This window comes from Mus caroli, unplaced genomic scaffold (genome assembly GCF_978045245.1).
Source record: "Mus caroli unplaced genomic scaffold, Mus_caroli_1 scaffold_13, whole genome shotgun sequence".
Taxonomy (NCBI): domain Eukaryota; kingdom Metazoa; phylum Chordata; class Mammalia; order Rodentia; family Muridae; genus Mus; species Mus caroli.
The window spans coordinates 45574538-45639301 of NW_028227268.1; the positions used below are offsets into that span (position 1 = coordinate 45574538).

Genomic DNA, 64764 nt, shown 5'->3' on the forward strand with positions numbered 1-64764 from the left:
TGATGGGTAGGCAGATATAAGGAGGCCATGATGAGGTCCTGGTCCAGGAGCTGCCACCAAGGGCCATTTTGGGGGTCTGTGGTCCTGCTGCAGCCGTGGGTCTGTATCGATATCTGTGGCTGGAGTTGCCACCAAAGGCCAACCAGATGTCCGTGGTCTGGGCTGCCACTGGAGACCATGTGGATAGCTAAGAGCCATATTGCTACAGGGACATGCTGATCTGAGTGGCCTACACTGCCACCTGAGGCCATGGAGACATCTGGGCCCGGGTTGCTGCCAGGGGACCATGCCTGGGTCCTACAGCAGCCTAGGTCTGTGTTGATGTCCCAGCCCCATGTTACCACCAAAGGCCGTTCAGATGTCCTTGGTTTGTGCAGGAGGCACAATGCTTAGCTAGCCCCACCCCTCACCTATGCAGCACAACAGAGCTGACCCTGATGGTGGGGGAGTGGGGGAGCTGGCCCCAAGGGTTTGAGCACTCAGGAGAGCTGGCCCTGCCCCTTGTCTGCCACAGGGTGGTGTGGGCAAAGGAGAGAAGCCCCCCCCCTTTGCCCCTTGCCACTTAGGACAGGTCCTGTGTGGACCCGGCATCTCACCTGGTCCTGAGTTCAAGTCTCAGCAACCACATGGTGGCTCATGACCATCTATGGTGGAGACTGGTGCCCTGTTCTGACAAGCAGGTGTACATGCAGATAGAGCACTCATGCATAAATTAAATAATTTTTTTAAAGTACTATCTTTAAAAAAAGAAAAAGAATAGTTGTAATAAAGTAGTAGAGAAAATGACTTCATTGAAAAATGTTTATTATACTTATTTTTCATAGGCTCTTATATATTTTCTAAGTGTTTTTTGTTGTTGTTAATTGAGATGGTATCTTCCCTAGGCTGGCTTGAATTTCACTATATAGTCTTAAATTCATGATCCTTCCGCCACCACCTCCCAAGCACTGGTTTTACAGGCATGTGCTACCATAGCAGGCCTACAGCAAGCACATAGCTTAGCTAGCTGTGGTAGCACATGCTTTTAAACTCTGTACTCAGCAGGCAGAGGTGGGTGATCTTTATGAGTCTGAGGCCAGTCTGATTTACATAGGGAGTTCCAGGCCAGCATAGTTCCAGGGGTACATAGTAAAACCCTATCTCAAGACAAAAACAAACCTATATATTAAAATAATGTTATTCCTTTGAAAAACACTTTCACTTTGGGGATATGGTTCTTTTAATGACCCAGAATATATACAATATCAATGTCCTTAAAGCCAAAATTCAGGCTGGAGAGATGGTTCAGCGGTTAAGAGCGCTGACTGCTCTTCCAAAGGTCCTGAGTTCAACTCCCAGCAACCACATGGTGGCTCACAACCATCTGTAATGGAGTTTGATGCCCTCTTCTGATGTGTCTGAAGACAGCTACAGTGTACTCATCTAAATAAAATAAATCTTTACCAAAAAAAAAGCTAAAATTCATTTAAATTTCCCTGATTTTTCTCTATGGATCCCCAAAAGGTCTGATTACTGCTTTCCAACGAGATCTCTTCCTGTTTTTCAGGAAGACTATGTTTTGCGCAATATGATGGTTACAGATTGTCTCGGTCTAGCAGAAATCCACACAGATCCCCCGACCATCACGAGGAACGCATGCATCTTTAGGTATGAGGCACATCTGGTTCATCTGACTGGTACGCTCATGGATGTGAAGACACTTCTGCCCTGATTGCTACACGCACTCATTCTAGTAGCTCATTTATTATTGTTTACATTTACCGAACAACACTTGCTTTGCTCACAGTTCTATGAACATTAGAATGCACGTGCCCTTCCCATCACCAGCACAAACAGGATAAGGGGCGCTATTTTTTTTTTAATTAATCTCTCATTGAAGCAGGTAGGCGCTGGGATGCAAACGCCCTCCCTTGCCTTGGAATAAGACTTACTCTGGTATAATTGACATCCCACATCTCCTTGGGACTAGGCTGGGCAGACAGGATGCTGCTTCCTCAGTCCCTCACGGACTTCTCCAAGGAGCACTTCCTCATAAGTGACTCATAAGTACCCTTGCTCCAGGCTCTGCTTTAAAAAAATAAAATAAAATAAACCACCACCTTTCAGATAAGTGTAACTAGGCCATGTTAGACAGGGAGGCAGAGCCTCACGGTACAGGGCAACCTGGGACTGCTATCTTTAGTGAGCCCGTCAGGGAAGGCGCTCTGCTGAAGAGCTGCTCAACCAGCTCCGTACCCACCTGAGGGTGAGCCAAAGGACAGTCATGTGAACTTAGTACGTACCGGGGAGATGAGAGGACCATGACAGGTGATCGGGGCAAGACGAGCGGAAGAGGGTAATTAAGGATATTTGGAGTTGGAATGCCGTGAGAAGGCCAGTCTGTAAGAGACCTATGCTTATTTGGTTTTGGTTTCAGGGACTTCCTCTTTAAATGCACAGACACTTCAGAAGTTATTTTGGCTTCTTCCGGTGGAGAAACCCACATTGCCATTCCACTTCGCCAGAGAACCAAAGAGGCCATGGGCGTCCTCGATGTTAACATTGGCCGGAGCAGGATGCTGCTGTACCAAGAGTATAAAGATCTACAGAAAATGGTGAAGATGATCCAAAACGTCTCCTATGAAATACTGGGCGAATTCTCTGGAGAAATCGAGAAAACTATGGTTTTAGGTATTGTGAATATGGTGTCAGGGTATATTTTCCAACTAATCATTTCAGAATGTCGATCTTTCCATGTGCGGAGAATCCCCTTGTGCAGTCTTAGCCATGTGAGTATGTCTGTTCTGTGACCCAGCAAAGGACAAGGACTCATGTCATCATCTTAGTTAGGCCTTCCAGTAAGAGGCAAGATGGCCCATCTGCTGGGAAATACATGAGGGCAATGGATAGCCCATTTCACAGGTGTGCAAAGTGAGGTTTAATAAACAGCAGATGGTAAAAAGCTGAGCTTTGCACCTGTTTTTTCCCCCACAATTTGACACCATTTTATATATATATATATATATATAATGGAGGAAGCCTTCAGCCTAAGCCTTAATTATAAAACTCAGATTTGGGTGTGTTTGTTTGTTTGTTTTTTCCGTTTTTATCCCTAAATAGTATGTCAGATATAATTCTATTTTGCTATTTCTTTTTTCATGATCAGAGAAACTAAAGTTGCTTAAAATCACGGGACATGGTTTTCTTTTGCCTGAGAAAAATGGTTTATTATAACATGCTCCGAACACTGTGCATGTTATGTTCATAATTAGAATGTGTGTAATTCCAGAGATGGAATCGGCAGGAGAGGTGAAGCGGGCAGGGATCCTTTTCTTCCGAACCATGCTGCAGGAGCTGCAGGAATGCCTCCGCCTCCTCGACTCCATGGACTTTGTGTCGCTGCTTCTCTATGAGCACAAATATCATGTCGACTCGGTCCTTCAGGACATCACTCCCCAGGAGGTGGAAGCCAATGTGGCCCTGGTGCACGACGTCCTGAAAGGAGTTATTCTGTTCTCTCAGCGGGAGAAAGACTCTTTAAGCGACTTGGAAGAGTGGGAAAAATGGAAGTTTGTGAGTTTGGGGGTGATTTCTAGCGGGCAAATTTTAACAGTGGAGCTCGCAGGTGTGCGGCTGCAAGAATCTGCAGCTAGCAAGGAGCATCCTCAGAACCCACACCCGAGCTCTCAAGTGTGCATGCACATCGACATCTTAAAAGCCCATCTTTTATCCTTTCTCATGACCCCTCTAGACCCCAAACCATAAGACCCAAAGCTGTCCGTGATCCTGACATCTGACCCCAGAGATTTGCCTGTTGAGGATTTACCTGTCTGGGGCTGTGCACGCTGGTGAGCCGGGCACTGCGTTTCTACTGAGTGATCACAGAGCTTTGCTTTTGTTCGTTGTTCACAGCATATTAACAAGTACTTAGTGGAGGAGATTTGTGTGCTTGATCCGACCGCTAGCAACGTGGAGGTTAACGTAGAGCTCATTACAAGCTATATCCAAGGTAAGGAACTGCCTGATAATGTAAATATATACTAAAAGCAAAAGTCTGTGAGAGATTTCCATTATAGAAAAAACAAACAAAAAATAACCAAACAACAACAACAAAACCAAGATGGTTCTTGAATTGCATTTACATCAAAGTAAAAATGTTCTTGAGTTTCTAAAAGAAAAGATACAATCTACAATTTGCTCTATTCCCCGAAGTGTCCATGCCACACATAAGAATTCACAGGTGTGCCTGCTCGTACTCACTCAAAGCTTTTTTAATAGCTCTCACTACTAAGGAAACTGAGTCAGGAGGATCTCTTCAGTGCAGAAGTTCAGGGCCAGCCAGGGTGACATTGCAAGACCTTCATCTCAAAGCAAACAGAGGGAGCTCCAGTAAGAACTGAGCAGTGAACAATAGAACAGTCTTCTATTTTTGGCTCCAATAAAGACCTGTTAAAAGATCATTAGTGTGTAAAGGCTGGTAGTGTGGCCCCCTTCAGAGGAGAGTTGGCAAGAGTGCAGAGCCAGGAGGCTCTTGGGTTGGAGGTAACATGGAACTTGCCAGAGAATCGGCCACACCTAAAAGCAAATACACACACAACAGGCAAAGTCCTGCTCTGGCGTGGCGTCCTCCACCGGATGCCTCAGGCCAGGCGTGCAAGTGAACTCAATAAAAACTGCTTGCTCCACTTTGCAGCTTAGGAAGAACTGATCACTGACCTGGTGTGAAAGGCGGGATCAAAAGGATCTGCAAGCCCAAGGCCAGTGCTGCATGTGAGACTCAGTCTCCAAAAGAAAGCAAACAAAAACACTATTATCAAGCCGGGCATGGTGGCGAACGCCTTTGATCCCAGCACTCGGGAGGCAGAGGCAGGTGGATTTCTAAATTTGAGGCCAGCCTGGTCTACAGAGTGAGTTCCAGGACAGCCAAGGCTATACAGAGAAACCCTGTCTCGAAAAACAAAACAAAAAACATTAAAAAACAAAAACAAAAAAAATTATTATCATCAACAGTGAAGTGGCTCTGTTAGTTCTCTCCGAAGGAAAAATTGGAGATTGGGGTAGGGCTGGGAGACCAAGCCTGGAGCTAAGCACCCTGAGGACAGATGCAGGTTTCTTCCGGCTCTCTCTCTCTCTCTCTCTCTCTCTCTCTCTCTCTCTCTCTCTCTCTCTCTCCTCCACCAAGTCAGAGGCTTTCTGGGCTTCTGTGGTACATATATTAGGTTGTGAAGCTCAGAACTGAGAGACCCCAGAGACAAGGAAAAGATAAAAGCAATGGCAGGGATGGGAGCTTCGCCCCGCAGGCTGTAGACATGGGTGGCAGAGCACTGAGCTTGTGGTGTGGTGATGCCACTGGGATGGTGCTAAGACAGTGAGGCACTCCCAGAAGCCTAAGAGTGCCTGGAGCTCCCAGAGAATTAGTGTGCACCATGAGTAATGTGAATCCGGTTTAAAATTCCTATTTGGAATTCTATATGAGCAACAGCTCATGTCTCTGAGCTCAGTCATGGTAGCCTCTACATTCACAGGTACCACACAGATCTGACTTCTAAGGATCGATCGTTGAAGGGAACAAGTAACATCAGCAATCAGCAATAAAAACAACTGGATAGTGTTTACTGTTTGCTGTGTGTGTGTGTGTGTGTGTGTGTGTGTTACAGAAAAGTTGCTCGGCAAGCACTCTACCACCAAGTTAGACCTCCTATGCTCTGTTTACTTTTTATTTTGAAAGAGTCTCACTCAATTGCTTAGGCAGGCCTTGAACTTGTGATCCTCCTGCCTTGGGCTTCCAAGTGGCTAGGGTTACAGACCTGTATCAGTAAGACCTGCTCAGTGTATACTTTCATATACTTACTCAGTCTCCCTGGCCCTACCCCCACCTCTAGTCTCTGGTTCCTCCTTTGGGGGAGAACTAACAGCTATAATGAACTCCAGCAGACCAGTTTGTCTAATCGGTATTCTCCCTGTGACCTCGTTCCTCTTTGATCCCGCCAACTTGCCAGCCCCTCCACCTAGAGCTTAATGCCAGGATTCCTTGTGTTCCTGAGTGATGTTCCCCTTCTTGGACAAGGACATAGGCACCCACCGATCTTCAATCCAGTCCCTCTGACATAAGGAATAAGCATAAGGGACAGGCCTTGCCATTTGACACCCTGCAGGTGTGTGCCCATCCCCCAATCTGGGGAGCGGCTAAAGGCTCCTGTGGCTCAAAGGAATCTCTTTAGACTCTGCCTCAAATTTGCCTGTTAGAGCCACCTGCTCTGCTCAGAACACATGCAAATTTCCACCACTCGCCCAGTCTTTGAACTCTAGCCTTTCCTTCAGCATCCTTGACCACGGAAATACTGCGTTCTGCTTTCCGATAGTGCCCTCGTGTGGCAGAAATCAGAACTGCAAGTTATAGAGCGGGACGCAGCCAGAAACCAACAATTGGCAGGTTTCCCTTTTGAAACTAGCAACCTTTTAGTGTTATCAGTCTCTGTAGCAACCAACAAAGCTATTAGGTCACCGGGATATATCAGTCCCCTCTCATTTAGATAAAATTCTATCAAGAAATTCTAAGTTCCATTCTTGAGAAAAGAGAAAGCATTCTTTGGGCGCATCTTTCTGTTTGTGTCAGGAGAGGACCCTTGTGGCAGGGGCGATCTATTATACAAAGTTTGTGTGGCCTTCCTGCAGCTTAAAAAAAAAAAAATCTCTTATTCAGGAAGCCCGATCAGTATGAGATGGCACCGGCAATATCGGCAGGTTCTCTCAGAGATTGGACATGCCGGGAAGAGCATAGGATCTGGAGTGTGGTTGATAGACACCCCACCGGGGAAAACTGAGTGACCCTTTCCCAGCAGGAACCATCTCCAAATAGCTTCTTGGTTAGGGATGGAACTTTGGGTCCACTTCCCCTTCTCTGTGCTGGGATTTTGTCTAGCTTGAACGTGTCACAGTCTCTGTGAGTTCATACGTGCAGCAACCTTGTCAGGTCTAGAAGACGCTGTTCCTTGGCTTCATCCCCCACCTCTGGCTCTTACAGTCAGTCTGTCTGTCTCCTCTTCCACACAGACCTTAAGCCTTGAGGGGAGGAGTTCGATGACAGTGTCCCATTCAGGACTGACGGCTCCAAAGTCTCTCACTGGTCGTCCTTACCCAATAGCAGTTACCTTTCTCCTGGCTTTTCCTTAAGTGCTGGGTCTAGGACGGAGGGTCCCACACTTAGCTAAGCAAGCCCTTGACCCCTGTGCCCTCCTCCAGCCGTGGTTTTCTGAGGACGAGTACTTTTTCATTTTATGTCTGAAAAACGTTTCACTTCATCACTCGTACTTGATATGAACTTTGCTGGGGACGATCGTTTTGAAGACTTTTAGGAGTTTTGGGGACTCGGGAGGTTCTATTTGACTTCCTCTCTCTCTGTCACCAGATTGGGGGAAACTCTTTAACCAGAGACACATTGATTCATTCATTATCTGGTTTTTTTTTTGTGTGTGTGTGTGTGTGGTTTTTTGTTTTTTTTGTTTTTTAATGAGATACCTCATTTAAAAAAAACATGAGGTTCCAAGCTTGGGACGTAGGTCGTTTTGTTAGAGTCCATGCCACACATATGCATGGCTGAGGGATCAATGCCCGATCCCACAGAAAAGGAGGCATGGAGGCCCCAACCTGCAACGCCAGCACTTGGGAGATAGAGGCTGAGAGGTCTTAAGCTCACTTAAGAGCTTGAGAGGCTTAAGAGGCCATCCTTGAGTACATAACAAGTTCAAGCCAGCCTGTGAAAGCCTGTCTCGAAAGAAAGCAAGAGAAGCATAGATCACGTCACATACACTTGCGTTCTGAACTGCTCTGTTTGGATAATACACCAGTCATCAACACTATCTAATTTTATGACATTTTCAAAAGTAAGCTGTAGCCCATTAGTGCTGGCTCCCTCTTCTCTCACTCTGTTCCCCAGCAACCGTGTATCTGCTTTCTGTCTGTTTGGATTTGCCTGTCCGGACTTTTGGTATAAATGGGATTATGCAATCGGTGGTGTCTTGTTTGCTCATCCTAGTGTTTGCAGGGTTCGTCTACATTTTGGTGAATGGTAGTTGTTTATTCCTGAGTTATCTATACGTGGATATGCTATAGCTCACTTATCCACGTATTGGATCATGGGCCCCTGGTATCTTTGTTTTTTGACTCTTGGGATTGTATTGCCAGGACTGTTTTGTTTACAGTTGTTTTGTTGGCGGTGGTGATGGGTTTTTGTTTGTTTGTTTTGTTTTCTTTTGTTTTGTTTAAGAAGATGCGTATTCTGTTCTCTTGGGCTCAGACCTTAGGGGTGAAGTGGTTAGGTCAATGGCAGCTCTTCTGTGTAACTTTTGTGTCTCTATGGCCTTTTGACTTGCAAGGCTGCTATTGAGATGTGGGAAGCCTTCCTTGTTTTCTGAGTTTGCAGATGTCACCCATGTTTTGCTTCTCCTCATTCCTTTATGCCCCCAAGCTGTGAGATTTTGTGGTGAGAAGTCTTGGCATGGCTGTTTCCACCCATTGGTCTGGGTTCTTGCTGGGTCTCTTCAGTTGTGAAATCTAGGTCCTCACCTCCTGGATACCTACATACATAGCATCAAGGGTGCTATTACAGCTGTGCAAGTTGTGCACTGCACAAAGCCCCCCCCCCCCAGTGAGTGGGCAAATGTCAGCTCACTCTCTAACCCGATTCCACTGACTGAGCGCTGTGCCTTGACTTGATGCTACGTCTGCTTGGAAGGGGGCATCTTTTTCTTCACAACCCTCGTCTCTGCTCAGCCAGCTGTAGGCTGTGCATGTATCCAGCACAGGTGACCTGGAGGCTGATGGTGACCCTCCTCTCCCTTTCTTCTGTTCCTTCTTTGTGACACTTTATTCAGACATTGGGTCTCCTAGAATCGATCTCCAAAGTGCTATTTTTAGTGGGTAGAGTACAGCTTACGTTGTAGAGCTGGCTTGCACAAAGCCGTGTCTGCAAATAGGTAAACAGGCGTCCTGGTTTCTCTCCCATCCCCCGCCCTTTGTGCTGCTTTTCCTTTTCTTTTTTTTTTCTAAAATTCTGTTTTTTAAGTTCTTACCTGCTAAGCTGTGGATTGGGGCGGTGTGGGCGAGCGTTTGCCCTCTGAGAGCCCCTGTACCTCTGTTCACATTTCATCTCCGGTCTCCCAGGGCACTGATGATTGCGTATTGCAGTGTCCTCTCTTTCTCCTTTGGTGTTTGAATCCCTGCATCACCACGTGAAGATTTGCTGGTTTTAAGAGGGAAGTGACTTCCTGTGTGCACGCTTCTCTAAGTTCTTTATCTCAGACCGTTGGCTTCCGGTGGGACAGGATTCTCCCCTTACTGTCTGGACAGGAAACAGCCTCTCTTCCCAAATCCTAGGGCCTGAGGGGGAAGTCTGCAGGCCTCCATATTTAGAACATCTCCCAAGTGCCCTGCCATGTTCTGGGGAACTGCACTCTCAGCCCCCACTCCCAAAACTCCCGAGATGTTATCCTGAGATGAAATGAGAGAGGAAATCACCCAGCGCTGCAGGGGCAGGAGCATTACTAGGCCTCTCACTCTTTCCTAAATGCATCTGGACACCTTTCTGAATCCAGTGAGGCTGCTGGGATAGGCAGGTGTAAGCCTCCTCCATTGCTGGCTTATCCTCTTTTCTCCTGTTAGCATTGCCACCACTTCATCTCTGTCTGCTCCTCAAACTTTATTCCTTCATCCTCCACTCAACCACTTTAAAGGAATGTTGACTCTGTGCCAGGCTCTGTCTTAGGACTTTGGGGACCAACAGAGAATAAAGCTGACTAAAGTCCCTGCTCTCAGGAAGCTCACAAGTCCAAGGTGGCTCTTGCGTGCTATCAGGAGAATCATCTCTACCTGAGCTACAGTGAGAGCCTATCTAAGACAAAAACAGAGGAAAGCAGAGAATAAACAAGGCAGGGCTGGGATGGAGCCAGTGGCAGAGCACTATGCTCACACAGACACACACACAATCACACATACATACATCTCACATACACTTACTCACACAGGACAGTAAACATAACAAAGAGCGCTGACTGGTCTTCCAGAGGACCTGGGTTCAATTCCCAGCACCCACATGGCAGCTCACCATTGTCTGACTCAAGTTCGAGTGGATCTGACTCCCTCACGTAGACACATGTGTAGACCAAATACCAGATGTACATTAAAAAATAATAAAACTGTTTTATAAATTCGTGATAAAATAAGTAAGCAGGGTAAGGTGATTGGGTGGCGTTGGTGGGAGACAGGGAAAGAGTGTAGGATGGAGTTTTATTTTCTCTTAGGTGATGTGGTGGATCTCACCTAAGGTCTTGTGTGAAGCAGTTCAAATATAAATAGATAGTTGAGAGACCTTGTCACGCGGTAAGATTTAAGCAAGGAACTCAGCTATATGGATCCGTCTGTGGCGAGTACTTCAAGCAGGGCAAGGAACCAAAGCAAAGGCCTTCTAAGGCAGGAATACTCGGCTTGGTGAAACAGGGAGGACACTGCGTCAGGAACAGAGCAAGAGAACTAGAGGCACGTGGAAGGTGAGGTCAGCGGGTGATGGGTGGGGCAGTGGGCCAAATCAGTCAGAGCCTCACACCATCGTAACAGACTGTGAGAAAAAAGGATAAGCTTGAGAATTTCATGACTCGGCGTATGCTTTCAAAGAGTCACTCTGATGGCCAGGATAGTGGCTCCCACTCCGAGCGCTCGAAGGCTAAGGCTGAAGGAGTATGAGTTCAAAAGTCAACCCGAGTTACATGGCAAGACTCCACCTAAAAAATAAAATAAGGAAATATAAGGAACTGGGCAGGGTAATGTCGACTTTTAATTCCAGCACTTGGGAAGCAGATCGCTGTGAATGCCAGGCCAGCCTGGTCTACAGAGTGAGTTTCAGGATAGCCAGGGTTGAAAGAAGAAAAGAGGGACAGGAGTGGGGGAGGAGAAAATAAGACCTCTGTTAGAAAGGCTTTGTGGTAGGGGAGGGGTAGGGGGATAGTCAGCGACCAGTCAGCGGGGCTGCCGGTTGCTGCAGGAATTGAGGTGGGAGTGGTGCCAACAGAAATGGTGAAACGCAGTCCGGTCGTAGCGCATATTAGTACAGATTTTGTTGAGAACCAGAACATAACTCCACAGCTTGGGTGCAAAATGTGAATAAAACATGAGCCAAGGTTGACGCTATGGTTTGGAGGAATGGAGAGGCCATTAGTAAAACTGGAGGATGCTGTAGGGTAGGGGTTCTGGTGGGGGAAGATGAAGAGTTCACATTCGTTGGCTCAGCTGCTCTTGCTTGCTGAGAGCACTGGAGTTCTGTTCCCAGCACCCGCATGGTGGCTCACAGCCACCTGTAACTCCTTTTCCAAAGCATCCAATGCCACCTTCTGACCTCTGTGGGCACTCACGTGCACACACACAGGCATGTGCACAGCACACACACACACACACACAGGCATGTGCACAGCACGCACACACACACACACGCACGCACACACATGCACACACGCACACACACACGTGCATACACACACAAATAAATCAATATAAATACTTTTTAAAGAGTTCACACTTTGGGGCTGGAGAAATGGCTCAGTGGTTAAGAGCACTGACTGCTCTTCCAGAGGTCCTGAGTTCAATTCCCACCAACCACATGGTGGTTTACAACCATCTGTAATGGGATCTGATGCCCTCTTCTGGTGTGTCTGAAGACAACTACAGTGTACTCATATACATTAAATAAATAAATAAATCTTTTTTAAAAAAGAGTTCACAGCCGGGCGTTGGTGGCTCACGCCTTTAATCCCAGCACTCGGGAGGCAGAGGCAGGCGGATTTCTGAGTTCGAGGCCAGCCTGGTCTACAGAGTGAGTTCCAGGACAGCCAGGGCTACACAGAGAAACCCTGTCTCAAAAAACCAAAAAAAAAAAAAAAAAAAAAAAAAAAAGAGAGTTCATACTTTGGCAAGCTGAGGTAGAAGTGCATATTGAATATCCAAGCAGAGAACTGAGTAAGTCGCTAGAAAAAGAAATGGGAATTTTGGAGAAAGCTCTAGGTGGAGATTTGTTGGCCAATCGGTGATTTGCAAAGGGGGAAGAGGAGTGGAGACAGTTCTTGGAATGTCTTAGCACCGAGGGAGCATAGCAGCAGGTTTGACAGCCACCAAAAGTCTGGAGGTGGCTTCACCAAGCCATGAACTATGTAAACTCACACATTTGATTTATGGCTGCGTTGTGAGAAGTCCAGAGTGTGTGCTGATGTACAGCAATCGTGCTCACAGTGGGAGTGGCAGGGCTGTGTGCTGCAAGAACTCGGGATTCATCCTGGAACAAGCTTCCACTCAGCTGGAGTAACTCAAAACAACACAGATCCTTTCCTGATAGGACTGGGAGGGGCCTGACGGTGCCTTTGGGGTGACATTCATTTCAGCAGGGACTAAGACCCCAACTATCACCACAGAGTTCCCTTGCCTATGTAAAAACCTAGCTGGAACTTACACGCATATCTCCTTCCAGATGTGCACTCCTGGGCTGACCTTCAGCTTACTGTGTCCAGTAGTAATGCTAACTGTGTTTTAAAATGATTTAGGGGTGTCTAGCATTTGAAGTAGAGAGTTAAAGCTAACACAGCGGATCGGAGAGAAAATCTTTCAAGAGACACTGCTGACCTTGGTTAGTTGGCTGGAAGGAAGCACTTTGGCTTTTTGAACTTGAAGTTAAATACTTCAGTCTTTTTGCTCTGCCTGTTTTTATTAATTGTCTATGCTTCCCGGAGGATTTAGCTTAATTAATCCAGTGTCAAAGCAGAGATCTACAAATTGAGGTTTAATTTAAAAACATGCTTTTTATAGTCCAATATTTCCAGCATAATGAATTCCCTGTGTTATTCAAAGTTTGATTAAAGTGGGACCTAAAAATACCCTATTAAAAGCTTACTGAATACACCCCTGAAGGTTATTCGGTCGGTGGCTTACTCTGAAATCCTTATAGCTTAAATGTACCTAAAACTTGCTGTAAGCATTGCTAAGGCAAGTCAAAATGGTCATAACTTCATAGAATCTTGGAAGAAAGAAAGAAAAGTAGACAGACTCTTGAGAATTGCTGGTGTGTGTGTGTGTGTGTGTGTGTGTGTGTGTGTGTGTGTGTGTGTGTGTGTGTGTGTGTTGGGCGGGGAAGGGGGGGGGGGTGTCGGGACGGTCAGTCACCTGTCTACCGCAAGAGGGCAGTAGCAGCCAATAGTAATGTTCCCGAGACGGTAGCGGAGGCTTCCTTAGAGGGCTCTTTAGAAGCCCCTGTAAATACATCCGTCTCTGGAAAGGAAAGGGGAAACAGAAACTACTTCCCGGGCAGTTCGGAGCTTTTGTCCCTGGTAACAACAATAAAACAGGAAATGGGCAACAGGGGACTTGAGAGAGAACGACCCTTCTCTCCACCCTCATGTCCTTCAGTCACCAAGGAGATGGTGACTGGTATAAATAGCGGTCTCCATACTGGGGTGTTCAGCCAAGAGCACCAACATTCATTGATGGAACAGAGCACTCTCTGAAGATTTGGGACCCACAGAACAATCTGTGGGGAGCTGTTTTATCTCAGAAAATTAGTTGGGACGGGTACTAGGAGTGTCCTGGGGCGAACTTTGCGTTTATTTAATTTAGATGTATAACACAGGAACATTAACATAATTAGAGTAATCTTTGGAAACCTGTAATATTTCTTTGTAAAACTTCCAGGAAGCTAATTAGCACAAAGAGGGATCAATGGTGACAAACGTGCCCTCTGTGTTTTAAGTAGGTATTTTTATTGGTCTAGAGTTACCCATGAAGTGAGATGAATCAGATGTTTCTAATGTGTTCTCATGACTAACATCTGTTCTTGTTTTTATTCATAATTGTCACTAATATTATTGAGCTGTAATCTGGAAAAACTTTTAGGACTTGAAATAAAGAAATTAAATTATTCCTTAATTTAATGTTGTTTCAATTCAACATTTATTGAACACTTACAATTGAATGAGAAAAAACAGTGCCTCTGTGTGTGTGTGTGTGTGTGTGTGTGTGTGTGTGTGTGTGTAAAAAGAGAGAATGTTAGAAAAATAATTGCACCCACATGTTTTAAAGTCAGCTTCAAATAAAAAAATGAGATGTAACTATTTTTTTATTGCATGAGCCTTTCCTGTTATATGCTACACCTTAGCTCACAGGGATGCCTTCAAAACCAGGCTAAAGCCAAGCCCAGTTCAGGGAAACTTGCTTGTTGTATTGGTAGGAGACAGGAAGTAAAATATGTCTGGGGGTCTGTGTGATGGCTCAACGTCGCCAAGCCTTACAACCCAAGTTTGATCCCTGGGCCCACATGTTGGAGGGTGAGAACTCCTCCAAGTGTGTTCTCTGATCTGCGCACACATGCTACGGCACATATTCACACACACTACACTCCCATCAGTAAATAAAACATAATAAAAGTGTTCTGTTTTAAAATTCTAGTAGATGGTTGAGATTATGGTTAAGCTCTTCTTAGGGATATTTAAAACTCTCACTCAGTTTCATGTGTATACATAATGGTTTGTTCAACTCAAATCAGCAGATCTTTATCTGGATCAACCCTGAGTTAGACTAGGAGCCACGTGATGAATAAAACTCGTTCCGTGCTGGGAGGAAAGAGACAGCCCCTCTTGCATACTGTCTCGTTTGCTCTCATAATAACCCTGCAGTATTGTCCCTATTTTACAAAAAGATAGGCAGGTTCAGAGCAAGTAAATGATCTGTTTAAGATCACAAAATCAGTTGAGATTTTGAGCCAAAATTAGAACCCAGACCTATTCGACTCAAAGGTGCTCCTTCCATTGGACCAGTCTATCTAAATATCAGTCATTGGCTCCTGGGAGTCTATAGGAATGGCATCTAACAGTTTTCAATAGTTGGCAGTAACTACATATCTGGGGACAATTTTTAACTAGAGAATATTTCAAATATCATAGTATAAATAATAGGTACTGTGTATTCATTGTAGAATAATATTCTATACCCAACCGTAACATGCCCTGTTTGAGTTAGGCCCATTTCACTGTGCTTTATAACGCTGGAAAGTGGCCTAGGGTTTTGTATGTGCAAGGCAGGCACGCTGCCACTCAGCTACATCTCCAGCCAATCAGGGTCTCACTGAGTTGCTGAGGCTGGCTCAAAATTGTTATCTAGCTTAGACTAACATCAAACTAGCAAACTTCTTGCTTCAGCCTGCCAAGGAGCTGGGATTACAGGGGTATCTCCATGCCCATCTGAGTCTGATGTTTTGTTTTGTTTTGCTTTTAAGATATAAACTATAATAGGAGCAGTCAAGATTTTCTACACCTCTGATCCCATTCTCTTTTCTCCTAATGTGATCATGAATTTGGGGCTTATCACTTTCATGCCTGAGTCATTCCTTTTACTGTATCTCTTGTTTGTCTTCTTTTAAAAGATTTATTTATTATATGAACACTGTGTCTGTCTTCAGACATACCAGAAGAGGACATCGGATCCTATTACAGGTGGTTGTGAGCCACCATGTGGTTGCTGAGAATCTAACTCATTACCTCTTGGAGAGCAGTCAGTGCTCTTAACTGATGAGCCATCTGTCCAGCCCTGTCTTTTTGTTTTTTGATATAGGGTTTCCTCTGTGTGGCCCTGGTCATTCTGGAACTCGCCCTGCAGACCAGGCTGGCCTTGAACTCAGAGATCTGCCTGCCTCTGCCTCTTGAGTGCTGGGATTAAAAGCATGTGCCACCACCACCTGGCTTCCTTTTACTATATCTTTATGAAGTAATATATCTTACAGGTTTTTAAACCTTTAAGAGTTATACCCAGGTTTTTTGCAGCTGCTGGCCCCCGCCCGGCTGCCGAGCTGCTCTTCAACATGGTCGAAGTTCTATGTCCGGGAGCCAGTCAATGCCAAACCTAACTGGTTGGCAGTTGGGCTGTCCGTGGGCTCCTCGGTTTTCATGTGGATTTATCTCATCCGAACACACAATGAAGATGTTTTGGAGTATAAAAGGAGAAATGGATTGGGATAAACTTTGGAAATAATACAGTCAGCTTCATGTGATGATTACAGTCCTTCCTCTGTATTCACCCTCAGTGACGGATATGAGAAAAAAGTTACATGCGAATATGAGTCAGTCAAGTCAACACGTTTTGCATGGTTAAATTAAAGAAATAAAAATACTCGCGCTCCTCAAAAAAAAAAGAGTTATACCAAAATATATACAAGATTCTACATATTATATGTGTATATGTGTGTGTATATATATTTTTTCAGTATTATGATGTATGATCCCATTACATGAGAATATCAAATTTTATCTACCTTTTAGATTTAAATGTGTAAACAAGATACTGCTGTGATTTTGATTCACAACATAGCTAATGAGTTTCAATCATATTTACATGTGTCTCTTCATAATTAAAGTACAGTATTATCTAAACTACCTTTTCCTTTTCTTCACGCAGCTCATTCTCGGACTGAAGTCTGGGAATTCAGGAACATTGTCATTGAACTTCTGTATCACTGGATAAACATTTGTCTGACTCTCATAGAGCTAAACATGCGACAAGATAGTTCCATTATTCCGCCATTGCCCAAGAAGAGTGCCACCTCTATTTATGCAATATCCTCAGAAAGATCAATCCGGGAGAAATTTTAAGGACTGGTACTGTATCGGGGCATGTTGATTGTGTCCAATGCTGTTAACCATGAAATATTTTTCAACTGCAAAGAGTACCCCATAGATATATTCTGCTCCCAGATACCCACCCACTACTCTCTCCAAAGCCAAAAGTGCTACCTACCGAAGGGAGAAATTTTATCTAAAGAGCATGCATTAATGATGACCATAACCAAAAGTACCAGAATACATAATAGAATGTATTTTAGTTTGAGCTTTTCTGTATGACAGGAGACTATTATAGCTGTTTGGGAAGTTGCTTTTCATTCATTTAAATAGCATAATAAAAGAGTACTGGGGGTCTGGGCAGTGAGAAATGGCGGCCTTTACATCTAGAGTATCAAACAACAAAGAGTTTAAGAACTGGACTTGTAACTGGTTTTTGTTTTGGGGGGATTTTTTTTAGAATTTTTTCAAAGGTTATACAAACACTACTTCTCCATCTCTTCTTCACCTCTTCTTTCCTTAACAATTTAAAAGTCACTTTTATATTTCTGGTTGGTTGATTGGTTGGTTGGTTAGTTGGTTGAAACAGTATCTCCATAAATTTCTGAGACTAGCCTGGAACTGGCTACGTAGCCCAGGCTGGCTTTGAACCCCTGATATTCCTGCCTTAGCACCTTGAGGGCTGTGAGAATAATTATGTACCCGGCCATAAATATCATTTCAATGAACAGGAAATGTTTGTCCATGGTTCACAGAATAAAGAAAACAGCAATTTTTATTAACAAAAACTTCTCAAGTTTGTAACTTCAAAAGAATGGATATTTGCTCAGAGCTTGTTATTACAGCAAACTTTACTGCTGTGTTGTAAGATTTCATCTTGGTAAGAAAATATCTTACCCCATTTTTAATAAAAATTGGGAAATTAAACTTTACTTTCTTTATTAGGTGACAGACTGTGATGTGTCCTGAGTGTCTTATAAGTGGAGATTGGCAGCCTGTACCCTTTCCTGATAAGACGCCAGTGTCATTACCAGCTATCTTGTCTCGGATGAACTCATGACCAACGTTTCCACTCTTGGCCACTTCGTATTTGGAGGGAAGCATTTTCGGGCATTTGCAGCAACATTTCTAGCAACAGTGTTCCTGGAGATATTAAACTGATAGCCGTATATCTGGGTGGGTTCAGAGCAAACGTGTAAAAACAGAGGATGGTGCAGGCAGCTGGGGAGAGGCGGCCAGAGGGGCTGTTTATATTGTAGTTATGGGAATTAAATTCACTATGGTTTAGTAATAACAGATACTTTATATTTTGATCACTTTTTCTTTGTAATATTTGAGTCATCTTTATTTTATGTGTATGAGAGTTTTGCCTGAGTGTGTGTTTGTGCATCCTGGACAAGGGAGTACCTGAGAGAGCCAGTCACAGCCAAATGTGCACGAGTCATTCAAGTGCTAGGAATTGACCTCTTTTCCTCTGGATGAGCAGCCAGTGTTCTCAACTGCTGAGTTGCATCTGGCCCTGGGGATGCAGCCCAGTGGGTAGTGTTGTTGATGAGCAAGCACAAAGCCCTGGGACTGACCCCCAGCACAACATAAAATCAGATGCGGTGGCATACAACTCCAATCCCAGCACTTGGGAATTGAAAGCAGGAGGCCCCAAAGCTCAATTAATGTTCTTCATAGTAACTTTGGGGCCACCACTTTCTCAGATTAGCTATCTTTGCTTGTAAAAGGTCCTCACAGCTGAGCTCATTGATGTTCCCCCATAGGAGACGTGGAAGATGGGGCTCCCACCTGAGTATCTAGCCACCCCTGCCAGTCAGTTGTTTGCAATTCTGGTATCCCAGAGGGGCTGGAGTAAATAATGTAAGCAGGGATGGTCTAGGGGAGGAGACTCCAGCAGTGCAACCATGGAAGAGTCCATGCTGGGTGCAGACCTTCTGTGTGGCTACTTTTAAGATTCCCCTATTGTATTAGTCAGGGTTCTCTAGAGTCACAGAACTTATGGATAGTCTCTAGATAGTAAAGAAATTTATTGATGACTTACAGTCTGCAGCCCAATTCCCAACAATGGTTCAGTAGTAGCTGTGAATGGAAATGCAAGGATCTAGCTGTTGTTCAGTCCCACATGGCAAGCAGGCGAAGGAGCAAGAGTGAGACTCCCTTCTTCCAATGTCCTTATGTGGTCTCCAGCAGAAGGTGTAGCCCAGATTAGGTGTTTACATCTCCCCCAGAGAAAGAAATTTAGCAACATGGGGATATGGAAGGCCCTAAATAAATAACTTCTTTCAACTGACAAGATCAATTAACTGAATACAGTCAGGTGTATTAGTCAGAATTCCCTAGACTCATATAACTTATAGAATGAAACTATCTCTCCCTCCCCTCTCTCTATATGTATATATTATTGGAATGATAATTTATAAATTATCAAATTGCAGTCCAACTAATCCAACAATGGGTGTGAATGGAAAGTTCAAGAATCTATTACTTTCTCAGTCCCACAAGGCTGGATGTCTCAGCTGGTCTTCTGCATCTGCCGGAATCCTGAAGAAGTAGGCTCCAATACCAGTGGAGGAATGGATGTTAACAAGGCAAGGGCAAAGGAAAAAATGTGCCTCCCCACTTCTGGGTTGTAGCTGACAATCAAGTTGACAGCCAAGAATAGCCATCAGATAAGGTCTGGTTCTCTCTCCTGAAGCAGTTCAGTAACTACCTTAGACTCAAGTTATTAATCATTAAATTTACCCCCTAGCTGATTGCTTAAGCTTAGGCTGTCCTCACAGATCTCAGCTGAGGAGGCCTCTTTGGGCAATGACATTTTTGTTTCATTTGACTCTGACTCTCTAGCCGTGGCTGTTCAGATTAGGGGTCACCATTCACTAAAATGAAGCCAATTTGTGAAGCAGACTTACAAAGACAAAAGTATTCTGCTGGATGTGGTGCTGCAGCCCTGTAATCCCACCACCAAGGAGGCTTAAGTGGGAGGACTTCCAGGTCAAGGCCAGCCCGGACTATAATACAGAGACCTCATCTCCTCTCTTCCCCGCAAAAATGAATCCGAAGCATAGACAAATAAAATTGACATAGCAAATGGAATATTTCCTTAAAAGATATTAAGTGTTCAGAAAGGAAAAACTGTGATGGTGGATGTTGAGGCCTGCTCCTTTTAACACAACTGCAGCCATTTTGTATTCAGAGTCTCCATTCTGCTCCTAAGGTGAAATTAAGTTCAGGTTCTCAGACTCCACTTCCCAGAAGTCATTATCCATAGCTGGCACTGAAAAATGCTCCTAAAAGGTCATAACCATATGGCCGGAATACTCAGTCTCTGTTATCTCAACGCTCTGAAACCCCGCTGTTCACCACCTGTCCACCACCCCTTACCTCACTTACGACTAAGCTTAAAGTTTGGCTGATAATACGTTGTCTAGTTGGCCAGACTGATGTAGTACTGCCTCCACCCTTGCCTTCTGAACTGCTGACCCTGGCTTTTCCTTTTAAAAGCCTGTCCTGAGAACAGACTGGTACCACAATTAGGCTCCCGAGGGGTTTTTCTTTTTGTTTGTTTGTTTTTTTGTTTTTTGTGGTCCTGAACATTCAGTCTTGGGGTGTACATTCAATGGACATTCAATGGATTGTTCTTGTTCTTAACTGAGATCTGTGTTTGTATGGTTTGTGTGGCGATTGCTGAACCTCAGTGGGTGTTCACAGAGCTGCTGCATACTACGGGTCAGCAGATGTTGTAGACAGGTGAAAGGTAACTCTTCAAGTAGTGACAGTGACAATGGTAACACTCGCGTCAAAAGATTAAACAGATAGTCCACTGGTGTGGGTGCTACTGTCCCTGCAGCTGTCTTGTTCTCAAGTCCAAGTGACCATTTTCTCAGAGCCAAAGGGAGTGGGAATTGTTACACATTTGGAAGTATGGTGGAGAGAAGTTCTTTTCCTGGCCTAGCTCACTTCTGAATTGCATCTCCTGTTAAAGAGCCCAGACTTGGGTTCTAAAGTCTCAGTGGCTTTTCTGTGTCCTTGTAGCAATTACCACAGTTACTGCAGACTGCCAGCTAAGCAAAGAACCCTCTTCAACATTGTGTCTGGGAAGCCGAGATTCTAAGCTCATGAAAACCAAGGGCTGCTTTATGACTGTGCCCCAAAGGCAATGGGAGATTCCTGAATAACAGCAATTTAGAAACCCTTGTCATCTGGGATCCTGGGATTCCCACTGGGCAGTCTTGTGTGACCTATTCCCATTTGATCTTTTCAGCAGAAAGTAGACGGCCTTGACCCTTTTTAAATTTTAAGGAAAGTAACGGATCCTCTTTGTTGAATCATCCTATTAGACAAGGCCAGCTGAGGTCAGGGGAACTCTTAGTCCCACCTCACCCAGTTTTCTTTATTTCAGAGTAATCTTCCAATTCTTTTAACCTTAGGAGTTGGCAAATAGCCCAGGAGCCAAACCTAGCCAGGTGTCTATCATGGTAAACTATACTTTGGAAGCCCAACACGGTGACACACCCTTACAATCCCAGAATCAGGAGGCTCAGGCAGGAAACCTGTACATTAGGAGACATAAAGGAGACTCTGTTACTCAAAATAAGAAGTCTGATTGGAATGTTGGTCACATTGTCTATGGCTACCTTCACACCATGAGGTCAAAGCTGAATATCTTCCCGAGACCACACACAACAAGTTCCTAACGTATTTACTCTCTAACTGCAGGGCAGCTTGCCAGTCTCTGCATGTCAGCCATAATTTTGATATTTATCTCTAGATTGCTAAATAACATGGGTGGGTAGAGAGATTCTTTATGCTCCCGATTTAGGTATTATCCATTAACCTCCCGATATGACATACTGGGATAGTCTTTTTTTACTCTGTGTAAAGGTGTGTCTTTGTCCTTCCTTACCTACCTAGGGCAATCTCTGATTGGCTTTAATAAAAAGCTGACAACCAATAGCTAGGCAGGAGAAGATAGGAGGAACTTCTGGACAGAGACAGGAACTGTGGGAAGAATTGAGAGTTGAGGGATTCACCAACCAGACATAGAGGAAGAAGGACCTCCCAGGACTGGGGCGGGGGTGGGGGGGAGGTGACAAGTGTGGACAAGCAGAGGCACGGTTACTTAAGTTATATGTGCTAGTTAGGAACAAGCTAGGCTATAAGGCCTAAGCTTTCATAAGTAATAAAAAACCTCCATGTCATTATTTGAGTGCTAGAGGGTCGAGACAGTCTGAGGATAATGTCATGCAAGACTGTAGCTTCTTCCCAAGGCTGTGTGTGTGTGCGCGCACGGAGGCACATGCACACATGAATACTTCCCATTCATCCAACAAGATGATGTCATCATTTGAGTTATAACAAATGGTATTCATATACATTACCATGACTATACATCTGTTATATACAGGGAGTAATTATTTTTCATGCTTGTACATCTTTTCAACATTTCTGGAGTTAATGTCAAAATAAAACTAGAATAGCTGGATCACACAAAGATTTCAGAGCAAGGACTGCTTTTTTTGGTTTTGTTTTGTTTTGTTGGTAAAATAATGAAGATGGGGTCAACTAATTAAGGGCACAATAGCATTCTTAAAATATTTATATATTTAATTATTGAGTTTCAGAATATAAGAAAAAAAACCTGATATTTCAAATCCATAAAGATAGAAAGTAGATTAGTGGCTGCCTGGGGTCGGAGGACCTGCGAGGGGAAGGAAAAGATTCACAGGGTCATGACTGACATGGCACTGGAAGTGAAACCCTGACTATAAACTACCGAGTTGCGTTATTTTCAATAGTAAACTTCATGTGAATTACATCTCAGTGCAGTTGCTTTTGTGTATGTTTGTGTGTAGTGGAGAATTGCACATTTGTGCTGTGGAAGTTAGAGGACAACCTTCATTAGGTACCATCCTCTTTCTCTCTGCCTTCTGCCTCTCTTTCTCCTCACCAGGCTATATAGGATAAGCCTACTTGGTCAGATCTGCTGCCATCTCTCCCAATGCCAGCATTATAAGTACATATCTGGCTTACATTAGACTCAGCTCTTCATGCTTGCTGGACAAGCACTTTATCTTTAATACAGCTACTTTCAAAAAATAAAAAGAATATAGCTTGGTGTGGTGGTACTCTGGAGGTGGATGCAGGCAGATCTCTGGGAGTTTCAAGTCAGCCAGAATTACATGGTAAGAGAGAGAGGGAGGGAGGGAAGGAGAGGGAGAGAGAGAGAGAGAGAGAGAGAGAGAGAGAGAGAGAGAGAGAGAGGTGTCATATTAGATATTAATCAATATCCACACAAAGATATAGAGACTTCAGAACTATATGTGTCTATACGTGGGTAAACACAATACTACAATTCTTTTTTTTTTAAGATTTATTTTATATGCATGGGTGTTTTGCCTGCCTGCATGTATGTGCATTATCTCTGTGCCTGGAGCTGTTGAGAGGCCAGAAGAAAGTGCTAGACCCCCTGGAGTTGGGACTCCAGAGCTATGAGGCACCATGTGAGTGGTAAGAGTTGAACCCTGGTCCTCTGTCTTCTCTCCACCTCTCAATATTTATTTAAAAGTAAAAAAATCTTTTATTTGAAGTCATGGTATTGCACACCCACAGTCCCAATGTCAGGAGGCAAATGCAGAAGGGTCCCCATAAGGTCAAGTCTGGCCTACATAGTGTGCTCCAGTCCCGCTGGACTTACATATCAAGACCTTGTCTCGGGAAACAAGGGAATGGAGAGATGGCTCAGGGGCTAAGGTAACTGGCTACTTTTCCAGAGATCCTACATTCAATGCCCAGCACCAATGTGGCAGCTCACAAACTGTAGTCCCAGAGGACCTGATGCCCTCTTCTGATGTGCAGATGTACATACAGACAAAACACCCATATACATAAAATACATAAATAACTCTCAAACAGATCCATAAAACCCACCAAGAAATGTTTAAAGCAAAAGTAGTAATTACTTTGCCCCCTTTGACAAATAGCACAAGCACATCACTACCGTACGTGACTGGAAATGTTTTACATTATAAACAAAGTGGCAAGGTGGGTTTGCATGTGTGTCTGTTTTGGCTGTTGGAAAACAGACTTAGGGCTTCACACATGCTGGGCCAGCGCCCTACTGCTGACCCACATCCCTCAAAGGTAGCCTGTGATAAATAAGGTGTATAGTAGAGGGCTGGTGAATGCAGCCCAGTGGATGGAGTGCCCCGCATTCACTGCCTATGTAGAATATACTGGGCACGACAGTGCAGGACTGCAGTCCCAGCAGTGTGTAGAGTAGAGCAGGAGGCTCACAAGTTCAAGGTCATTCTTGGCTACAGAGATTCTGAAGTAAAACCTTGGAAAATTATAAGCATAGAATATGGTTAATACAAATGAAGGCTGGATCATAGATCCAATTATAAGATTTTCTCTATCAACCCAAAACATGGCACAATAGTGTCTGGGAGTGGGTAGTGAGTGTAAGACCCGTGGGGGCGGGGAACCTCCTCTCAAGTCCCGTGATGAGCTGGCCGACACTCCAATAACTCGAGAGAAAACCACACTTGATGCAAACTGCAAGAGGCTTTATTGTCAGCTAGCTGAGGATGAACTCCCGTGGGGCAGGGGAGTTCGACCCCCAAGTGGTAACAGTAGGGGGCTTTTAAAGGAAAAAGTGAGGAATCAGGAGGAGTTGGGAGGAGAGTTGGGAGGAGTTTGGCTACAGCTCTTCTCTGGTGGGTGTCCTTGGTAAAATTATAAGGCATGAGGAGTGGGGAGTGAGTTGTAGCTCTTCTTTGTGGAGTTTATCTCCATGTCCTTGGCACAGGGAGCCAGGCAAGTGCCTGGCTAGGTCTTTTTACAATTATCGCATCTCTGGTTGTAAAGTATAGAAACAAAAAGGCTTTTTGCTGGCTATAGAGAACAAAGAGCTTCTTTCTGGCTGTATTTTTAGAGATCAGGGAAAACAAGCTTGGGGGAAATGCTTTAAGTCGGGATCTCACATGAGCAGAGAACATATGGGGAAAATGAGAGCAAATGATAGGTGTTTATAACCTGTGATGGTTCTTCTCAGTTGTCAACTTGACTATATCTGGAATGAACTGCAATCCAGAAATGGTGGGCACACCTGTGATCTGGATCTTGAGCCTGGAAGACTCAGGCTTTGATCTGAATCCTGAGGTGTGATGACATTTGACCTGGATTGACACAAGCCTTTAATCCAGATCTTGATACATTTAATCTGGGCCATATCTTCTGTTGGACCTAGATAAGGACAATGGAAGGAAGCAGTTTATTCTCTATTTGTCTGCTTGCATTCACTTTGCCAGGACATCTGTTGGAGCCTACTTCTTCAGGCTGCAGCTTATTGCAGAAGACCAGCTGAGACACCCAGCCTTGTGGGACTGAGCCACTACTAGATTCTTGGATTTTCCACTCACAGCTATTGATTGATTGTTAGGTTAGTTGGACTGTAGACTGTAGCCTGCAAGTGAGTGTGTGTGTGTGTGTGTGAGAGAGAGAGAGAGAGAGAGAGAGAGAGAGAGAGAGAGAGAAAGAGAGAGAGAGAGAGAGAGAGAGAGAGAGAGAGAGAGAGAGAGAGAGAGAGATTCCATAAGTTCTTTAGCACTAGAAAACCCTGACAAATTGGGGCTGGAGAGATGGCTCAGCGATTAAGAGCACTGACTACTCTTCCAGAGGTCCTGAGTTCAATTCCCAGCAACCACATGGTGGCTCACAACCATCTGTAATGGGATCTTTTGGTGTGTCTGAAGAGAGGGACAGTGTACTCACATATATAAAATAAATAATTGTTTTAAAAAGGCATAATATGCTAACATTAATCAAACAGAACTGGTTTTACAAAAACAGGAATGAATAGAGTCAAATTTTTCCTTTTGCAGTGCAGGAGTTCAAACCCAGGGTTTTGAGTATGCTAGGTAAGTGTTCTACCTTTGAAACATAAACCCAGATCTCAGTGTCAATTCTTAATTATACCAGAGTTATTGTAACAGGACACCACTATCCCACATGTCCACATGACTTCCAAATATATGGGGGTGGGTGGAGACAGATCAGAGAAACAATTATGCAGCCTTTTTATAGCTGGTTACTACAAGTCGTTAGGACCTGGGTAAAATGTTAGGGCCTAGGTAACTGTTACCTGTCTAGCCTGCCATTTTGTGCTGTTACTAAGGAATCTTTCTCATATGCTGTCACTGCTGTTGCTAGGATGTTCTGTGCTTCAGTGTTCTTGAAAACCAATCACAAGCAATTAGAACTGCTTTGTGTAGTTAGCCACGCTAAGCTCGGACCCAAACGTGAGCACCATGTATATGGTTTTTACTTTTATAAGCTGCTCCTGGGATGGACCCCAACATAAGAAGCCATTTGGAATAAAACTTCCATTTTGAGAAGGGGTTGAATAAAGTTTAAGTTCCTACCTAAGACATCCCAGGGAATTGACATCCTACTTGGTAGAAAGAGGCATGTACATGGATAACTGATGCCCTGGTTGGCAAGTTAAGACATGAATGTTAGGCAAGTCCCCTGCCACAGTTGAATACCTCAACCAATGAGAACAGGATAAGTGTACACACACACACACACACACACACACACACACACACAAGACATGCTTCTAATGAAATTGCCTAACTCTAAATCCTGATTGGTGGAGTAACTTGGCACAGATGTTTGTGGATTTTAGGCTTAAAAGCCCTATAGGATCTTAACTCAATGCCATATTCAGCTCCTGAGTTTGGTCTGTGGCCCTGATCTAAACCCTATTAGACTAAGATTGGTGTCTGAGTGGTTTGTACGGTAATTCCCAGACACCAACACTAGTTCTAATTTTTTTGTTTGTTTGTTTTGTTTTGTTTTGATTTTCGAGACAGGGTTTCTCTGTGTAGCCCTGGCTGTCCGGAAACTCATTTTGTAGACCAGGCCGGCCTCGAACTCATGAATCTGCCTGCCTCTGCCTCCCAAGTGCCGGGATTAAAGACGTGCGCCACCACGCCCGGCTTTTTAAAAAAAAATTTATTTATTTTTTTTTTTTTTTGGTTTTTCGGGACAGGGTTTCTCTGTATAGCCCTGGCTGCCAACACCAGTTCTAAATGGTGGATGCACAGATGAAATGTAGCCAGATTTTGTCTTTTAAAATGGGGTGGCACACTTATGATGAGTTACTGTCATTTAGAAGGCTGAGGCAAAAGGATATTCTGGACTATAGAGCAAGATGGTCTCAAACAATTGCACTGTTAATATCAGTTCTCGGCGAGGGGGCCTGCATTTCCAGCATTCCGAAAGCTGAGGCAGCAAGATCTTGAGTTCTAGGTCAGGGTTATATTATATAGAAAGGCTTTATTTAAATAAAATAATCAGTTCACATTAAGGTTCTATTGTTTTTCGTTTTTTTTTTTTAAGTCACTCAGAGCCAGCTACACTGAGCACCAAAACAAAGCGACAGATGTGTAGGGAGCCGTTTTGAAACTCATTAAATTCAGATTGGCGCCCACTCCGACTCGGTCCGGATTCAGCAGGCGTCGCGGTTGGACGTGACTCTAATTATCACCAGTGACGAGGCGGTCTACGAGCCTCTGGACTAGAATTTGGACGTCGCCTCCCCGCCCGGACTTTAAGACTCCGAGCCCAGCCGGATCCTAAGCAATACCCAGCGGTAGGCTCAGCGTCTAAGCGAGTCCCGGAACCGGAAGTGCGCGTATACACGTCGGCGTCAGCGTCCCGTCACGTCCGCGTCGACCACGTCCAGCGGAGACGGGAACAAGATGGCGATCCCGGGCAGGCAGTGAGTGATGGGGAAGTTAGGGTCCGGCTGGGGAGTAAAAAGCCAGGGAGACTGAGTTTTTAGGCCGAGGCGTCTGAGGTCGCCGGAAGTGCAGGGCCACCCCCGCCCCGGTTAGAGGCGGGAGAAGGCGAGGAATTCCGAGCCACTTAGGTTTCCCACCCCCGTCCGGTACATTTTTCCAGGATGCAAGCCCGAAGTTTGAGAAACTTGTGAGGAAATAAAGGAAGTTAGGCTGAGGGGCAGAGAGCGAGACTTTTCTATTTTCCAAAAGCTCGGTCTGAGGCCCCTCAGTCTTGCTTCCTACCCCGCGCTTGAGTTTCTCCCGGTTGGATGCGCTCAGGGGCACCGAGAAGAGAAACTCCTGGTTGCCTTAGAGGGCCTCGTTCTCCCTGGCAGATGCTCAGGCAAGACCAGCCTCCCGCCCTCCCTCCTGGGGTTACGAGTGTGGTGCTGAGAAGCCACAGAAAAGGGTAGGCATATAGGAAACTGGTCTTCGCTGCCGGGAAGACACAGATATGGTTTACCTGCCTGGAAATTTATTCTTGGGCGTGTATACCTTGCAGAGCCACTCACGTCCCGTGGCCTTTGCATTTTAAAGCCAAAACCTCGAGAAATGAAACGTATTAAATCTGGTGATGGCCAAACCCAAGCACTATTGCATGTGCTAGCAAGATTTTGTTGAAAGGACCCTGATATAGCTGTCTCGAGTGAGGCTATGCCAATGCCTGGCAAATACAGAAGTGGATGCTCACAGTCATCTATAGGATGGAACACAAGGCCCCTAATGGAGGAGCTAGAGAAAGTACCCAAGAGCTGAAGGGGTCTGCAACCCTATAGGTGGAACAACAATATGAACTAACCAGTACCCCCAGAGCTGTGTCTCTAGCTGCATATGTAGCAGAAGATGGCCTAGTCGGCCATCAGTGGAAAGAGAGACCCCTAGGTCTTGCAAACTTTATATGCCCCAGTACAGGGTAACACCAGGGCCAAGAAGTAGGAGTGGGTGGGTAGGGGAGCAGGGTGGTGGTGGTGGGGGCATAGGGAACTTTCAGGATAGCATTTGAAATGTAAATAAAGAAAATATCTAATTTAAAAAAAAATCTGGTGATGGTTCTCAGAGGCGCTGAAGCAAAGCAAATGAGCCCAGTGGACGGTGATGGGAACTTGCCTCCATGGTGACTTGCTCGAAGACAAAAGCAATTAAGCCAAATAAGTGAATGGGGGCTTGCCCAAATCTCTTCTTGGATTTCTTAGTCAATTTTTCAAGATCTTAGCAACTGTGTGGGAAAAAAAAAAATCAGAGGACAGTTTAGAACATTTTGGTTTTTAGCAAGTTTGCAAAAACCACTAGCCTGTTTAGGATTCCTGTCACTTCACTATCTAAAACATTGCTGTAGTCTTCATTTTTTCCTTTAGTAAAAATGTTTTGAGTTTGGCCCAGGTAGACAATAATAACAACTATAGAATGACATTAGAATTTTGAGGTTGTTGCAAAGGGGTTAGTCCATTATGTGTTCAGCGGTTGTATGACATGTTTTGATTTGGGAAGTTCATAAGGAAGAAGTAGTGGATGTGTTATGTTCTTTAAATGTTTATATGTTATTTAAAGATAATGGTGCGATTTCTATTTCAAAAAAAAATTATGCAGGTATGGGCTTATTTTGCCAAAGAAAACACCGCCGTTGCACCGAGTTTTAAAAAAACCGTCAGTGTTTGGGAGTGATTCTGATGATGATGAGGTAAGGGCCCTATGTTTAATCCTGTATTTTAAAAACTGCTTGTGAATTTGTCTTCACCTTTGTTTGTCAGCACAGTGGTTTTGGAGAATCTTTACAGACCCTTCAAAAGAAAAAAAACCTTTAAAAAGCACTCAATTGCTATCTTCTGTATGACTAAAGATGACCCCCCCTACTATAAACTTAGTCATTTTTAGATAGTTTGGTACACTCTTTATAGTTGCTTAAATACCAGTGCCCTGGCTGGCTTGGAATTTAATGTGTAGACCAAACTAGCTTTAGACTCATAAGGCTCTGCCTGCTTCTGCATCTGCCCTCTGCGTGCTGGATTAAAGGCCTGTGTTTCTACCTAGCAGTATTACAAGTTCTTGTTACTTAGGGTACGTGGCTAGGCTTTGTAGGATCTAATTCTGTGGTAAACTGAAGGCCATCTGCATAATGTCGCTTTCAACCAGTTTAGAGTTCATCGACAGAGATGCATGCAAACACTGAGGCAGGCTGAAATTTGGAAAGAAAAATAACTGAGGATTTTTCTGTGCCTACTATACTTTATCTTCACAATTACCCTGTGATATATGTATTACTTTCATTTTACTGATGAAGTTGGAATTCAAATAGGTTAGGGAATTTTCCCATTACTAGGCCATGCAGCTCATAAATAAATGGCAAGACCACGGCTTAAACATAGCAGACAGATTAGATGGTTCAGACCATAAGTCACCAGCTGTGCAGCCTGGCAGCCTGAGCTCAGTTTCTGGGTGGAAGGAGAGAACTGACTCTCAGTTTGTCCTCTGACTTCCACTTGTATGTTGTGGCCCCTGTGTGGACACACACACACACACACACACACACACACAAGCAAATAGATCCAATAATAAGATTTGAGCACAGGTCTATCAAATTCTCAAAAAAAATTTTTTTCCCATTCTTCTTTCTTGCTTTATTTTGATAATAGACCTTTAAAATGTTAGTGAAATAGAGAGGGCAAAACTGCTCATTTTGCTGAAGAAATACCCAGGCAGGATTAGGCATTTGGACAGCTTTCAAAGCTGGTTTAGATTTGAGTAAAAAAAGGTGGAGATCATTTCAGATGAGAGAGAACAAAGAACGTAAAGTGGAAGGCATTTTTATGGAGTGATAAGTTTAGAGAAGAGAATGTGTAGAGCAAAGAAATGTGGCAGTGAGGCTGTAACAGGTTGGGCCCAGATTGTGGAATATCTTGCACTGTTTGTATGAAATGTCAACTTTACATACGTAAGTAGTTTTTGAGTACTATGTTTATAGTTTACTTAGTGATGCCATCCCAGTTTTATGTTTATCTTGAGAAGATAACTCTCGAATTTCGAAGCACAAAAGAAGAGAAGAATCAAGAGCTTTAGGCCAACCTGGGCTATAGCTATAATAAGAGCTTGTCTCAAAGAAATGAGTTTGGGGAGGAGGCAAGAGTCAAGGGTCTTCTAAGAAGTCTTACATGGAGATGAAGATCTAAGCTTTGGTTCCCAAGCTAATGGGAAGCAAAGAGAACAAATAGAATCTCAGTAGAAACAGGCAGTCCAGAGATAGATGGGAAAGGAACTAGATGATGTTAAGGGTTTATTTCATATTTATTTATTTTGTACGTGGGCACACGTGTGCCATGATACTGCCACACACGTGGAAGTCAGAGGATAACTCGAGAGAGTCAGTTCTTTCCCTCATCATGCAGGATCCTAGAGTTTGGGTGTTGCAGGCTGTCAGGCATGGCAGTAGCACCTTCACCTGCTGAGGCAGCCCTTCTAAGACTGTTTAGGTAGCTATGCTTAGCACGGGATGTAGGGGAAGAGAATTGACATACAGCATATGGGTTTTTCAATACATTGGAAACGTAGATGCAGTTTTAGAATTATTTATAGAATATTTACTCATTTATTTATTTTGGTTTTTCAAGACAGGGTTTCTCTGTGTAGCCCTGGCTGTCCTGCAACTCATTCTGTAGACCAGGCTGGCCTTGAACTCAGAAATCCGCTTGTCTCTGTCTCCCAAGTGTTGAGATTAAAGGCCTGCACCACCACCCAGCTTTTTCATAGAATTTTTAAAGTTTCCTTTGCAATTTTTATGTATGTATATGTGAGTGGACACACTCTTGCCATGGCTCACATGTGTGCCACTCATGGGACAACTACTGGGGCAGTTGATTCTTCTGCTGTGTCAACCCTAGGGATCAAACTCAGGTATGGTGACAATTACCTTAACCCTCTGGGCCATCTCTTCATGTCGGCCTCTCCTTTAAGATTGATGTGTGTGACCATGTCTTTTTTTTTTTTTTTTTTTTTTTTTTTTGGTTTTTTCGAGACAGGGTTTCTCTGTGTAGCCCTGGCTGTCCTGGAACTCACTCTGTAGACCAGGCTGGCCTCGAACTCAGAAATCCGCCTGCCTCTGCCTCCCGAGTGCTGGGATTAAAGGCGTGCGCCACCACGCCCGGCTGTGTGAGCATTTCTATGCCAGGCGCATGTGTGCAGGTCAGGACAACTATGGAGAGTTGTCTGTCTCCTTGTAGTCTGTGGAGCTGACCTGGACCATTCTCCTGTGTTTGTGTCTTTATCTATCATAAGAGGCCGGATCACAGACATATACCACCGCATCTCACTTTTTTCAGGCTGTGTAGCAAGCACTTTTACCTGGCAAGCACCTCATTGACCTAGTTTCCCCTTTTAAGAAAGTACTGCGATATAGTCTACATGCCATATATGTCTGTTTTAATTTTAAAATTATATTTATTTGGTGTATGTATTTGTGCATGTGTGTGTCTGTATGATTGTATGCGCCATGGTGCTTGGGTGACAATCAGTCAGAGGGTGACTTGTAGGAGAGGGTTCCCACCTCCCGCATGTGGGTCTGGGTCATTAGGTTTGGTAGCCCCAGCCCGTTTCACCCTTTTACATTATATGGTTCATTAGTTTTTAAATAATTGTACAGTCATTACTATCTAATTTTATAGTAGTTTTAGTAGTTTTATCACCCAACAAGAAAATGGTATCCATTGTAGTTGCTCTCCAAACTGTGGCAACCTTTCTGTTTGTGTGGTCTTCTGACATTTCACATAAATGGAGTTTTGCAGTTGGGCAGGGGGTGGGAGAGTGTTTTGTCTGGTTCCTTGAAAATTAGCATAAGTATTCTTAAAGTTATAATGCATCAGTGTTTTGGGGGGGGGGGTTGGGTTTTTTTTTGTTTTTTGTTTTTTGGTTTTTTTTGAGACAGGGTTTCTCTGTGTAACCCTGGCTGTCCTGGAACTTACTTTGTAGACCAGGCTGGCCTCAAACTCAGAAATCTGCTTGCCTCTGCCTCCCAAGTGCTGGGATTAAAGGCGTGCGCCACCACTCCCCGCTTGCATCAGTGTTTTATGCTCCTTTTCATTCCTTTAATTTTTAAAAGATTTATTTATTATTATAAATAAGTACACTATTGCTGTCTTCAGACACTAGAAAAGGGCATCGGATCTCATTATGGGTGGTAATTTGGACCTTTGCAAGAGCAGTCAGTGCTCTTACCCGCTGAGCCATCTTGCCAGCCCCCTTCCTTTAATTTTTAATTTTTTTTTTTTATTCCTTGCTTTTCTGTGGATAGAACTTGGGACCTCACATATGACTACCTTTTCTTTTTTCTAATTAACTTTAATTTGAATGTGTGTATATGTGTGAACGTTGTGACTTAGGCACTTGTGCACACACATGCAGAGGCCGAACAAGAAAGTCAGATGTTTCTTCTGTCATTCTCCTTACTGCCTTGAGACAGTTTTCTCACTGAACTGGAAGCTTGCCATTAGGATTAGGCTTTCCAGCTAGTGAGCGCCCAAGATCCACTTGTCTACATTCCCCAATGCTGGGGTTATGCTCTGTTTTTTTATGGGTCCTAGGGAATCAAACTCAGGTCCTTGTGCTTGTACAGTAAGGGCTCTTACCAACTGAGCCACCCCTTCCCAGCCTTTATTATTGAATACTAATTCATTGTACTGCATTTTATTTAGTCATTAGTTGGTATGAATATGAGTTTCTGGCTATCGTAAGTAATTAGAAACTTCAGTATGTGTATAGATATTTGTATGGGCATGTAATTTTATTTATGTTGGATATATTCCTAGAAATGGTTTTGCTAGCAGATTTTTTTTTCGATATTTATATATTACTAACGTTGGCAGAATTATCAGAGTGGCAGCACTACTTTGCTTTGCTGACAGTGTTAATGTAAAGGTTCCAACACCTCACCATACCGCTGCTGTTTTGAGACAGGGTCTCAGTGTGTAGCTTTAGCTGTCCTGGACCTTGCTATGTAGACCTGACTGGCTTGAGACTCAGAGAGATCCACCTGCTTCGGCCTCCCAAGTGTTGAGATTAAAGGTGTGTGACACCCCACCCAGCTTCCTTTCTTAAGAGCATCGAGTGGCACCTCATTGTGATTTAATTTGCATCTTCCTGATGGCCAGTGATTTGAAGAAATGTCTGTTCATTTCATTTACCTACATTTTAAATACTGGGTTGTCATTTATATGAGTTATAATAGTTCTTTATGTATTCTACTGTAACTTCTACTTAGATATATGATGTGTAAATACATTTTTTTCATTTATGGGTTGTCTTCATTTTCTTGATAATGTGTATTGAAGGATGAAATTTCAATTTTGAGAACAGCATTTTCTCTTGCTAGTGGTGGTTCCACACCTCAGAAAAACACTGCCTAATTGAATGCCACAAAACTTTACACCTATGTTTTCTTCTAAGGGCTCTGTAGTTTTACCTTTTAAGTTTTTAGCCAATTTTGTGTTAATTTTTGTTTGTGGTCTGAAATAGTGATGGAACCTCATTCTTTTGAATATAACTATGTAGTTCTTGCACACTGCACTGTGTGCATTAGATTATCTACACTGTTTCCCATTAGATTATCTAGTGTTTCTGTGGCTTATTTTAATACACAAGTTATTATTTAAAATATTTACCATGGAGCCTATACAAAGCTTGGGTAACTTGTCATTTCTTTTCCCATGAAACAATCATGGCATGCATGCTTTGTAAACAATGCAACATGAGACTATTGGTGTTGTTTGTCTTCTCTGTTGTGAACTGGAGGTGGTGGGAGCGGAACAATGACCACCCTAGAGTCAGACAAGATGTTCATGGACCATTTTGCTTTAGCTTTCTTCCTCCCTTCCTTCCATATGGGGACTGTGGTCATGTAAGTGGAGGAAGACTTGAGAAGCCAAATAGGAAGTGGGATAACCAGAGAGTAGCAGCAAGAAGACCCAAGCAATGAGAAATAGAGGCATGTGATGGGCTTGGGAAACTAGGGACCAGGATTGCCTGGTGGGAAGTAGGATTAGCCAGATTCTAGAAGATTATGAAGCAAGTATGGAGATTGAGTTTTAGGTAGGAAGACATGAAGAAATAGCTGAGTCCTCTTAACCTTAATCTTACATTGGTGGACCTTCCCCACCAGCCAAGGCAAGGGAAATACGGGTTAATTCTTAATGAACAGGATGTAAAGCTGCCCCCTGCATAGTCTACTTGCCTGAAAAGCATTTGTCTGGTTCATTCCAGCTAAGAATGAACATTTCTTAGCTGAGAATGTACATTTCTTAAATAGATTCCTTAAATATTTGTGAAGCCTAAATAATGTCAAAACTTCATTTTTTCATAACCAGTTTAAACAGCTGTAAAATGAGGAGTGCTTTAAAGAATATGCAGAAGCAGACTTTATGGATCCCTCCCTGGAAAAGCATTAGCTACAGCAGGAGAAAAGCTGCTGCAAAGCAAACCTCTTGCTCTTTAGCTTTGTTTTGTTTACTTGACAGCTCATCAGAAACAACTAAAGATCCCAAATTTAAGATCATACTTTATTATCTCCCATGGTCCAGCAGAGGGGGCACTAGCACATGAGTTCTGTTGTGATGAAGGGCCCAAAGCAGTTCTGTGGAGATCAGAGGACAAATGAGCTGTGGGTCCTTGTTTGTCCCTTTATTTGAGGCAAGTTCTTTGTTTTTCATATACATATACCACGCTAGCTGGTTCTCTAGCTCTAAGGAATTCTGTTTCTGCCTCCCACCTTGCCGTGGGAGCACTGGAGTTACAGTGATGCATCCATCTTTAAAGGATTCCAGGATTTGAAATCTGTCCTTAGTACTACAAGCACTTTATCTACTAAGTCATCCTGCAGCCCCATGATTAACTTTGCATAGAAGAATGGTAGTCTAGTACTTGTTATTTACATGGCTTTTTTAAACTATCAGAACTAATTAGGATTATTTACTGGCTTGTTCAGAGGAGAGAAGATAGTAGAGGCAGTGAAAGGTTCTAACCCTAAGTGAGAATGCTCCGTCCAGTCGTCTGAGTGGCTCCTCATCATTACATTGTGTTGATTGCAATCTTCCCGATGTATTCTCTCTCCAACCCTGTCACTACCCCTTCATGCTCATCTTTTGGACTATTTTAGTAGCTTTTTAAATTGTTTCCTTATTGCTTTCTCCTTGGATTCATCTTAAATACCAGTGTCAGTCAGTCTGATCTTCTAAAGCATGGTTCTAATCATAGTACTACTACTTAGTTCTCCAGTCTAGTTATGTTTAATGCTTTGACCTTCAAATGACTGTTAGCATTTTCACCTAACTCTTTCTTCCTGCCAAGCACACTGTCATGGCATTAGTTCTTACAGCTATGTTTCTTTAGAATGTAAGTTTCTGCAAACATCTCTACATCTCCATACTACAGCCACCTTTCAGAATTGAGAGCAAGTGTTACTTCATGAGATGGTATTTGGTTTTTCTCAGTGCACACACCTCCATGTGGGTGGAGGCCAGAATAGGGTGTCTGATGCCCTCTTCTGTCACTATCCATCCATTTCTTTGGAGACAGGGTCTCTGTCTCAAAAACAGAACCTGGGGCTTGGTCTTTCTCATCTGGACTAGAAGTCAGCAAGACCCAGCCATCCGTATACACATCCCTAAGAGCTAGGCTTATGGAGTTGTAGAGATGCCCAGTTTGTTATGTGAATGTTGAGATTTGAGCTCTGGTCCTCATGATTGCAGAGCAGGCTATATTTAACCACTGAGTCATATCTTCAGTCTACTAATACAATTTTATTTACATAAACAGGCGAGCTGGATCTGGCCAATAGCTTTCTGACTCTTCTGGTCGTCATGTTTCTGTGTGTCTCTCTCCCTCCCCTTTTTTCTTTCCCCTCTTCCTGCCCATTCTCTTCTGTTTTTGAGATAGGATCTCATTATCTACCCAAGGGAGACTTTGAATGTGATCCTCCTGTGTCGGCCTCCTGAGTACCACAAGCAGTGTTACCATGCCAAGCCTGTATGGTTATTTTCAGAAGTACCCATGATAACAAAATATGTCATGTGTCATAACAATTCGTGACTAATAGAACAAAGCCATATGTTTTGTAAGCCGAAGACAGAAGAACATGAAACTTCCTGTTAGATGTTTATCCGTGGTGAGTGCTTGTTTATTTTACTGAACTCAGTGAAGCTTGCTTTCACCCTTACCAATTAAAATGCTTATTTCTAAGAAAAAAATGTACGTGTGAAATCTAGTATTACAGCATAATATAGTGTATATAGCTGAAAATTGTTGTTTTAGGACCAAAACAAAACTGAAGTAATGTTAAACTAGAAAGCTAAAGTTCATCATCTTAGAACTGACATATATGCACATGTATATGTATACACACCGTCACTCAGAAGCCGTAGTGTGCCACTGTGTATGCTCAGCATTGTCATCCAGGAGTCAGGCACTGAATAAATACTGATAAGAGAAACACTAAAGCCCAGTGTGAGCTAAGAGAGGCCTAGATGATAAGAACCAATTCTAAAAAAATCTAAGGCAGATTAAAGATGATTGTACTAGAATTAAGAAATGTGGCCAAGAATGGTGGCACGAGCCTATAATTGGCAGCACTTAGAGAAAGTGGAGGTAGAAGGATCAGAAGTTCAAAGCCAGTCCTGGCTACATAGCAAAGTTAGAGGTCAGCCTGGCCTGTATGAAATGTTGTACCTACCAAGAGTAAAGAGGAGCAGAATAGTGAGCTGATAGGAGACTAGGGTGAGGCTTGGTGGTAGAACACTTGCAGAGCTGTGCAATCAGTCAGGCGACAAAAGCTAAATGTCTAAAATTCTTAAATTATCAAACACCTGAATTTCTGATTTCTGATGAAAAACTAATTCATTTTGAAGCCTGTTTGGCTGGTTAATAATAAGACAATGTAAAAATTTTGATCTAGCAGAGTATTATAATGGAGTTGAATCGATGTTGTAACTTTGGCTTTCATCAGTTATAATCAGATAATATCCTATTACTCGGCATGTGTCTTGTGTAGATCAAATAAATGACAGGTTTTTTTTAATGTGAAGAAGTTTGGATTATTTTAATGACAACTAATAATGTTAACTTTTCTCATCTGCTACTAAACCAAGTCTTATGAGACGGAATGTACCTAAGCAGCAGCATACACCGTGAGGTGCTTAAAGCAGTTCTGCAGCTTTGCTAAAAACCATCCCTGTTGTCTGGCAGTGAGAAGAAAGCAAAGCAAAAAAAGAGAAAAGAATGAGATTTAAAAGCCCGGCGTGGTGGCGCACGCCTTTAATCCCAGCACTTGGGAGGCAGAGGCAGGAGGATTTCTGAGTTCAAGGCCAGCCTGGTCTACAGAGTGAGTTCCAGGACAGCCAGGGCTATACAGGGAAACTCTGTCTCAAAAAAACAAAAAACAAAAAAAAAAGAATGAGATTTAAAACAAAACAAAACCAGGCAAAAGACTCCTAGCTGGGAGAAGTAGTTGAGCGTGCAGATACTGAAGGTGGATGGGCAAGGAACTCCTTTCCCCAGGAAGAGTGTGATATTGATCTGAGGCTTTCTAGATAAATAAAATTACTTTGTAAATCTTGTTTGTATTTATGTCCCTTTGGTCAAATTGATTCATGTTGGCATGTTGGGCAAATTTTTAAAAAATTCCTTTTTTCCCTTCTGAAATAAAGTGACAGTAGAGTTTGTATATTTCAACTCAGGATTTATTCTCTCTCCATCTGTCTCATTTCCTTCCTTCCTTCCTTCCTTTCTCTCTCCTTCTTTGTTTCTATCTCTATGGTGTCTGTTTAATGAGACACTTGGCTTATACTTTCATTAGTTCTTTAGAAATCATTTCTTTCCATTTTTTTGGACATAGTCTTGTTCATTGCATGTATCGTACATATGTTTTTGTCTAAAGCTGGAGATTAACGTCTTATAATGTAGCAACACAAAATCTCAGAATTCATCTGCTTTTTAAAATTTACTTATTTTTATTTCATATGCATTGATATTTTCCCTGCATGAATGTCTGTGTGAGGGTGTAGTATCCTTCTGGAACTGGCTGGGTCACATAGAGTTGTGGCAGTGCTCGTGACTTCTCTCTCTCTAGTCCCATGGTTTGTAAAAATGTGTAATTATTGTTAACATTTGTGTGTGTGTTGCTGGTGACTTGGCCCAGAGCCATGCATCACTGAGCTGTGTCTCTTAACTGTTTGTATTGTAACTTTTCTGAACTCATTCTGCAATGCTTATGATCTTTGTATTGCTGCTGAAGTCTGTTATCCTAGATGACAGCCACTGATTTATCCTACTAAAACATTTGGAACTAGTTAAGTGTCCCATGCTTGTGACAGTGGATTAATTCATGTTATATCAGGCCTGTAGTTTACAGTTCTGCTATAGCTTTTACTCTTGTATAGCTTCAAGAGCAGTTCCAAAATGCTTAAAATCCTCTGGGCTCTTGCCTTAAGTTGTGTATGTACATGGCCTTCAAGATCCCTTGGAGCATATAGGAACTTTGTTTTTATTTCCTGACAGGGTCTCATCTTGTATGTTGGCTAACATTGAACTTGTCCTGCTTCAGCCTTCCAAATACTAGAATTACAACTCTGCCTCCATGTTTGACTTTCTTTGGGACTTTCAGAACTGTCCCTTTTAGTGTGCATTTTTGCTTGTTTGTTTTGAGATAAATTCTCAGGTTTTCCATTTATCGCCCAGCCTGGTCTCAAACTTCTGGACTTGAATGATCCTCCAACCCTGTTCTCTTGTCCTCTTGGGGAGCTAGCTGTAGGCCAACATGCCAGGCTATGGTTAGCTTGTTGTTTAATCTAGCTATCATGATAAAATAACATTAACCTTGTGAAAATAACTCATTCTTGCTTTCCCATAATTTCCCCCACTGTTCTTCACTAGTTCTTTTGCTCTTGCTTTCTATTTCTGAGATTGAGTTTTAAACAAGTGTTCTTAGGAACATTTTTTCCTAAGTTTTGATGGTGGAGGAGTGTTTGCCTCTTGGTTTTACCAATTGTAAAACCTAGAATAAAAATTGTATTGGGCATTAGATTAATTTTTTTTCTTTTTTCCAGTATTTGTTATTGCTGTGGATTATACTGATAGATTTTCCCTAAAGTGAGACCACTCTTTTTATTGCTAACATATACCCCACTTGGTCTTGGTATATATGTGCAACTGTTTTTAAATTGTAAAATGGAACATAAAATACGTCTTTTATTAAATTAAAAAATTATTGTGTTTTATGTGCATATATGTATATGCACTGTTTGCATGCCCAATTCCCTGATGAAGAGGCCAGAAGAGGGCAACATCCCCTGGAATTATTATTGAGAGTTTTAAGCTACCATGGGGTCCTGTAACTTCCAAAGGGGTTGTGACCCATAGGCTAAAAATCACTGCCCTAGCCGGGCGTGGTGGCCCACCCCTTTAATCCCAGCACTTGAGGGGCAGAGGCAGACAGATTTCTGAGTTCTAGGCCAGCCTGGTGTCTACAAAGTGAGTTCCAGGACAGCCAGGGTTACACAGAGAAACCCTGTTTCAAAAAACAAAACAAACAAAAAAGGAATCACGCCCTAGGGTGTGTTTAGGCCCAGCATTTGGTAAACTTCTTACTTTAGAGGTTTGAACTTGCACGTGAAGACTGTTGTTTTGTTTTACTTGAAATGTTTCTTACCTCCACCCTGTTCAGTCCTTCTCAAATTCATATGAGACATATTTTAGGCGAACATTCTACTATTGAGTTAGCCACTTGTACTAGGGTGGACTAAACAAAATTCCAGTCCCTCCTGTGTCCCCAAGACAATCACTTAATCAGTTTGTGCTCCTGTATAATTTCCAGCCAAGGGCAGAAATGACATATTTGCCTTTCCCAAAAAAAGATGTATGTAAAAGCTCACATCTACCTTGCTGCTTTCAATGTGAAGCCGATTAATCTTGTCTTCTGCTATTTGTGTTTCTTGCTTCAAAATGCCGGCCAAAGGGTGGTGCACTCCCACCTTTTCTTGCACACAGCCTCTGTGGGTAGTTTGATTCCTGCCTTCTGTCTTTGTGCTTTGGGAATAGAGGGTAACTGTTACTACTATCAAGCATGATGTAGGTTTCCTGTCTCATTTCAAGGGAGTAGGAGGAAAATGAGGCTGCAGTATGTAGTAATTTGTGGTTTGTAGCAGAGTTTGAACTTTGTTTCCTAGCTTTGGTATCTTAGATGATTCTGTCATTTCTTTGTCTCACTTTCCATGGCACTGCACAACTATAATTCCAGCACTGCAGAGTCCAAGGCAGGGGAGCCTGAGTTAGAGGCCAGCCTAGGGTATATCTCAAAACCTTGTCTCCAAAACAAAACCAGAAAGCCTCACCCTGTGATACCATCTAATTAAAGTTTATTTTAAAGATAAAAATAGTTTATCTTAAGTGCCTAGTTGTGGTTGAAGTGCAGTAAGTTGTTACTACACAGTAAGACCTTCTCTGTTACAGTCGTTACCAGCAATGGCACCTAATGACTGTATGTTTCCTGGGCTGGCTCCATCCCACTTGGCATTTGATGGCAATATTTAGTTGCCTGGCTTTTTTTGTGGGCTTTTTAATGTAAGTTAACTTCCAATTTGGGCTGTAGCTGTTAGCTCCGAGGCATTATATTAGGAAATTCACCAATAAGGCACCGATATTAGTAGTTATTTTTTGGAATTATCACTGGTTTATTGGACTTATATACAAGCTCATTGCATCTTTCTTGCTTATCCTATTTTACCAACAATGTATAGTTAGAAGCCAATAAAAATTTTACCTCCAAATTGCAGTTAAATAACAAAATTAGTTTGTTTTATTTGTCCAGAACTATATACATCTTCATATAGCATACTGACAGGCTTTGATTATTTCAGCTTTACCATAGAAATCATTTAAAAAAGCTTTTCCTTTCTTTTTATGACATGCCTCAGTGTTTATTGTCTGACAAAAAGTAATAATCCCACATCTCACTCTTCGACTTATCGAGAGCTCAAAATAAAATAGATCAGATCACTTTCTGAAACAAAATTACTTTATTAGTTTAGTAATAATTTGAGGTTACTTTAAAGATAAGAAGCAGCATTTGGGAGGAGATTCATTTCCTGCCTCCCAGCCTTATCTGCAAGAACTACATCTTTAGTGTCAAGAGACTGTGTGTTTATAACAGAACTCTAATAAAGTCTGTCCTGGGCATACTGCACACCTGACTTGGTCATTGCCATTATCTAAGGGGTTCAAACTATTGCTTGTCTTTAAAAAGAGAAATACACTGCCAAGTATATTTCATTAAAATTGGCCTTGCATAGGAAGGATAATAAGACCTTTGGCTCTTCTGAGTGTGCTAGCTGTTGCCAGCATGGTTTATAGTGTTGCTTTTGAAAATAAGTTTGTGTTTCTAACTGAAAAAACATACAGAATTTTTTTTATTGATAAGTTAAAGTTGAAAGAGATACCATTTTCTCTCTCTCTCTCTCCATATATATATAACCATTATATATATATATTTATATATGTTTTCATTAAACTTGTTTTTTAACACTAATTTTGATTGCTGTAACATGAGGTACAGAAAATATGATCTCAGGATTTTTTTTCCTTTTTTTGTCGTCTTACACTATGTGTCATAAAACTATACTGTTTTCATTATGAGAAACTGAGAATTGACTTTTTACATGCGCTTTATGCTGCTCACACTTTTTGCTGTGGCTTTTTATCTCAGAGAAATTATCACACAAAGCAGGTAAGATGGAATTTCAGGCCTGTATCCTTCATTAGCACATGCCTATGTAGAAATGACTGGTTTCTTCAACAAGCACAAGAACTATTACACGCAGCAGACGTCTGTTCTGAGTTGTTACTAACAACCGTCATTTCCAGGCACACTGAAGTCTTCAGTCTGCACTTGTCCTGAGTTATCTCTTTGTTCCCTACCTCTTATCCTCTCTTGCATTCCTTTTTAATGATACTTGATAGATAATACATTATTTTTACATAGATAGTTCTTAAATTGTATTTTATTTATTATATTAGAGATTGAACCCAGGACCTCACGCATGTTAGGCAAATCTTCCACTTGGCCATATCCCAAACACCCTTGGGGTGTGTGAGAGAGTTTTTGAGTTATAGATCTCATTATTTTCAGTTAAAACTATCTAACTTCAACATACACAACTGTTTTACCCATCTGAGAGTCAAAACTTAAATTACTTTGAGTTTCCTGCTGCTACAGTGATGATTAATTTTTTTAAAAAATGTACATGTTCATGTCTAACATGTATAGAGTTTCTTTGGGGGTATATATCCAGGTATAGGAACTTCTAATGTTTTCTCATTAAATATGAATTTTATTTTGTCTTCTGATATATAACCTTTATCAGATTAAAGATTTTTTTTTAATTTAAAGTTTACTATTTTCTATACGTGTATGAATGAATGTTCTGCTTGCATGTATGTCTGTGCATCATGTGCATACAGTGAAGCCTAAAAAGGTGTTAGATCCCCTGGGACTGCAGTTAGAGACCATTTTAAACCACCACGTGGATGCTGGGAGTAGAATCCAGGTCCTCTGGGAGAGCAGCCAGTGCTCTTAACTCCTTAGTCACCTCTCTGGCAAGCTTATTTTTACTTTCTGTATATATATGTGTGTGTGTGTGTGTGTTTGTATGTATCTGTTATGTGCCTGGTATCTGTGGATGTCAGATCCTTAGAGAATTGGAGTTAAAGATGGTTGTGAGCCATGTGGACACTAAGAACTAAACCCAGGTTTTACGGGAGAGCTGCAAGTGCCCTTAGTTGATGAGCCATTTCTCCACCACTTTCATTAATTTATTTTTGATTTATTTTGTTTAATGTTTGTGAATACATGCAATGCCATGAATAGGGAGGTCAGAGAAAAACTTAGGAGTCAGTTCTCTCCTACCTTGTAGGTCCCAGGGATCAAACTCAGACTGCCAAGCTTGGTGGCAAGTGCCTTAGCCCTTTGAGTTATCTCCCTATCACCACACATCTTTATCAATCAAATAGATACCAAATGCTTTTATGAAACGCACTGAAGTAAGAGTGGTGCTATTTTTCTTCTGTACATGTGATCTTATTACATATCCAAATATTAAACCACTCATATTTCTGCTCGATGTCCTTTTTGAGTAAGACATATTTTTAAATTTTTTATTTTTAATTATCTGTGGCCATGTGGGGACATATGCACATGGCAGAGGTGCTTTCTCCCCTGGAGCTGGAGTTGCAGGTGGTATTGGGTTGCCGAATGTAGGTTCTAGGGACTGAGCATGAGTCCTCTTAGGATGCTGAGCCATCTCTCTTGCCCCCAAATGGATTATGCTTAATACATGAATAGGCTTATTTCATATACATATATGCACACGTACATACACATAAGGCTTATAGTCTCCAAATATACCTGTGGGTTTTAATTTATGGTGGTCACTGATGACATGAAGTTGATACTATTAACTGATTAATATTAATTCTATTACTTGAGGGGTGGGGCATACCACTCCATTTGAGCCACATGTAGAAGCATTAGGGCTAGGTTGGATTTGTTTTGTTTTGTTTGAGACATTTACGTCATTGGTCCTCAACCTTCTAATGCTTTGACCCTTTAATACAGTTCCTCATGTTGTGGGGACCCCAATCATAAAATTATTTTCATTGCTACTTTATAAATGTAATTTTGCTACTGTTATAAATTATAATATAAATATCTGCTGTGTGATTATTGAGAACTACTACTTTTGGTGGTACAATGTGACCTTGAAGCCAGTGATTTCCCCTCCTATATCTGGCTGGAACACCAGTTTTGATCTAGAGATAGAAAGAGGGAGGAAAAAGTGTGGTCCAGAATCTCTCTTTTTTGTTTGTTTGAGACAGGGTTTACTATGTAGCTTTTGCTGTTCTGAAACTTGCTCTGTAGACCAGGCTGGCCTTGAAGTCACAGAGTCAATCACCTGCCTCTGCCTTCCACTGCTGAGATTAAAGGTGTGTGCAACCACTGCCACACAGACAATGGTCCCGAGTCTTTATTGTGTTTTACGTGAGAATTACAAGGCTGGGTGGTGGAAATAGTCTACAAATTGCAAATTTGAGCCGTGTGGGCTCTGGCCGTTATGGCCTATCTGGTCATAGCCAGTTACTGCTTCTTGGAATATAAGAGCCTGCTGGAGGAGGTGGTTTAGAGTTTAGGATCTGATTTGGTAGGTGACATGAAAGGTGTGCTCCTGGCAATCCTTTACTTAAGAATTAGCTAGTCCTCAGAGGAGCATTCTCCCTAGAACATCAGATATATAGAGAAGTAAGAACATATAATTGGTGTATTGGTTCTGGGATGAAACGGTGGCAAATAGGTAAATACAGACTATAAGAAAATGCAGAAGTTATCTGTTCTTATTCCTGTTTTTAGAAGAATAAATTTAGTCTTGCAAAAAGCTAGGTGTTCCCATGCCCCTTGCTTTCTATTATTTATAACTGTGTGTGTGTGTGTGTGTGTGTGTGTGTGTGTGTGTGTGTGTGTGTAAAATAGGTCTGGGCTGGAAAGAGGCTTGGTGGTTCAGAGCACTGGTTATTCTTCACAGGACTAGGGTTCAGATCCCAGCATCAACATGGTGGCTCACAACTGTCTATAATTTTATTTCCAGGAGATCAGGGCACCAGACACACACTTGGTAGACAGACAAACATTTATTCAGATAAATACCTATACACATAAAATAAAAATTAAACGTAAGAAAAGTAGAGAGGTCTGGGGACATGGCTCAGTCAGGTGTGTGAGCCTGAGGATACAAGTTCAGATGCCCAGGACTCTTGTCGACGATGCACGCCTATAGTCGGAGCTGGGGCATGAATACGAGCAGAATTCTGGAGCTTACCAGTCAGTGAATGAAACCCATCTCAAAAACTGAGGTGGAGACTGATGGAGGCCAGACACTGACAGAGGAGAGCACCAGAAATCACTGTCTGGCCTCTGGACGTTCCCATACAGGTGAGTATACACTTGTGCATTTGCACACACACAAAATGGGGATTGTTTGGTCCTTGAAAATTTAATAGAAATCTATAAAACTTCGAGGGTTTAAGGCTATAGAAAAAGAATGATTCTTTTTTATTTTTTGGTTATTAGCCTGTTTTTAATTTATACTTCTTAGATTTTCAGATTTGTTTACAGAACTATTCATGATAGTTTTTAATACTTTCATCTATCATCATTTGTATCTTCTCATTTTTCTGATTGCTCTTACAGTATCTTACTTAACTAATCTTTTCAAAAGACCAGCTTTTGATTTGTTCATCTTTGTATTTTGCTAAGTTATTCTTTATTGATTACTTCTCCAGTCTTGTTCCCTTTCTTATAAGAACATCCTTTTGAGCACAGTTTTAGCTGATTCCTTGGTGAATGAGTTTCAGTAATACTTGGGGAGTACTTTCTCTTGTAATAGTCGTTCCTATGTCAGAACAAAGCAACCTCATAGAAAGTTACACAGTCCTGAACTTCTCCTCCTGATTGTATGAGCCAACAGTATAGGTTTGTTTGTTTGTTTGTTTGTTTGTTTGTTTTATCCATTTTTTTCTTTATATGTATGACAATGTGCGTGCATGTGAATTTGCTTGGGTGTGGGCATACATGGGTATGGTTGTACATGTGTGAGTGAGTGTATAGAGGCCAGAGGTGGATGTCAGGAATCATCAGAGTTGTCTTTATACCTTATTCATTCAGCTAGTTCCCTCTGGGAACCCCTGCCTCTGCCTTCTGAGGCTGGGATTATGGGTGGGCCACCACATCCACCAATCATGCATTTGGGTTCTGAACTCCAGTACTGACTCTTGAACAATTGAGTCATTTCCCTTGCCCCAGAATATGCTAAGCATGGCAGGATAGTACATACCTGTAATTTCAGCCCTTAGGAGGTTGAGGCAGGAATAATGGAATATTTGAGGCCAGTCTGGGCTCCACAGTGAAGATCGATCCAAAAATAAAAAAAGATGGAGGAACCCATGAAACTAGTTAAAAAAAAATTATATGACTATTTTAGCATAAAGTGAGTTGTGGTTCTCATTCAAGTGAAGGAGATAAAGTGACAAAACTGATGAGCCGATGCTTAGAAAAATCGGTGCAGGGAAGCCTCGATTCTTCAGAAGGATAGGATGAAAGACTTCATTCAGAAACACACGTCAGAGCAGGAACATGTAAAGTCAAGTTGATAGGTTGCTAGAAGTGAAATCTATAACCAAGGCAATTTCAGTACAGCAGAGAGAGCTAAGCTGAGCAGCTGAGTCTAAACATTGTAAATAAATTAAACTATATCTAGAATGAAAGCATACTGCAGTGTAAGACTGATTTTAAGAACAGAAAGCAGGTAAGCAAAAATAGAATCCAGAGTATGTAGCAGAAATAGGTCAAAATCAAGTATATATACTACAGAGTGAACAAAGGCAGCAGCTGTGCACAGAATAGGAGCTCGTACAAAATCCCTCTCAGAGAAAACTAGGTAACTAGTTATCTTCTATTCTTGGTTGCTCAGTGAGAAATGGCCTTATCAAAGCACTCCTAATATAGTCTGGAAAAAAAATACACTTTTCCTTTTTTTATTGAGACGGGGTTTCCTACGTAGTTCTGTCTGTCCTGGGACTCACTATGTAGACCAGCCTGGCGTTGGATCTGCCTGCCTCTGCCTTTCCAGTACTGGGGCTAGAATTAACAGTGTGTACCACCACACCCAGATAGTTTGTGAAATTTTACTTCTTGGGAGTGATTTATTCATGTGTGTGTGTTTATATAATTTCATGATCTATTTGAGCAGAGATGTCTTACTAGGATTCTATTTACTGGCAATAGTGCCCAGTATGGTGTCTTTTACACAGCAAGATCCTCAAGTGATGTTAAAAGTGTTAAAACAGTAAAGCCATTTTTTTTTTAAAGTTAAATTTCCACTACTGAAATATCATAGTATTTAATAAAATAAATTTGTGTGCTTGACTTCCTCGTGTACTCAAAATCCTAACCATGGATAATTTTAAGTCCTGACAAGTACTAAGCCAAACTTCTCTGTGTAGGTATTTCACAGATGAGGGGGATTAGCTTGGTCTTCAGTTCATAGGAAAAATCTCACACACTTGTCACAACTCCTAAACAGGTTTTGCATTAATAATGAGTATAAATATAAGTAAATTAAGCATATAACAGAGATTGCCGAGTCTCAGGACTGCTAAATGGTAAATTGTCCATTACTAAGTTAAAAAAAGAACAGGGAGTTCTCATCTCTTGAGTTCCCAACACAGCAGATCGTAGCTGTGAGCCTTTTGGAAAGAAGTATTAGTTCTTGAACTGTTTTTTATTTAGCTAAGAACTATTTTGGATGTGGGTAGGTAAACTCTTATTTCAGGAAAAAGGCAATAAATCTTGCTGCAGCCCCCACCCCCATACCTTATTAGGCGCAGGACAGGTTAATTTCTATAAAATGCAAATGCAAAACTTTGGTATAGCTAAAGATTATGATATATATATATATATAGTCATATATATATATATGTATGTATATATATATATAGTGGCCCATATCTGTAAGTTTCTCAGTGTTGCACAGCCTCTTGGTGAGAGCACACCAGCAGCATTTGCAGAACTGCCTCTTGTTAATCATTACGGCCCAGGAGACAGTTCAGCTAAATGGTGGCGAAAAAGTCTCCTCGTTAGACCAGTGTAGCAAACATTGGATTGCTTGAATTGGTTTAATGTCAGAGTGCATAAACAAAGAAAATCAAATTGGAGAATCTTCTGAATTGTGTAGTTCTCAATGCCCATACCTGACAGCATTATTTATCTTTAACCCTTAGAATTATGTGCTAATAGGATAAATGCTAATTTTTCTTATCTGAAACCAGAATAGACAGACAGAAGCCTACTTGCTTAGGGGCTAAGGTTGTTAAACTAAAACATTTGTTAACCTTCAGGTTTTGTAGACCTTTTTTTTTTTTTTTTTTTTTTTAAGATTTTTGGCAGAAAATGTATATATACTTTTTAAGTATTTGTATGGGTTTTGTTTTTTTTTTTTTCACTTTTAGGGTGGTCCAAATATTTATATATAATCTTTCTTATAAAATAAAATCTTTAAAGGCTCTTAGAGAAAATTATTTTCGTCTTAAGTTTAAAATGAATGGTACTGGGCTGGTGAGATGGCTCAGCAGGTAAGAGCACTGAATGCTCTTCTGAAGGTTCTGAGTTCAAATCCCAGCAACCACATTGTGGCACACAACCACCCATAATGAGATCTGGTGCCCGAGTGAGGTCAACCGGAGTGAGCAGAGGTCCTAAAATTCAATTCCCAACAACCACATGAAGGCTCACAACCATCTTGCACAGCTACAGTGTACTCATATACATAAACAAATATTTTTTAAAAAAAGAATAGTACTCTATGGTTCAACCAAAAGGTACCATTAATGATTATTCTTTGTAAATTTACTCAGAACTGGTCTTAGGCAGAATTAGAATTGTTTGTTTGCTTATGCTTTAGTAATCAACTAATGAGTGTATTTTGTAGTTTGAGCATATTTATCTCCCCACCCCACCCCCTGACTTGAGCTACATGTATATTGTGAAGTAGGAACTATTAAATGGTAGAGATGTTGAAGTGGGGAAATTTGACACATGTATGAAACAGGAACTCAGATCTCTGAATCTCTTGTGTGATTTTGAACTTCTTCCTTATGTTCTGTAGTCTAGAAACTACACACTGATTCAGTGTTGACGGTAGTTATATATCATAGTTTTATTTTATGCATGTATGAAATCTATTTTTTCCCGTTCTTAGTTCATTGTTGCTTTCTCTGATTTATAGAAGGGAGGGAAATCTTTCATTCTTTGTACTAATTAGAATGATAGACATAAAATATATTGGAAATATGTATTAATCCTTTGAATGTTTTAAGTTGATAATCTGACTGGATATAGTGATCCCAGCACTGAGGAGGCAGAGGCAGGCAGATCACTCCTGTAAATTCAAGACTAGCCTTGTCCATGTGGCAAGATCCAGGAGAACCAGGGCTGCAGTAGTGAGGCTGTCTCAAAAGACAAACAAAAGTCTTACTTAAAGTGCCACTTAACAGGGAGATTTGGGTTGGATGACTGATACGTTTGACAGCACAGGCAGTGACTTAGCACACCGGCTCCATTCTCTTTGGCTGGAACAGCAGGATTACTGGTTACAGTGTAGTTCTGTTTCTGGTGGACTCTGAGCCTCCTTGCTGTTCCCTAAATGACTGTAAAGACTGTTCCCACATCCTCGCAGGCTTGTCTTTTTGATAGTAGATGTTTTAACTGTATTGAAGTGGTAGCTTGTAGCTTCAGTTTACACTTTTTTGTTCTTTGTAATACTGAGCCTTTTTCATATGCCTGTCAACCACTTAAAGCAAAGATTATGTCTTTAGCTCATTGTTCTGTTTTATTCATTTCAGCTATATAGTGTACAAATAACAACCAGCTTTTTTTTTTTTTGTCTTAGTCTTAGAGTCTGTTCTGATGCATTATAATGGAAAATAATTTGTCTCCTAATATTTAGGGAAAAGACCCTGGTTAGGGTTAATTTAATTAGTATTACGTTTTCACTTTTAATTCTTAAGTAAGGAACCATTTGCCAACCAGATACTGGGAAAGGAATTTAAATTAAATAAGCAATGCCTTTTTTTCTGTCTTACAGACTTCTGTGAGCGAAAGCCTTCAGAGGGAAGCTGCTAAGAAGCAGGCCATGAAACAGGTACGAGGTGAAAGAAAAAAATGCAGTTAACCAAGTGCTTTGGTACCTAGTACTGAGATAAAACAGGATAATGTATGTAATGGAATCATTGTATTTCTTAAACAGTGTCAAATGCTTCTCAGTTTATAGAGATTACAGGCTTTCTTTATAAATTTCAAAGGAAAATATAACTATGTCTTTTATTGTGGAGTGTAAATTAAGCCAGCTTTGCTTTCAACTGACAAAGCCGTCTGACAGTAGGTTGTTTAGATTGTTAGGATTTGTTTCTTTATAAAATTTTGCTTGGAACTCACTTGTAAGAAGAAAAATGTCTATCCACAGTCAAAGTGATTTCACAGTTATGTAGAATTCATCTGCCAAGAAATGGGTGAGTGGTCAGGAAAAATTTTTTTTAAGATTATGTATTTATTTCATGTATACAAGTACACTGTTGCTGTCTTCAGACACACAAAAAGAGGGCATCAGATCCTGTGCTTATGAGCTACCATGTCATGTGGTTGCTGGGAATTGAACTCAGGACCTTGGGAAGCGCAGTCAGTGCTCTTAACTGCTGAGTCCTCTCTCCAGCCCCCATCAGGTCATTTTTAACAGTGGTTCTATTAGGAGCGTCCCAGTGGTTTTGAGCACTTCTTCCTATCATACATCCATTACCTGAAAACTCAGCAGTGCTTCTGACAGATTCCTCCTTTATAACAGTGAGCCTCAGCTTTCATTGTACTGAGTACAGTGCAGTGAACGGAGTGAACTTAGTTGAGAGTGCGGGCCTAGTGCACCCTTCTCCCCGCCCCTGCCATTTTCCCACTCTCACTACCTTTGCTTCCTCCTGTTCCCACACTAGCGCTTACCATGAGGTATGATTGCATTTACCAAATTGTAAGGAAAATATGAGCTAGGGAATCGATGATGCTTTAATATCTTTTCCCCCTTTTCCTTTTTTATTTGGACCTGAATTATGTTGACATTTGTCTTTTACCTATTTCACTGGAAAAATACTGTTTGTAATGATTAAATATACTATTTTAGTATAATTATCTTTTAAAAATGTCTAATAATGCCAAGATTGTTAGGACTTAAAGAATGAGCTAGTAATATATACACTTTGTAAGATTATTTCTCCTTTAAAGATGTCGGGGGTGGGGTGCCGCTGCAGGGTGAGGGCAGAAGCTGGTTCTCCCAGCCACCATGCTGGGGAGTCTTTCCATCTGTATTTCTAGTTTCTGCCGCTCTGCTGCTCACTCTGGCTTCCGGCCTATTTGCCTGTCTCTGCCTCCCATCCTGCTGCAACACTGCTGGGATTACAGGTTTATGCTACCAGGTCTGGTTTTTTTTTTTGTTTTGGCATGGATTCCAGGGATTAAACACAAGTAGAGCATTTTTGCCTGCTGAGCCATTTCTTTTGCCCTAGGGGTGTGTGTGTGTGTGGGTGTGGGTGGGTGGGTGGGTGGGTGGGTGTGTGAGATTTAGAAGAAAGGTCTTGCCTATCACCCAGGCTGGCCTAGTTTGCAATGCTCCTGACTCATCCTCCCAAGTGCTGGGGTAATGGGTGTGCACCACCGCTCATTACTTCATACTGCTTTCTTCAAGCTATTTTTTCTTCTTAGTTTAAAAGATTATTACATTATTTTTTAACTTGTGGGTCAAGAGTATGATATGGCATGTGTGTGGAGACCAGAGGCACTCGGCCTGGAGTGTGTTCTCTCCTGCCATGTTAGTTCAGGTGGTCAGGCTAGGTGTCATGTGCTGAGCCATCTAACCAGCTTCTTTTCAGAGGTTTTTGTTGGTGTTGTATTTACATGTAAGAGTTTACATGAAAGAGTTGTACCAACTCTTAAAAGTTTAAATTCTTAGAATTAGATACAGTGAAATTTTAATTAAAAATCCTACAAGAATGCTTCCCAATGTTACAGTAATGTAGCCATTTTCAGGAACCATAATGACTGTTGTCCTCAGGGCTTGTAATATGTCCTGACTATTGCCAGCTTTTCACAATTTCTACAGAAACACCGTAAAAGATAATTGGCTGGTTTTATTTTTATTATTTTTAACTATGTGTGAGGTGGATGTCTGTGTATGCATATCCTTGGGTAGGAGTAAAAACCCAGGAGCCCAGGGGCATTGGGTTCCCTGAAACTGGAGTTACAGCTGGTTATGAGCTGCCAAATTGTCAGAGTTAGGAACCAAATGGGGGTCCTCTGCAAGAACAGTAAGCCTTAACCACTGAGCTGCCCTCCAGCCCCTCCTCCTCTTCAGTTTTTTAGAAGAATGCACAAATCTGTTCTATAGTTGATTGCCCTGTCTGATACAATTCTTTAAAGCTGTGTATTTACCTCAAAGGACTTGTATAATTTGGTCCTGTTTTTTGAGACAGGGCGTCATTATGTATGTAGCCCTGGCAGGTCTGGAGCCCACTACGTAGCTAATTCTGTTCTTGAACTCCTAAACCTCCTGCCTCCACCTCCCAAGTGCCGTGATTACTCACCAAGCACCTCCAGCTGTTTGTTGATGGTTTTTGGTGATAACTATATAATATTTCTCCTCTTTGGATTCTCTTAGCTAGTTTGTGGAGGGAGTAGAAATTCACTATTATTCATTTTCTGAATATTGAGAAATTCGGAATGTGGGATTCTTGGTATTTTTAACAACATTCCAGATACAATTTATTCATTTAGATATGCACCATTCTAGATTCTGAGGGCTCAGTATAGAAATGCAGGACAGACTGGCGCTGTAGCTCAGTGACAGTGGCCCTAGGTTCAATTCTTAGCACTGCAAAGAAACCTGAGGCTACCAGGTTGATTGTTTTGAATGATTATATCGCCCTTTCTCTTAGAACCACTCTTGGGCTGGAGAGATGGCTCAGCTGTTAACAGCCCTGACTGTTCTTCTTGAGATTCTGAGTTCAATTCCCAGTAACCACATGTTGGCTCACAAGCGTCTGTAATGGGATCTGATACCCTCTTCTGGTGTGTCTGAAGACAGCTACAGTGTACTCATATATATAAAATAAACAAATCTTTAAAAAAAAAAAAAAAGACCACTCTTAGCATCCATAGTAAACAAGGCCATATAGCAATTAAATAAATAAATAAAAGTAAATGTGTACGGCTCTGCATTTCAGAAACTAATTAGCTGGAGCAAAAGATAATGATTTGTAGAGCAGTACAAAGGTAGTAACATTGAACATACTATTAAGAGTTTGGAGGCTGGAGAGATGGGTTGGTAGTTAAAAGTACTCGTTGCTCTAACAGAAGACCAGGATTCTGTTCCAATATCTACATGGAGGCTCACAACAACATGTAACTGTATCGGGGGATTGCCCTCCCTTGTCTGGCATCCTTGGGCACTACGTGGTACTCAGACAGACATACTTGCAGCCAAAACACATAAAATGAAATAAGAGAAATCTAAAAAAGAAAAGAGTTGAAAACTACAGTGTTTTCAAAAGAAACACAATGTCAAAAGTTAAATTTCTCAGAAATGGCGGGCAGTGGTGGCGAGTTCAAGGCCACCCTGGTCTATAGAGTGAGTTCCAGGACAGCCAGGGCTACACATAGAAACCCTGTCTCCAAATCCCCTCCCCCAGGCCACCCCTCCCCCCAAAAAATCTCAGAAATGGCTTCATTTAAGATAGGGTTGAGCTAGCTCTGAAATTGTTTAAGTAAGTTACTTATTTTTATAAATGTATAAGTGTTTTGCCTGTTTCTGTGTGTTTATTTGTGTGGAGAGAGAGAGAGAGAGAGAGAGAGAGAGAGAGTGAGTGAGTCACTTACGTGCCTGATGTCCTCAAAAGCCAGAAAAAGGCATCAGAGTTCTGGAGCTGGAGCTGTGTATGGTTGTGAGCCAACCTGTGGCTCATGCTGGGAATCAAACCCAGATCCCCTGCAAGAGCCCTGAGCCAGCTTCCTAGGCTCTAGGTAAGACTTTAATATGCTGCCTTGACTTTGTAAACTTCTGATGTGGATAATTGTAAGTGAAGAGGTTATCGTTAATATCCATTCTACACTTACTACCTGCCAGACTGACTGTAGATGTTTTAAGTTTATTAAGTTATCACCACTTAGGAGAGAGTTGATCGTTACTCTTTGGTGAGGAAACGTAAAGCACACAAAGACTGAAGCAAAGCTGCTCAGAGTAAGAGGAGCCAGGGCTCAAACGCAGGTGGTTTACTGTAGAGTTTACATTCATATCTCCTGCCTTGAGATGTCATGGGACGGTGTTTTAAGATACATTTCTAGCTTCTCAGCCTTTCTCAAAAAGACTTTTAATTCATGTTGACTGACTCGTATCTTTTAAACATTTACCTTTTTGTAAAGACCAAATTGGAGATTCAGAAAGCTCTTGCAGAAGACTCCACTGTGTATGAGTATGACAGCGTTTATGATGAGATACAGAAAAAGAAGGAAGAAAACAACCCCAAGCTGCCTCCGGGGAAGGATCGGAAGGTTAGTGCTGTGCTTTCATCGTGACTGCTTATTTATTTATTTATTTATTTATGAATGAAAGTGACCTCAGTAAAAATTTTAGTTATTGTGGTGAGTTCTTGGTTCTAAGTTATTGATTTGATTTTTAGAGTCGAGATACTAGCAGTAGTCAAGTGAATTATCTAGTGTTTTTATTTATTTTTTTAACCTTGAAACCTTTGCAGATTTTTTGAAGTTTTTCTTTAGCAATTCAGTATTTCAATTAGATTTATACTGCTCCTGATTTGTTTTCTGATTCATTCATTTGTTGAATTAAGAATATCAAATAGGCAGGCATAGTAGCATACACTGTAAATTCCAGTATTCAAGAGACAGAGGAGGGTGGGCATGAGTTCAAGGCCAGCAGGGATACATAGTGAATGAGCACCTGTTTCCAAAAATACCTGTTTCTAGAGCCAGGCCTAGTGGCCTATGCCACTGGGAGACTGAGGCAGAAGAGTCAGAAGAAGTCAGACATCCTTGGGTATATAGCAAATTAAAGAGGAATTTGGACTGTGTCATGCATTATCTTAATAAACTAAAAGGAAACTAAGAACTAGACATGGTAGCTCACAGCTATAATCCCAGCACCATGAATCTGAGGCCAAATCTGGTCTGTTCAGTGGGGGAGGGTGGTGTCTGTATCCCTTACCTGCCTTGGCCTGGATGTTAGACTGGTGGCCTTGATCCTGCCTTGACTCCTAAGGGCTGGGATACAAGTATGCACCTGCTGGGCAGTGGTGGCACACGCCTTTAATCCCAGCACATGGGAGGCAGAGGCAGGTGGATTTCTGAGTTCAAGGCCAGCCTGGTCTGCAGAGTGAGTTCCAGACAGCCAGGGCTACACAGAAAAACCCTGTCTCGAAAAACCAAGGGGAAAAAAAAAAAAACAAAACCCAAGTGTGCACCTACCATCATTTTCTCTGCTATACTTAATTTTTAGTAGCAACAATTTTAGTGTAATTTTGCTAGCAAATTTATTCTGAGTTTTGAAAAGACAGACCTATTTACATTCGACATTTCTATACTAATAGGTGTCTTTTTTTCCCTCTTTCCTAAATAATTTTTTCCCCTAGCCCAAATATATTCACAACTTACTAAAAGCAGTCGAGATCAGGAAAAAGGAGCAGGAAAAGAGAATGGAAAAGAAAATACAGAGAGAACGAGAGATGGAAAACGGAGAATTTGATGATAAAGAGGCATTTGTGACATCTGCTTATAAAAAGAAACTTGAAGAGAGAGCTGAAGAGGAGGAACGAGAAAAGAGGGCAGCTGCTCTGGAAGGTATGGCGAGTGGGGCACTGCAGTAGACCCCTGTCTGAGCCACCTGCAGTCTCCTGCCACTTACACTGTTGTGAGCAGAGTGTGTGTGTGACTTCAAGATACCATGTATGTGTCAGGATGCAACACAAAAACACAGCTGAACCCTTAAGTCACTGTTATTTCTATTAGGCTTTTCATTTCGTGCTTATTTTATTAAACTATTATCATTATAAGTCATTGTCATTGAAATTCCAAATATAAAGGCATAACATTACATTTGCCAGAAACATATATACTTTAAATTCTCATTACATATTCTGGGATGAAAATATGTTTAACATTAACTGGACAGTTAGAAAAAGAATCTCATTGATAATCAGAGCTAAGACATATTTTACCCATTGAATTTAGTGCTCTCGTGGTCAGTTTCTCAAGATCAAAATATGTTGTGAACTTATCAGTAATTTAATTGTCAAATGCTATTCATCTTCAAGTGAAAGAAAACTAAATCTGTAAGGTTGTATCTGGGCCAGAGAGATGATTCAGCAGGGAAAAGAGCTTACCACCAAGTCTGACAGCGAGCTCCATCCCTGGGAACTATGTGATGCCAAGAGAGAGCCAACTCCAGTGGGCTCTACATGCATGTAGACAGACAGATCAATTAAAAAAACATTGAGAGGTCATCCCTGCCTCCTGCTCTTGAGAGTGTTTGCACATCTTTGTATGATATATGCTCTGCATACGTAAGATAAAGCTGTATTGTGCTTCACTGAGTCCGCATTCTCAGTTTGCCTTTGCTTTTCTTCCCAGCACATTTGGATGTGACCAAGCAGAAAGATCTCAGTGGATTTTATCGGCATCTATTAAATCAAGCAGTTGGTGAGGAGGCAGTTCCTAAATCCAGCTTTCGTGAAGCCAGGTAAGAGGTGGGCTATTAAGAAGAAGAATATCTTGACAGTCTGAGGTGACGACTTGGGAGTTATTTAAACTCTTGAAACAGAAGGGTACAGCGTGTGTATTGTATTGTTAGCCAAAATGATGTGATTGGATGAAATGAGTAGCGTTCTAGTTAAAAACCTGAGATTCTGTTCAACATGGTCTTTATTCTACAGTTCACAAAAAAATTATTAGTTTACATCAAAACATTTTAGTGTATAAAATTTCTGAATATGGGCCTTATGTATGGCCTTAAAGACGAAACAAAGCAAGGCTAAAGAGATGGTCTTCCAGAGGTTCTGAGTTCAGTTCCCAGCAGCCACATGGTGACTCACAGTCATCTGTAATGGAATCTGATCCCTTTCCTGGCTTGTCTGAAGACAGCTACAGTATATTCAATTACCGTAAGAAGTAAGGAGAAATTTGTAAAGTATTGAGTCATACAGCATATAATTTTACATGATCAATAGATAGCATATAATATAAAAGTGGCCTATTTTCATGATTAGAACCCAGTTTCCATATAGGTCAGATTCACAAATTAGAGGCTAAGACTTCCCTGTTAGCAGTAGTCACATATTGCTGTAACTTAAAAGTAGATAAAATCTAAAATTGTATTCTTAGTTCTACATTTCAAGTACTATGCTGCCAATTTTGACTAATCAAATGTAGGTATTAGTAGATACTACCATGTCTATAGACACTTCTGTTACCCATCTCTGATCTGGGAAGCAAAAGATTAGAAGACTTTTAGATAAAATTATAAGATATTATAGGAACACTAAGGTAATTATGCCATCCATGTATGTTCAGTATAGTGGGATGTAAAAGGGAGACTTTGCAGAGGGCATATGGGTATCTTAGAACACATGACTGGCGAGCTTAACTGCATCCGATCTACCTGAACTGGGAAAAAGCAGTCATATGTAAGTATTATCAATGAGTCAATTACACAGCTGGAAAAGTATAGTTGATACACAATAATTTTAGACTTACTGATGGCAGCAGCCAGGAAGATTCACAGATTTCTTTTTTGTTGTGATGCATGTATGTCAGGCTGGTGGTGCCTTTCTAATATTGGCAAAGTTTAATTAGTAATATTTAAAATTAGATTTAGTACTGTTTTCTGTGGGAAATTATTCTCATGTATTTCTAGAACTTTTTAAAGAACAAAATGAGAAGTCAGACAGCTACAACTTGAACTTCATTTTATAAAATAGATACTAGATCCAGGGCATACCTTACTTTTCCAAATTATTCTCTGTCTAGAACTAGAAAGAAAAATGAGGCCTTGTACAGACCCTTTCCTAAAGGTTCTGCTGGCCTAAGAGAGAAGGGCTGTGTTCTTTATTTTACTTCTGTCATGTTAAAACATGTTCTCAGCTGTTTGGAAGCGCTAATTTAAAAGGTAAATAGACACTACTTTTTAATATTGGACGATCAGATAGTACATATAATCAAGTTGTACTGAGAAAACTTAACGTGAGCATTCTTTTTTCTACAACTAATAAAATAGCATTGACTTACATAATTTTTTTTTCTTTTTTAGGACTGTAATAAAAGAAGAGAAGCTCAGGGGTTACCCTGATGAAACAAATTCAGAGAGCAGACCACCACAGCAGAACTGCATTCTACAAAGGGGTGCAGAGGAAGCGGAGGGAAACCCAGATGCTGACAGTGATTTTGACGATGAGAGCAGTGAGGATGGTGAAAGGGGAGACCATAAGGTCAGGTCCAGAGGAGAAGACACCGGCGCCTCCATGAAACACCCGAAGCATCACTCACGATCATCTAGTGAGGAAAGGGGGCTCGGGACCAAGCACCACTCACGAGGTTCCCAGTCAAGAGGACATGAGCACCAGGACAGGCAGTCTAGAGACCAAGAGAGCTGTCACAAGGACCGCAGCCACCGGGAAGAAAAGAGTTCTCATAGGCACAGAGAGGCCAGTCATAAAGATCACTACTGGAAGAAGCATGGACAAGAAGATAAACTGAAGGGACGAGAACAGGGAGAAAGACAGGACAGAGAAGGGAAGAGGGAGAAATATTCCTCAAGGGAACAAGAAAGAGATAGACAACGGAATGATCACGACCGATACAGTGAGAAAGAAAAGAAAAGCAAAGAAAAAGAAGAGCACACGAAAGCAAGGAGGGAAAGATGTGAAGACAGTGGTAAGCACAGAGAGAGGGAGAAGCCAGAAGGACGTGGGCAGTCTTCAGAAAGACATCGAGACAGAAGGGAAAGCAGCCCCCGGTCTAGACCAAAGGACGACCTTGACCAGGAAAGATCCAGCAAATTGAGAAACACGGAGAAAGACAAAGGGGAACAAGGGAAGCCCTCTCGTTCTGAAACATCACTAGCAACAAAACACAGACTGGTAGAGGAAAGGCCAGAGAAGGGCAGTGAGCAAGAGAGGCCCCCTGAGGCTGTGAGCAAGTTTGCAAAACGGAGCAATGAGGAAACTGTGATGTCAGCTAGAGACAGGTATTTGGCCAGACAGATGGCGCGGATAAACGCAAAGACTTATATTGAGAAAGAAGATGACTAAGGATGCCCATATCTGCAGTCCCTTGCAAGCACAGAGCATTGTGACCCTTGAACTTGGTTTAAGAAAGCATACAACTGTTCATAGAACAACGACTAGGGAGTATTTTTTTAAATATATTTTCAAAATTTGTTAAGTCAAAAGTCAGTTCTTTGAGTTTCAGTGCTTGTCTAGAATTGTGAGGTGTTTCCTAATGTATAGCACTTTCTTGGTTGTACTCAAGAATCCTAAGGTGTTAAATCTTGTAGATTCTTTGTGAGGAAAATTGGCTTCTTGTTATAATGTTAATAAATAGCTTGTACAAATGTTGCTTTTGAGGTTTTTGTGCTAACTATTTATTACCTGGGTAGATGTTTTGCCTACATGTAAGTCAGTGCACCAGTGTCTGCCCAGTACCCACAGAGAAGGCCAGAAGAAAGCGTTGGATCCCTGGAACTGAAGTCATAGATGGCTGTGAACCGCCTTGTAGGTGCTAGGAATTAAACCTGGGTCCTCCGTATGGGCAGCCAGGGCTCTTAACCATCTTTCTGGCTCTGAGGAGTTTGTTGTTGTTGTTGTTGTTGTTGTTTGTTTTTTATTATGTTCTGCTTCTGTCGGGGTGGGGTGGGGATTGTTGTTATGGGCTGTTGCCCAGGCTGTTCTAGAAATCCTGTGCTCAAGTGATCCTTTTGTCTCAGCCCCTCAAGTGCTAGAACTGTAGGCAGTGACCAGCCCTAGGCCCAGTTTGTCTCTTGTTACAGAAACTGTTTTGTAGATACTATCTTTTCAGTTAAAATATATACATTTTGGAAATAGAGAAAATTGTTTTATGTTCTGAAATCCCTGTTAAAATGTAACAGAGATAGATCATGCATTTTTTTTTTTAAGATTTATTTATTATGTGTAAGTACACTGTAGCTGTCTTCAGACACTGCAGAAGAGGGCGTCAGATCTCATTACAGATGGTTGTGAGCCACCATGTGGTTGCTGGGATTTGAACTCAGGACCTTCGGAGGAGCAGTCAGTGCGCTTAACCACTGAGCTATCTCCCCAGCCCTAGATCATGCATGTTTAAACTTTTTGCTCCACAGCATACTTGGCTTAAATAAAAATAAAGATAGTAATATGCTACTGCATTTAATTCAACATTTACTTAACTGTAAAGGTAATTTCCAGGGTAGGGACAAAGCTCAGTAGTAGAGCTCTTGCCTGGCATGCACAAGGTCCTGGAGTTGATGTCCAAGATTGAAAAAGCAATAATTTCATTCATGTTCAATTCTGGGTTTTATTTAGAAGACATCACTTTTTTTTTTTTGTAAGTTTGTATTTTGCAAATTACTAAATTGGTGTGTAACTAAATCTGTCAGCTGAGAATGAAAAAAGTTTTATATACTCCAGCAAGGAGACTGAAGCTTGTTAAAACTCTCTATGTTCAAATAAAACTAGTTTCTGAGCTAAGTCATTGGAACCTGACATCCTGTAAATTTATTCATGGGTAAAGAAAGGATAAGTACCAGGGAGAAAGTTGTTCTCTGGCCAGTTTTCCCATCACAAAAAGACAATTTATCTCACTATACTGTACCACAAAGAGTTTATCATTTTAGGAAAATAAGCTTGGTTGTGTATGTTGAAGTAGATAAGACCTTATATATTAAATATCATGTTTAATATTATTATATCCTTAGATCCAAAGAGGAGACATGACAAAGTGAATATCTAGATTCCTGCTTGACTTACTGGAAAGCACTGACTACACAGGGGAAGCAGCATAGTTGTGGGACAATGAGACTGAGGGTGGAGCACAGACAGAGAGAGAGAGAGAGACAGAGAGAGCACACATTGTTCCTTAGGATTATTCCGTGTGCTTGGAAAAGTCAATTTGATTATGTTGTGCAAGGAGGGAGAGATTATATCAAAGAGATCAGATAAACTTATTTCCCCTCTCCCAGAAGTTCAAATGCTTCCACAAAACAGATCGGATACTTTGTGTAGGAAAAGATATTGATTGCTTAGGTGGCATAGGTTTTTTTTCTGTCAACTTTTATTCTGTTTGCCTTAGATAGAGCAATTCTACTAGAAGTCCTACTTATAAAAATCCCCCTGTAATTACGTTGAAGGTTATGCAGCCACACAGTGAAGACAGCCTTTTCTCTGTGGTCTGTCTCACAGTTTCATGTAGATGAGCCAGAATACATTGAAAAGCCAGTAGTTGTTGCAGCAAAATCAAGTAGAACAATCACCAGGATAAGAAATCTACTGAATTTCTGTAAACATTTTTGCCGTGAACAAAATAGGTATAATATTGGAAGCCAGAAGAGGACATCAGATCCTCTTGAGACTGGAGTCACAGAGGCTGTGTATGGTCGCGTGGGGTGATGGGAACTGAACCTAGGTCCTCAGGAGGGGCCTGGTGCTATCCCATGGAGACAAGATTATGCTTGTGTCTTTTCAGAAAAAGGATAAAGTCCCAGGTGGCTCCTGATACATATATTTATGTTTTTATATTCCACTTAGACCTTTATAAACCATCCTTAGCATGGCAAAACACTAGCATGCTGTCTCCAAGTGTGCCCTTTATCCCCATTGACAAAAGGCATTTGCATTCTGCAATAACAAGAATTAACATGCAGTGCAGTCACTAACAGTACAGGCGCTGGAGAGATGGCTTAGTGGTTAAGAGCGCTCACTGGACCCTGACATGCAGCCTCATTTCCAGAGCATTTTTTTCCCTCACTTCTGCCTCCACCTGTTGCTTTCATTGTCCTTTACTTTGAGAACTGACCTGGCTAGTTCTATGTCAAGTTGACACACTAGAGTCACCACAGAGGAGGGAGCCTTAACTGAGAAAATGCCTCCATAAGATCAGGCTGTAGGCAGGCCTGTGGGGAATTAGTGATTGATGGGGAAGGCCCAGGCCATTGTGGGTGGTGCCATCCCTGGGCTGGAGGTCCTGGGTTCTATAAGAGAGCAGGCTGAGCAAGCCATGAGAAACAAGCCAGTAGACAGCATTCTTGCATGGCTTCTGCATAGGCGCCTAGCTCTAGGATCCTGCTCTGAGTTCCTGCCCTGACTTCCTTCAATGAACAGTAGTGTGGAAGTGTAAGTCAAACCCTTTCCTACCCAAGTTGCTTTGACCATGGTGTTTCACTGCAGCAGTGGTGAAGATCCCCACAGACAGCAGGGTGCTCCCTCCCAGATCCAGAATTGGGTACAAACCACACCCAAACACCTGTTTTCACAGAGCTATCATTTTTTACGTGGAAAAGAAAAGTTAAGATGACTGTTTTCTGATTTTGACAGAGAATAGCAGCAAATGACCCTGTAGGTGTGATTTTTAAGAGGTAAAATGGGGAGGCCCATGTTAGAATGGGCTAGGATTCAGTGATATGTTCTCATTAGGCATGTTAATTAGGGTAGCCAAGGGGGCTTTTAATTGCTGGATTTCAGCACTTTGATAGCTGAACCTGGGTGATCAGCTTTAGGAATGAGTCTGGCATGGCAAAGTGTCCATATAAGGGAATAGACCTTGTTTGCCAACTTCAGGGATGTAATTTGCAGTTTAGGGACAGAGAGGGAACCAGGAAGAGCAAGGCCTGCCAGTGCCATGTTTGCCATGCGTGGGCCTGCTAAAGCCCTTCAATTAGTAACGCTAAGACAAGTTGCTACCAGGATAGTGGGGTGTTGCTATGACAGACTGACTATATTGTTCTGGGGAGGATTGTGGGAGGACATTGGAACTTAGAGCTAGAAAAGTCATTGAGTGTGTCGAGGGCTCAGTGAGCTGTTGTGTAGAAGCTCGGGAGCTACAAATGTTGAGAGCAGTGTAGGTGATAGAGGCTTGGCTAATGAGGTTTCAGAAGAAACAAAGACTACTGGGTCATCTGAGGTATGAATCTGTGGTTCTGGTTAGCTGGGACTGAAGAATCTGCGGTGGTTAAGCAGTGTCAGAGCAGTGGTGGCACACACCTTTAATCCCAGCACTCCAGGAGGCAGAGTCACTGTGAGTTCAAAGCCAGTCTAGTCTACATAATACGTTCCAGGACAGCCAGGACTGTTATACAGAGGGAATTTGTTTCAGAAAAAGAGGGGGGAGGGGAGGGGAGGGGAGAGGGGAAGAGAGGGAGAGGGAGAGGGAGAAAGGGAGAGAGAGAGAGAGAGAGAGAGAGAGAGAGAGAGAGAGAGAGAGAGAGAGAGAGAGAGAGAGATTGATTCATTCCCTAAGTTCTTTAAGATGATGTTTCCTTGGGGTCAGCACAGAGAAGCTTGTGTTCTGGAAGTGGCCAAGTTGTACGTCCTGTTGGCAGCTGAACTTGATAGTGTAAGAGTCACCCAGGTGGTACTGGTTTTGAAGGCTTGAAGGATCCTGGAGAGCAGCTGAGACGTGGCGCTATGCGCCAGGGTTGGAGTCTCTGAAGAGACTGGGAGAAGGCTGGGAGAGGCTGTTGGTGAAAGAGCAGCCCAGTTGCAGCAGAAGACGCCATCCTTTTGGACATGCCAGTGCCAGGAGACAACCACCAAACAGGTGTGGAGTGGAGCTGGCCTGAACCTAAAAGGTAGTCTGTGCTGTGTGGGGCAGAGCCAGAGAAGTGACCCAAGCCCTTTGGAGGAGGCCAAAAGATGGTGAGTGGATCCCAGATAATTGAGTTCGTTACACTGTTGGAGTTTGATTTTGCCGTGTTCCGATTGTGACAGTGTCCCTGTTCTTCCCTTTTGGTAAGGAAGCACTTAATTTATTTTTGATTTTACAAGAGCCCACATTCAAGAGACTTTTAAATTTGAGGGAGAGGGGCAGGGAAGTATTGAGACAGGGTTTCTCTGTGTGTATACCTGACTGCCCTGGAACTCACCCTGTAGACTACAATGACCCTAAACTCACAGAGATCTCCCTCCTTTGCCTCCCAAGTGCTAGGATTAAAGGTGTGGGCCACCACTGCCCAGGTGAAACTACATTTTTGGAAACGGAGATAGTAGACTTTTACAGAGAATCGGAATTTTGAAAGAATCTGGGTATTTTTCAAGCATTTGAATTTGTAAGGCTGTGGAACTCGTTAAGTTGGTAAAAATGCTTTCTATTGTGATATCTTTACTAATGTGTGATCCCAGGAATAAACAAGAAAGGAAAGGTTGTGGCTTAACAGTGACACATTTGTGTCTCGAGTTGACAAGAGACACGTAGGCCAGTTCTGAGACTTCCCAGCTCTAAGGACTTGAGGAAATCAACTTCCCCCAGCCTCAGGGTCTTCCTGCACAGACCTTGGAACAAACATCTGCTTTCTCAACCAACGGTGACCAAATTAAGTGACATATTATAGACTAAAGCTCATCAAAGACTACAAAGA

The 64764-nt window shown here is 42.0% G+C and overlaps 2 protein-coding genes and 1 non-coding gene across 4 annotated transcripts in view; 2 read left to right on the top strand and 1 right to left on the bottom strand.

Annotated features, from left to right (window-relative positions):
• The window catches only part of Efcab5 (EF-hand calcium binding domain 5), a 111367-nt gene extending 93505 nt beyond the window's left edge, over positions 1–17862 (top strand). Inside the window, exons 19-24 of the mRNA XM_021178008.2 lie at positions 1547–1647; positions 2417–2670; positions 3269–3552; positions 3892–3988; positions 16456–16655; positions 17562–17862. Coding sequence (XP_021033667.2) covers positions 1547–1647; positions 2417–2670; positions 3269–3552; positions 3892–3988; positions 16456–16649 — 930 coding nt within the window. The 3' untranslated portion in view covers positions 16650–16655; positions 17562–17862. The remainder of the gene's footprint in view (positions 1–1546; positions 1648–2416; positions 2671–3268; positions 3553–3891; positions 3989–16455; positions 16656–17561) is intronic.
• A 9489-nt stretch (positions 17863–27351) lies between these two features.
• Nsrp1 (nuclear speckle splicing regulatory protein 1) lies at positions 27352–59755 on the top strand. 2 transcript variants are annotated; one of them, XM_021176836.2, is made up of 7 exons: positions 27352–27408; positions 29057–29147; positions 50185–50241; positions 54555–54683; positions 55778–55985; positions 56775–56883; positions 58450–59755. In XM_021176836.2, the coding sequence occupies exons 1-7, from the start codon at positions 27389–27391 to the stop codon at positions 59447–59449; spliced, it is 1614 nt and encodes a 537-aa protein (XP_021032495.1). In that variant the 5' UTR covers positions 27352–27388; the 3' UTR covers positions 59450–59755. The 2 variants fall into 2 exon arrangements, with proteins under 2 accessions (XP_021032495.1, XP_029339901.1); XM_029484041.2 differs by lacking the exon at positions 27352–27408 and adding an exon at positions 27439–27878.
• LOC115032675 (small nucleolar RNA SNORA33) lies at positions 52149–52268 on the bottom strand. Its single transcript, XR_003838304.1, has one exon. It is a non-coding gene; the product is annotated as a small nucleolar RNA SNORA33 (small nucleolar RNA).
• Positions 59756–64764: the final 5009 nt, after the last annotated feature.

What these genes read in the sequence shown, in the direction of transcription:
- Nsrp1 (XM_029484041.2), top strand. Translation starts at nt 27,739, where the DNA reads ATGCGCTCAGGGGCACCGAGAAGAGAAACTCCTGGTTGCCTTAGAGGG. An exon ending in GTGATTCTGATGATGATGAG is followed by an intron (nt 29,148 to 50,184) that starts GTAAGGGCCCTA and finishes TCTGTCTTACAG; the next exon opens with ACTTCTGTGAGCGAAAGCCT. An exon ending in AGAAGCAGGCCATGAAACAG is followed by an intron (nt 50,242 to 54,554) that starts GTACGAGGTGAA and finishes CTTTTTGTAAAG; the next exon opens with ACCAAATTGGAGATTCAGAA.